This window comes from Anomalospiza imberbis, chromosome 1 (genome assembly GCF_031753505.1).
Source record: "Anomalospiza imberbis isolate Cuckoo-Finch-1a 21T00152 chromosome 1, ASM3175350v1, whole genome shotgun sequence".
NCBI lineage: Eukaryota > Metazoa > Chordata > Aves > Passeriformes > Viduidae > Anomalospiza > Anomalospiza imberbis.
This window is the reverse complement of record NC_089681.1, coordinates 3672737-3744825: the sequence shown is the minus strand read 5'-3', so window position 1 is coordinate 3744825 and position 72089 is coordinate 3672737.

Genomic DNA, 72089 nt, shown 5'->3' with positions numbered 1-72089 from the left:
AATGTTACACTCAGTTGCATATCCAATTCCACTCTTTATGTTGCTTCTACGATTTACAATGTTGGAATCTAAAGATGTAAATTTTGGACTCCTGCTCATCTGTCCTGTGGTAGATTCTGCTTATGGTGAAGCTTCTGCCTTTATGTAAAAAAAATTTTTTTGAGATTTTCATCAAAGTCCATGAATGAAATGCTATCAGATTATAAGCTGGAAGTTGTTGACAGAGAATTAAACAGCTTTAAGGAAGAAAAGATTGCTTTTGGAACAGCAGAATAATTTATTAGATCACTGTACTTGTTAATATTTTGTTCTGTTAATTGAAGCCAAAATCTTCCTAGAATCACAGAATGGTTTGGTTTGGAAAAGACATTAAAGATCCTCTATTTCCAAACACGAACATCAAAACCATGAGCACCTTTACTCAATTTTGTACCTGCTATGGTTTAGATCTTAAGAAATTAGGAATTTAGTCAAAGTTGTTTGTCTGGGATCTCTTTATGCTCTGCAAAAAAGAGAAATATACTGACACAGCCAGACCCATCCATGCACATCAGGAACGCTGGGGAAGGATTCAGCCCCCTGATTAAATAACAGCAGTTTAGGTTTCCACGTGTAAGTGATGACAAACAAAGTGTCTGAAATCTCATTATAAACAATGGGCACAGTGTTAATGCAGTTAATGAAATAGGAAAAGCTGTTCTGCTGACCAGGACACTGGTGAATTATTCAGTTCCCTGAGCATGAACATCTGGTGCCATTCAGGTGCCCTACGGTGGGTGACACATGGGCTGGGAAATATGACCCGATCAGAGGAGACCACACCCTTCTGAAGGCTGTGTGGGACACCCTGTAGTGTCTGGAACGCAAGCAAGTTCCCATGATTGGAGAACTAAGTGTGCCACAGACCCCTCTAGAGTGAAATCAGATTTGTAGCCCAGTGCACATGAAAACATCTCCATTTAGGCCTTTCCCCTGGAGCTGATTCTCATCCTGGTTTATGATTCCATGAATTCCAAGACATAGATGTCTATCTTAGATTACGTGGCTAATTTTTAGATAGCTGAGATTAGGTGACATAAACTTTTCCTTCCCTTCAGGGCTTAGGGGAAAAACTTTACTTTGAATGTTGGAAAGACTGTGGAGCTATTACATTTTACGAGCCAGACACTAAGCAAGGAAATGTGATGTACCCTTAATAGCAGTTTATATTTGCGTGTTTAAAAGCCTGAAAAGCCTGGTTGTAGTTTCACAACTTTTTGTGTGACCGGTGCACACACAGGCAGAGGAATGAAATCATATTATGTGATTTTCATGCTTAGGGAAGGAGACAGCACTTCAGTATGTCTTGAAATAAAGTGGTTTTGTGAAACGTGACTTGGATAGGAATTGTGACATTCATAATACACAAAGTGAGAGAAAGATTAGAGCTGATTCTGCTGAATTTCCACTCCAGCCCCATCAATGTGCTGAAGAACTTCTCTGTGTTCATAGAATCACATAATAATTTGGGCTGGATGGGATCTTAAAGATCATCCAGTTCCAACCCTCTGCCATGGGCAAGGACGCCTTCCACCAGACCAGGTTGCTCCAAGCTCCATTTAGCCTGGCCTCGAACACTTCCATGTATGGGGAGTCCACAAACTCCCTGGTCAACCTGTGCTAGTCCCTCACCACTCTCACACTAAAGATATTTTTCATATCTAATCTTATCATGCTGAAGGCTCAGATCCTTTCTAGATCTGGTGGTTGCTCCAACCCACCCATGCCCTACAATAGCTTTATTTTGACTTGGTGGTTCTGTCTTTAATTCAAAATTCACTGAAGTCTTTCCATCAAACACGTAGGACCATGGAGTAAGTGCAAGGTGATCAGCTAATCAGTTCCACCATACATGCTGCTTTGGTGCTATTTCCATGGCTGCTGATGGCTTTTTTTCCAAGTTAAAAATCTCCCAAGAATTGCCTAAATAAGTGAAAATGATGGTGGCAGAGACCCTCAGAGTTCTTCAGGCACTTTCATTAAGGGTGGGAATATCTATTTACATAAGCAAAGGCATCAAGCTCCATCTGACTTTGGGAGCAATGGATTTTTTTGTGATTGGGCCACAGAGATTTACATTAAATTTCTTATGTCTCCTTGTCTGGCTCGGTATCCAACTGCAGCCCCCTGTAAATGTGCTTGTTTGTTCTTTTTATTGCAGACATCTCCTGCAGACATGAAAATGGCTGTTATCAAACACCCCATTGTACTCTTGCTGGCCAGATGGCTAAAGGGGCATTACTGCTGGCTCCCATAAACTGTATGCTTTGCTGCAGGCATTAACAAGGCAATATATTTTTTAGGAACCATTAAATACTTGAGATTTAGGTAGTAGCAGGTATTGCAGCTGTGGGCTTAAAGAGGCTTTTAAAGTCCTCCGCTTTGTCCTTAAAACTCAGCTCAAATGAGGCTGCCTCGGGGGACAAATTAAAATAAAAATTACCCTCCAAACGCAAAGTTTGGTGGTGCTTCTGAGATTAGTTCCTGTTAGGCATGGAATTGTGCAAGCTGTGAAATGCCTTTGAGCTTTCCTTGTGAGATGCAGATCCAGATTTCCATGGGCACAGTAATGATGACTCTGTTGAAATTGTTATCCTGCTTCCTCCACCACTATATCTGTTCCTAACACCTCAGAAGGAAGCACTTGGAGCCCAGAAAATCCAATTATTGAAACAAAGCAAAGAAACCTGTGACCCTGTCATATTTCTTGTGAGAGAGGCTAGGCTGCCAACTTTTTACTGAACGTTTACTCCATCACATACTCTGTGCTGGGTAATAACATAAGAGGACTCTGTGCTTGTAAAACTAAACTGTTCTCTAGTTAGACAGCCGTTTATAACTACACCTTCCAGTCCTTTCCACTCGTAATATCAGCTCCAAAGTCTTCTCCCCTTTCCCTCCTCCACTATTTCCTTTTGTCCTTCCAAGCAGTGCTGTGTTTCTCCAGAAGTTTTTTTCTGTGAGTTTAGGGTCACCACCTTACAGTGTCTACCCCCAAAGAGCCTACCTGATTTAATATTTATAGGAGACAAGATTTCCAAGTAAAATGCTGCAAAATATGAAGATTTCATAGAATAAAAAAATCATTAAGGTTGGAAAAGACATCTAAGATCATCAACCTCTGATTGAATAACAACATGCTCATAATATTGCAAAATGTCACATCTCCTCAATTTTTGAACACTTCCAGGGATGGTGACTCTACCACTTCCCTGAGGAGTCTTACCCAAAGCTTAATCACTCTTTGAGAAAAGGCATTTTTTCCCAATATCCATGTTCTGGTTGTTAATGTCTGTTTTCCCATTCACGACATTCCTCTGAGGAAAATAAAATTATCCCCATTGGACCAAAGAAACACTGGAGCAATTAAATCATTATCTCTATGACATCTAGTGCTTTCTTCACATGCCTGTGAATGAGCCTTGGGTTGGTTTCCAAAACCTGTAAAGACTGTCCCAAACCTATCAGGCTGTCAGAAAGCTTCTTCTTTCCTTGCAACCACAAGGTAAATGATGCTTTTGCTGGCTGATTTTTAAGTTTCTTGAAGGCAGCTTTGTATCTTCTTCAAAATGTCTCACCCTTGGAGGGAGATCTCTGTAAAATAACCATGGAGCCACCTCACTCTTCTTTTCTAATCCCTTTTGATTCACAACTGGATGATGGCAGTGAGGCTACTGAGGAGTGAATTTGGACAAGCCAGGGATATTCCTTCCTCACCTCTATGGGTATTAGGAAGAAATTCTTTACCGTGAGGATGGTGAGTCACTAGAAGGGTTGCCCAGAGAAGCTGTGGATGCCCCATCCCTGGAAGTGTTCAAGGCCAGACTGCATGGGGCTTTGAGCAGTCTGGTCTAGTGGAAGGTGTCCCTGCCCGTGGCAGGAGGTTGGAATGAGATCATCTTTAAGGTCCCTTCCAACCCAAACCATTCCATGAGCCTATGAACCTGCTGCCTTTTGTGGCCTGTAGGTTAATTTGCTTGGGGAAGGTGCCTGCACATTGTCTTGGTTTGGGTTTCTACAGCTGGTGAGTCTGCAGGAATGGGGACCATGATTAATGATAGGGCGTTGACACAGGATAATGATAAAAATGCCAGTCATAATGAATTTCTGATGCTGTGACTCCATCACATCCCCCCTGCTCTGTTACCTTTGCAGACCATCAGGACTCTTACATTCAGGCCTGGGTGGACATGACATCTGGGATTTTCCAGCAGGAGAAAAATAAAGTAAGTCCAGGGGTTTGTTCATCACCCTGGGCCCTGGGTGGTCTGGTCTCAGCTCACTAACAGATATCTTCAGCATTCCTTGTACACCCCACCTCCGGCAGGCTCTGTTGGGATGCTTGCACTGCCTTGCATTGGTGTAATGAGGGGAAAAAGTAAAGATTTTGGACAACATTAATCAGGAAGCCAGAAAGAAACTGCTTTTACTCACTTTCAGTGCCTGTCACCTCCTTTGTGCTACTGACATGTCTAATCCATAATCTGCTGCCCCCTGATGATGGCTTTCCTACCCTCCTTGCCTAATTCTCAACAGTTTCTCTGCAGTTTCTTTGCTCATATGAAAGTGTTATCATCAAGCAACCAAAAAACCCCTGAACTGTTCTTCAAATCTTCCTGAAGATTCTCTTTTTCACCTAGACCTACAGAAAATGTCCAGCAGTCAGACAGCTTATTGGGGTCACTTCTTACCATATTCCTGACTGCATTTTCACTCCTCTTGTATTTGGAGTTGGCACCAGGGCAGATTTTTGTTCTTCTGCATCCTGGACAGCACACCGAGCAGAGAGAAGTTTCCACATTTACTTTTCGATATAATAAATCCGTCATGGGAATTAGATTATATAGAGATATCAACACTTGCTGTGCCTACCCTGGTCCATCTCACATTTTATGTGCGTCCATTTAGACAGGAAATATTTGCAAAGCAAACTTGAAAGTTTCATGGTCATCATAAGCACTGCCAAAGAATGTGTGTTGACCAAATGCACAATGAAATAAGTAAATTTACAAAATTCAAGGCTATTACTAGTTTCTGAGAAGTCTGCCAGAATCTATTAGTCCATGTTTGCATCAAATAATTTTGAGTCACAAAGAAATTTGAAAAAATCAAAAGCCGTTAAATGCAGTTTGCAGATATGAAGAAGTTAAATCCTTTTAATGAATTACCCAAGAAATACTTTGCTTGGCCTTTTCCCACAATTGTAACAATAGAAACTGGAAAATTTGCAGGCAAATTTAATCAATTTCTCTAAGATATAGTCATTTTAGTTCAAGTTTATGCAAATTCAAAATTATTTTTCTTTTCAAAACCAAATTAGTGTTTGGATTTTGATAGCTTCTATTGTCTTTGCTTCTCAGCACGCCATTGATTTCACCTTATTTCCTTGATATGAATATTTTCTGTTCACTCAGGCAACTCAATCAAAATGTAGATTTTGGTCATGGACTTTTTTTGAGCCTGACAAAAGCAAGAGGGTCAAGTCAGGGCATCAGGGCATTAGAGAAGAGTGATAATTATTTTCTGCAATGCTAAGAGTTCATTTTTATCCAGTGGATCTGTTTTCACAGTGCCTAATGATTTCTCAGTTCCATTATCTATTTCATCTAGTGTTTGTTGTTACAGTGATGATATTGCTTTTGGATGATGATGTTTTAATATAATTTTTTTTTCTTTCAAGCTGTTGCTAATTTACAGACTTATGCATGTCTTTAGTCCAAACCTTAATGAGTCAATATATTCATACTCCTATAAATTTGTCTGTCTGCTCTCAGAAATGTTTCTGTCTGCAGAGCTGGTGTTAACTGAAGGTGGCTTCGAGCCTCATGCACAAAAATGCATTTTTGTGAGTTCTGACCCCATGAGCTTTCATCCCTCATGGAAACACCTTGTTCATCCTCTTTCTTGGAGACAGTTACTGTGAGTGGTTCAGCTTCACCCCTTGGTTTTTCCTGGTCAACAAAAATGATGACTCTGAGGCTGCACTGCTGATGCAATTCTGGGCTTTATCTGTCTGTCCTAAATTATCTTTAAGAAAAAAGTATTTTTCATAATGCAGAAATATGCCTTTATTTTGTTACCTCGTTCCATTGGAAGTTTTTTTTAGGGCAGAATGGAAAAGGAACAGAGAAAAAGAGGGCTCAGGGTAATGATTTAACTTGGGCATGGACCTGAGCACCCATTTTAGTCCTGACCCCCCTGAGCCAGCTCAGCCTTTGCCTTTTGTGGAGCTTCACTGAATGAGAGAAATAAACCTTCTCCACCTCTCATCTGTCTCACAGATGTACTTTAGACCTTAAAAAACTCACTCCATCACTGCTGCAAATAGTGCAGCTGTATTTCATCCTGAAGCTTTCTCCTGAAGACCCTTTGCTTAGACAGGCTCCACCGTGAATATTTCAGCCAGATATAATTTATTTATCAATCTCCATCCAGAAATTTTCATCAAAAGTAATTGTGGTGTGAGAAGAAGAAAGTAATTCCAAGCAAGGCTGAAAAACTGATGTTCTCTGATTGTTTTTTGTAGAATCAGTTTGTTTTTCAAAGGTGGCAGGTCTAGGGGGATGTAATAAACTGTTTCGACACAGGAAAACTCTGTGAAATAAAAAAAAAAATATATAGTTAAACCTTAAAAACAGGCATTCCCTATTAAAATGGATGTTTATTTCCCAATTAAATGATTTTTTTCTGTGCTATAGTGACAGCAGAGTGCAGACAGAAAGCAATACTAGAAAAGGTGTTCATAATTAATTTCAAACATTTGTCTCCATATGAAGAAACCTTGCTGGAACTGACACTTTCCTTAATTCTCAGATGTTTTTGAAATAAATGAAGCTGTTTCACATGAAAAATCATAGAACCATAGAATGGTTTGGGTTGGAAGGGACCTTAAAGCTCATCCAGGTTCCACCCTGCTGTCATGGGCAAGAACAACTTCCACTAGAGGTAAAGGTCAAGGACCTGACTGGAACACCTTGTCTGTGATGACCAGATCTCCTTGAGTTATGAAAGCTCCACACAGAAGTCTCCTGAAATTTCCACACTTTGGACAGCGCTGGATGCTGTGCTGGTGCAGCCAAAGTTAGCCTTGGTGTGGGATTTGAAATTGAAAAATCCAAATTGAGAACACTCCACATCCCACTGTGTGAGACTCCTCTCTTTGCCCCAGCTGCATTCCAAAATCATCCTGACTGCCAGAGCTGGGAGATCCACGTTCAAAGTACTCCTTGCAGAATGACTCTGTAGAAGAACAGGCCAATGCTTTTCTTTCTGCTCCTGGAGAAATTTTTAAATGGCTACTGGAGCAATTTCTGGAACCTAATATTCCATAAATACTTTTAGTGACAGGGACTTAGGATTTACCATTCACGAGGTTTAAGAGGAAATCGTAAATAGGTTCAGGTCAAATTAAATTAAATACTTCTAATCAAAGTTAGAAGTACTTAATTTCAATTCAATGAATAAAATCCGAATCAAAATGTTTATACTTGACAGAAGAGATTTTTTTTATATTAAAAAAAGAATAATCAAATGAGCAATTATGACTTGCACTTGTCACGGTTTTCATTTTTAAACAAATATTGCTTGTGTTTTAAGTCCCACACTGAGGCAGAAAAAGCCATCAAAAATGCTCAGTACTGCAGAAATCTCATTTTTTTATCCCTTCTAGTTATAAATCTTACTATCCATAGATAGTTTCATTGTATAGAAACATTTTTCTCACTTTTGGACTACTTGCCTATCTTTAGTGGCTTATTTACTTACAGTCAAGTTAAGTAACTCTCAGTCTGTAAAAAAAAAAGCTAAAAAATAATCGGTAAAACCTTATTTTTTTTCCATGTGTGGTTGCCAACAGCTTTGTCAAAAGATAACATTTTTTGTTGTGAGGTGCCTGGAATGACGCATGAAGTAGCCATTAGTGGTAATTATGACCTGGCATCTGTTTAGGGAGCTGTTATTTTCCTAATCTTCCACGGAAGCTCCTCCAGTCAAGGTCAAATTCCTTCAATGTTTTCATCTTTAAGGAGCATGGACAATGTGCCTCCTCTCCCCTCTGACAATTGATATTGTGACTTTTCTGAGTGACCTCCTGCAATGTGTGCATGTGGTGGAAGGAAACAACCACAAAGAAAAGAACTTTAACATTCAGAGGAGCACAACATATCAAAATTCCTTAAACCATGATAAATGTACCAAAATCATCCAGCTCTTTCCAAACAGTGGTGAGTGATGGTGATTTATGACTGTGGAGATTTTTCTTAAACTGGTAGTTTTTGCAGAAGAAAGGAAGGTCACTGAGTTAGTGTGTGCATAGTTAATCTTGTTCTCTGCAGTCAGCTGTTCCCTTTGAAGGGGACTGTGCCAGATTAGAGTCCTGCTCTGGGGAAGCACCATTAATAATCATCATTATTGTCCTAACATCAAGGAAAGGGACACATACACACACAAAAATCTTAACAAGCTTTGTATTTGTGAGCCCTTTGACACTACCACATAAATAAAGCCAGTAATTCATAGATGAGAAAAGCAAATCCCAATAGGAGAAAGAACAGCTGATACCTAAATTGGGCAAGAAAAAAATGCATCAAAAGAAGCTGAATGGAAAAAAATGCAGTGATTTGCACTGTGTCAAAGAAACTGGGCAATATTTTTTGGGTAATAAACAGCAGAGCAAGCCCCCATAAAAAGGAAAAAAAAGATCCAGCAATTATTGTCTCTTTTCTATAGGGAACAGCAGAGCAAGCTTTGCTTTTCCACTGCTCACCTTAGAGAATTCTTATCTGCACCAAGCAGTGGGAAAAACCCCTTCTTAAGGTCTGGGACTGAGACTTTGTTCCACAAAGAGCTCCACATAAAACCATACCATCCTCAGATGGCGCAGAAATTAATACAAAGATCAGGTCAGTCCACAGGTCAGTCCAGCTCCTTGTTTTGCCTTTGACAGGTCATTAACAAGAAGAGTTAAATGACCAGAAAGATGTGATTTTCCTGAGAAAATTCACTTTCCAGTAATTTCCAAATTCCTAAGCAAGAGGCAATCTTCAGTGAGAATTTAGTGCAATTTCCTTTGCTGCCATCTTACTGGCAGATGGAAAGATAATCCTGGCTCAGAGAGAGGTAGAGAGAGAGCATGGCCAAAGAGAGATTTAACAGATGTCTTTATGGAGGCTGGAAGGGGTGAGTGGAAGAGCTCTATAAACCTCTGGCTAAGACCTGAGTACACAAATCTTGTTAACTTTAAGGGTAAGTGAATGGCCAGAGATTTGAGGTTATTTGGAGAAAGAATCACTGTGTGAGTTTGAAGTCACACACATAAGCAAATAACTACCAAGAAATTATAAATACTTTCTAGATTCAGAATTAAATCAACTAAAAAACTTAGTGCATTTTCTGCTGGCCCAAGCTTTGTTACTGCCTTTTAGCTCACATACAAACCTAATTAAGATATTGCACAGAATGGACCCAAAAATTTACTTAAGGATTTTGGGAATAAATTAAATTTCTTTGCCTGAGGATGTGTGTCTTGTGGTAGATTGGCTTTGGCTTTAAGCAAGGTTTAAACTATGACTGAAGATTTTCTTATGCTTGAGGCATCTGCAAAAGGCTCTCTCCCGTGTGGATTTTCCCATCTATGCCAAGATTTATGCTTGTTTATTTTCCTGCAGTGGCAGTGCCTGTAAGATCTGTCTTCTGCCTTCATGAAATGTAATTATCTACAAGGCTTCAGGCTTTCCTATAATTTTGTTTAATGAGGTCAGAAGTTATTGGCAGTGTACACACCGAAATAGACAGTGGGAGTGAGACCACCTAGGCTTCATTTCCATGGGAAAACAGGATAATAATTGAACAGTTTACCAGAAAACACACAGAAGGGTCTTCTACTCTGAGAAAAGCCAGGAGGTTGGTTTGAAGAGGTTGGTTTAAAAGGATGTTTTCCAAGAGAAAGAGAAAACGTGAGGGCAGAGTTAAAGACAAAATATTTCCTACTCTGCAGTCAGGGAGGGAAGGAAGGAAGGAAGGAAGGAAGGAAGGAAGGAAGGAAGGAAGGAAGGAAGGAAGGAAGGAAGGAAGGAAGGAAGGAAGGAAAGAAAGAAAGAAAGAAAGAAAGAAAGAAAGAAAGAAAGAAAGAAAGAAAGAAAGAAAGAAAGAAAGGAAGAAAGAAAGAAAGAAAAGAAAGAAAGAAAAAGAAAGAAAGAAAGAAAGAAAGAGAAAGAAAGAAAGAAAGAAAGAAAGAAAGAAAGAAAGAAAGAAAGAAAGAAAGAAGAAAAAGAAAGAAAGAAAGAAGAAGAAAGAAAGAAAGAAAGAAGGAAAGAAAGAAAGAAAAGAAAGAAAGAAAGAAAGAAAAGAAAGAAAGAAAGAAAGAAAGAAAGAAAGAAAGAAAGAAAGAAAGAAAGAAAGAAAGAAAGAAAGAAAGAAAGAAAGAAAGAAAGAAAGAAAAAAGAAAGAAAGAAAAAGAAAGAAAAAGAAAGAAAGAAAGAAAGAAAGAGAAAGAAAGAAAGAATCCCATGGAAACCTTCAGTTCCAATATACTGGAGAATTTAATGTAAAGAAGCAGCTTTCCCCCATCTTTTCATTGCTAGAAGTAATTCTCATCCAATCAGATTTTCAGAAGCATAAATAAAACCATGGACATCTCTCCAAATTAATCCAACTTTTGTACATTTTGCTCATGAGAATTCTGGCCACACAAATATAAGTAAATGTATAAATTAGGATCTGAACTCCAGAATCTCATGAGGAGAGGGCAGTACTTGACATACATTAAAAAATCATAGAATGTTTGGGTTGGAAGGGACCTTAAAGAGTCTCTAGTTCCCACCCCCTGCCATGGGCAAGGACACTTTCCATTGTCCCAGGTTGCTCCAAGCCCGATCCAACCAGGCCTTGGACACTTCCAAGGATGGAGCAGACATCCAGACACAGTTGTGGCTATGAAAAGAATTTCCTCACGTCCACAAATCCATGTCCTTAATCAGCCCCATGTAAGGATGGTATCAATGAAAGCACTGTCCACGCTCAGAACTATTTTTGACAGAAAAGAATGAGATAAAGTCAGTATTATTTGAGGACTGTGATTTTCAGAGCAGTCTGCAAATGACATGAACACAGAGGAATCAGTCAGTCTGCATTTAAATAGTAATTACAGATATTAATGTCTACTTAGCTGCATAAGGAAAACAAATGTAATGGCTTTTCCTGCCAGGAGGATGTTTCACATGATGGATCACTGCTTATGTGACTAAAATTCCTTTCTGATATTGACTGACAAAGAGAAGGAGACAAAACGTAAGAAAACTCTTCAGGCTACTATAATACATCCAGGGAGGGAGTTAAGGGATGTGGCAACATAGAGCAGAATTTGTACCTTCAGAACTGACACAAAGAGCACTTCTGAAAAGGCCAGGTCTTGTCAGCAAGAGCTGACAGGCAAAGAAAAGGAGTTGTTTCTTTGTCTTGCAGGTGTCTGCAGGTCCACATGTCCTTCTGGAACAGACAGATGCAGGGGTGGGATAAATTTGATTTCATTGGTTTCTGCAATATAGTGAATTTCCAAATGTGTTTCATTTCACTCTGAAATAGATGGGTACATTTTTCTGCTCTAAGATCCTCAACCTTATTAACTTGATCTTAATTACTTCCAAGGAACCCTGGGGTGACTTACTGAGAAGTTTACCCTGAAGTCATCTAAAGCTGGATAAGGTGACTCCTGCCATAGACTACAAATGCGTTTAGTGTCTGAACACAGGTTTATTATCCTTGGTTACTCACTGGCCATGGACTGGCAGTACAAAATTTGTTTGCAGAAGAAACAGAGTGGAAATTTCTAGGGCACCACTGTTGGGTTTTTTGTTTTGTTTTGTTGGGGTTTATTAATCAGATGACACTGTTTCTGGTCCTGTTGATGTCTCTGCTTAAAAACTGTGTCTTGCTGGTTTCTTTACATCTTTATGTCTCAGCCTCATCTCTCCACCACTTTTCCACTATTTGCACTACAAACCTGTCAAACTAAGAATATTTTTGTAGAGCAGAATCCTCACTCATCATCTGATGCTTTAATAACAAGCTTATTTTATATATATTTATGGCTTCCTTCTGGTGAGTTGCCTTGCAGTTGCTTTTTTTTTTGTGACTAATTGTGATGCCCTTAGAGCAAATTGTGCCCTGGGTGGTGGAATTAAGGAGCTCTGATTTGATTATCTGCTGAGAGAACAGTGTTGGGAGCTCCTGGTTTTGCATTTTCAGATGTTTACCATGAAGCTAGAACTTCTGAAGCTTTAGGAATCTTTATAACATCTCTTTCCATGTGGTTCCATGTGTCTGAGAGGTGATGAGCTCATATCACAGATCCTGGTTTCTATTAAACTTCTGACAACTTGATAACTTTGAGACCTCTCCTTCTGTATCAGATTGGATGGATTCTGTCCAAAAAGGGGAAAGATCAGCAGAGACACACACAGCATGGAACATAAACTTTGCTTCTTAAAGAAACCATGCAAAAACTGTTAGTCCTTTTCAGAAACATTCTTGGCCAGTGCCCACCCCTGTCATTTTCTCTTTCGTAGTTTTTCTGGTTTAAAACAGCAAATCCTTATGAAATTACACTGAAGGGGTCTGGAAAACTCTGCTTCCCTAGGCAAAAGAAGTTGCTATAATTTATAATCCTCTCAGGATCATAATTCTAGTCTTTTAGATGCACAGAAGAAGGTGCTTTGCCTCTCAGGTGGAGAATACATTAACTGTTATCATCCCTCTGGCTTTAGAACAGTCAGACTTCAATTAAAACCAGTGCAGGATATAGAAATTAGCATTTCCTTTTTAGCTTGTTTTAGCTTCTATCAGGCAAAGCTCTCGGATGCTGGGAGAATATTTGCCAAGATGTCTCTTGGGGACCAATTTGCAAATCAATGGGATTGCTGGTGGCACACACCTGTGTGCTTTTATTATCCAGCCCCTACAGCACAGGTCTGCTTGGCAGAATGTAATTTGAGCACCACAGGTTTGCTATGAATCAACAGGATAAAATGGATTGTGATGCACTAATTCTTCAGGTCCCAATTATCTGACCCTAGTGCTCTGAAAAAATAGAGAAAACAGAAGACTGAGACAGAGACATGCAAGGAGATGTAGGGGGAATAAATGAATTTGCATAAAATTGTGGTTTTATAGAAGGCCAGAGTATGAAATTAGGTGATTTTAGTGGTGGGGTTTGGAAGGTGGGAGCTCTGTTACCAGTAAGAGGATGATGGTAATTGTCTTTCATCCCCATAATGATTCAGTCAGCTGCCCATCTTCTGAGATCCTGATTTCAGAATTGAATTTATAATTTTATCCTATAGAAGATCTAGGGAAAAGGCTGGCTAAAAATTACGTGGAAGTCGAATCTTAAATTCTCCTATTCTCTGAGTAGTAAGGAAGATTTGCTTCCCCACTTGCCCTACTATTCCTAAATTTTTGTAATACTTGGGAAGACCCATATGCAGTGAAAATAAGTATGAGTGAAGTTTTACTGAGATAACTGAACAGTGGAGATGTCACACAAAATTAGTTTTGATATTGTCTTTTTTTATCCAGGTTCCCTATTTTCTCTCACTGAACACCTTTTAAAAATTTTATTGGATTTCAACCAATTTTGAGTCAGGTGTAGAGATTTCAGGGGTAATTAAATTCCTACATGATTCCTAAGAGCCCATTAGATATGCCCAAACTGATGTTTTCCCTGGAAGTCTGGCAGAACTCAGTGGTGCATCATGTCCAGCCAGGACAAATGATGGGCACATATGTTAAGAAGACAGAATTCCTTATTTTCACTTCCCTCCTCACAGGTTGCTCATGCTGCTGGTGGAGGTGGTCCAAAGAGGCCTTACCCTGCATGTGCTATGGAGCAGTCAGGAAGGTGCAATTATTAGATTATTAGGAATATTTTTTTCTCCATAAAAATACCTACATGGAATCCAGCTGACCTTCTTTTCACCATCACAATCACTTTTTATGGTGTTGTTTTTATGGATATGCTTCAGTTTGGAACCCAGTTATTCTGGGTAATGCTTCAACACAAAAACACAGACAGACTCCAACCTCCTGGCCACAGTGGTTCTGCCAATGTCCTTCAAAGGCACCCTCTTGACATATAACTCCCTTCTAAAAATGTGTTTCTTACCCCCTTTTCAAAGAAAGTCGTTGAATGACCATGTTTGACTTAGGAGAATTAAAGAAAATTTTATATATGCATCTGAAACTCTCTTTCGGACATATCTGCTTATTGCCACTCAGAGACCAGCCAGCCACAATGATAATTTTGGAGTGACTGAGAAATACTTCAGCTTTGTAAAGAATAGCTGATCCTTGTTGCTTACTTTAATTTAATATAATGATCATATAATGTCTATGGCCAGAGCTTGGTAAAAATATTCAGAAGTCTGCATTCATAGAAACCAAGCCCATTATTTTTAAGTCTCTGAATTATCTCTCCATAAAGTGTAGATACAGAGTCTAAGGTTTTTTTTTGTTCCCATTCAAACACTGTAGCCACTGTGGTTCTTGGAGATTTTAATTCCTTTTATGTTCTTGGATGAATAATCCACTCTAAATCAATGTGTTTGCTCAAACCAGAAACCAGTGAGAGAAAGCCTCTTTCTATGAGACAACCTCAGCTGTGCAGTGTGGCAGCCAAATGCCATTAGATATGCTCTGTGTAGCCTCTCCCATTAAACAGAAGCCAACAGAATTGGAATTATCTCCTCAGCTAAGGGTTAAAACCTATTGTTGGGTAGAGATACCAGTGACTCAAGAGCTCTTGGACACTTTTTCCTCCAGCCTTTCTAGAGGAAATGTAGTGATACCTCAGTCACCAGGCTGGGAAAGTGGAGGATATGGATGTACAGACAGGACAGCAATTAACAGCCTAAATCCTAAATCCAGGGTTGTGCTGTAACTTGAGGCCCTTAGGAGGATCCACCCAAATTTTAAACTCTCTGTATTGCATAAACTCAGCTATTTAAGATGGGCCTAACAGATATGCCACAGGACATGAGAGATGTGCTTTTCTGGAATGGCAGGTGGAAAGAGGAATTAGTCCTTTACAGCATCTGCAGTGACATTGCACATGTGTCTGTAAGGCCACTGAATTCCATCCATTGGAGCTGGGCAGGTCACTCTGGATGTGGATTCAAAGCCAAACTCTTCCAAAATCTGGGAGCTGTTTTAGGTCAACTTTGCTGGAGATTTTTACCAGTCTGTGGTTTGAAGACCTCAGCAGGTGAAATGTGTCTCTTTGCCTTCTGTGGGCAGGGGTGCTAGGAAAGTCTCACCTGACCCTGTGTCATGGGTTGTAAGATGTGTGTGTTCTATTTCCCATCTGTTAGAGGTGGGGCAGCTATCTTCTGTTCATTGGGCAGTTTTCTTTATCTCTTCCACAACCAATCCTCCCTCCAGCAGATATCTTCTGTTCATGGGCCAGTGAGTGTCACTGCATGGCTGATAAAATTCCATCATCCCATTGGGAGATGCTCTGCCCAGAGAGAGGAGCCAAGCATTCCTACCTGGATATAATCTGAGACTTGTAATGCCAAAGCAGTCTTTTTCCACTGGATTCCCAGAGGAAGACCAGGCCCATCTATACCACCACTGGACCTTCAGAGGAAAACTCCACCCTTCTACAGGGTCACTGCTCCACCAGAACCACAGCTGGCACTGCAGGAGGGCTGCAGTCACCATTGAATGGGACTGCTGCCACCACCCTGACCCACAGGGTGTCAGGTTGTGTTCTGACTCTGTCAGTGTTGTTTTGTATTACTGCACTTTTTTAAAATTTTATTTTAAATTTTCTTCCCTAATAAAGAACTGTTGTTCCTGCTCTTATATCTTTGCCTGAGAGCCTCTTAATTTCAATATTATAGTAATTTGGAGGGAGGAGGTTTACATTTTTCCTTTTCAGGGGAGGTTCCTGCCCTCCTTAGCAGACACCTTTCAAACCAAGACACCCTAGAATACATTTTAACTCCCCAAAATCCTTAAGGTGTTCTTTATAAACTTCAAAGTTTACAAAGATTTCTGTTTTTTTTTTTACAGACTAATCCCTAATGGATGTTATAATAACAATATTATGGGCAGGGCTGATCTTATGCAACAGAGACCATTCCAAAATATTGGCAGATGACAAGAGAAATTAAAAAGCACTGATAGAAGCCCAAGTTGGGCTTAGAAGAGCAGACTGTGAGACTAAAGATTTTGCCTACAAAAATGGTATAGAATGTGAGTGAAATCTTAACATGTCAGGAATTCAGATACCAGGGCAATAAATGCAGCGTAAAAATGGAACCAGAGCACAAAAAAGTGTAGCTTTGCATGAATCGCTGAAGTCTTCTACTAGACTTGCAAGCAAAACACATATTAAACTGCATTTCAAAACTTTTATTTGCAGTAAAAAGTACTAGATGAATTTGCTGTTAGTTGTTGTAGATGCATTACAATGTACCAATTTTCCTTTTTTTTTTTGAAAATAAAGAAAACTTAACCTATGAGACCTGGCATTTTTTTTTGTATCTTGCCAGATGTGTTACTTATACATTCATTTTTACCTCCCACCTTCAACAACAAGACAAGACTGTGACCTTCTCAGATGAGAATTATATATTTTTTAAATCTTTTTTTCTGCTGTTGAAGGATTTCTCTTGTTTGCCTTCCATGAAGGTTGTACTTATAGCTTAGTTCTTTCATGCTAGTGCTGGCACTTGTAATGTGTGTCCCCTGAATTTATGTGAATCTAAATGAACAACTGCACTGAAGCATCTCATAAGATTCTATATTTTCAGTTCAGATTTACTACTGGTAATTACATGCCGTGCATATAACAGAGGATCTAAAATCAATTGTGCGCTTTACATTTTACTGGGTACTTATTAATTTCAATATCTATCTCAATTTAATTGACATTTCCTGCATAAATAAATTAGCTTTTTTTTTTTTTTTTTAGGATGCAGCAATAATCCATTAGTGACATTTATGAATTTTTTTAAATGACTGGTTATGCCATGAGGTGAAAAAAAAAATGGAAATATGGAATGATTGATGAGGCACTCATCGCCTTTGAGAACTGACCTGTCCCCTAAATTTCTTACTTCCACTATTTTTGTATTATGAGTCGCAGAACAGCATGTTTTTGAAATGCACAAATGATATTATTTTATAAGGGCATGGAGTCCCCTCCTTTCCTTTTGCTGTGTCTGAAGAGTTTTGCTTGATGCTACAATGGAATTGCTGAAGGTCCTGATAAGTCAGGAGGATGATGTTTCACCACATGACCAGGTGCTTTCTGTGGCAGTGCAAGAGACGTCTGGGGATGTCACACAGTGATGACCACTGTCCTGCACAGGACATCCCAACAATCCTGCCCTGTGCATTGTCCAATTATTTCTTGAGCTCTGTCAGGCTTGGTGCTGTGACCACTGCCCTGACCACTGCCCTGGGAGCTGTTCCAGTGCCAAACCACTCTCTGTGTGAAGAAACCTTTTCTAATACCCAACCTAAACCTCCCCTGGCACTTCAGGGTTTTCCCTTGAGTCATGTCACTGGTCACCTCAGAGAAGAGATCAGTGTCTATTCCTCCTCATCCCCTTATGAGGATGTTGAAAACCACAATGAAGTCTCCCCTCAGTCTCCTCCAGGCTGAACACACCAAGAAATTTCAGCTGCTCCTTGTACATTTTCCCCTCCAGACTAGTGTTGAGTCTGCTCGAAGGTTAACTCAGTGCCAATATCAGCTGCCAGCAGGAGATGGGGATGACATTCCTCATTTAATTGCTGAGATCTGTGCCTGTGTGCTGTCTCAGAGGGATGGATGGATCCATTTGAACAAAGCTTTGGATTCATGTTTAATTGACATTGAGGCCATAAATGTGATTCTTTAAGTCTCAAATAGAAAAGAAGCATTACAGTGAAGTAGGAATTGTAAATCATTAATAACAATTCAGTCCAAGAGCCCCTGAGGGAAGTGTGTATTTCTTTCTGGGCACATTTTTTTTTCATAGATTCAGAGAAACATAGAATGATTTAGGTTGGAAAGGACCTCCAAGATCATCCTGTTCCACCCCCTGCCATGGACAGGCAGGGACACCTTCCACTAGACCAGGTTGCTCAGATCCCCATCCAACCTGGTCTTAAACTCTTCCAGGGATGTGGAGTCTACAGCCTCACCATGCTTATAGTAAAGATTTTTTTCCCAATATCTAAACTAAATCTCTCATCTGTTAGTTGAAAAACTTCTCTTTGTCCTGTCACTATCTGCCCATGTGAAAAATTGTCCATCTTTTTCCTAGGAACTCTTCAGCTATGGCCAAGGAATGCTATTACTCTTCTTGCCACCTCTTTCCCCAAGTCCCTCCTGTTTTTCGCAGACCACCACAACCACTGAAATCCGGTCAATATCCAGCCATGTGTCACCTGAGAGAGTTGTGTCTCATGGGAAACAATAGTGGGCTTGTCACACTGGGTGACCAATTGTCCCTTCTCCTCAAGTGTGTAGATGTAGGGCCAGTGGATGTGACTTATCTGCTTTAGCATGAACACAGTGTGAAAATGGAGTCTTATCACACTCCCTTTCTAATCACCTGTGAGGGAAAGACTCTCCAAGGTGCTATTTTCCTGGTCCATTTTAGACATCTGCTTCTGATAAATAGCTGACTGATGTTGTTGACACATCTGTGGGATGAGATGCCACCCTGAGGGACCTGGACAAGCTGGAGAAATGGGCCCATGGGAATTTCATGGGGTTTAACAAGGCCAAATGCTGGTATTGTACCTGGGCTGGGGCAAGCCCTGGTGTCAATCCAGGCTGGGGGACAAACAGATCAAGAGCAGCTCTGCCAAGAAGGAATTGGGTGCTAGTGGATAAGACGCTGGACATGACTCAACAATTGTAAACTTGCAGTCCAGAAAGCCGAACGTGTCCTGGACTACACCCACAGCAGAGTGAGCAGCAGGTGAGGGGGGAATTCTGCCCCTCTGCTCTGGTGAGATCCCCGCCTCTAAACCTGCACCCACTTCTGGGGTCCCAGCACGGACAGGACATGGAGCTGGTCGAGTGAGTCCAGAGGAGGCATCAAGTTGATCAGAGGGATGGATTCCATGAAAAACCATTTTACTCTCTGCAAATCGTTGGGAGTTGGCTCCTGGTTCCTTGCCTGCAAAGAGGGTCAGTGCAGCTAAGTCAGGTGTAGACATCCATATTTAGCAGACAAATCCTGGTCTAAATGATGTAAGCCAGGGCACCCCTAAATCTGTAACAGAGTCAGAAACTGAAATAATTTATTCCACTCTCTAGATCTGGAAAGTTACAAAAATAACTAATTTATGTTTTATTCCCATGGCAGTAATTAAGAGATACATCAGATATGTGAATAATACCTGCATTTCTAATTAAGCTGTCAAAGGTGGCTTTAATTCTACCCTCTCTACTCTCACACGAGGTCAGTGAGATGATCGTTAACTACTCTTTTCCAAAATTATTGCTGTTCAGACTTTCACTTGCTGTCACTAGGAACAAGGGGATAGAACCCGTGAACTTTGTAGGAGGTGGAAATTCAAGCACTCGGATTTTGGAGTGGTTATCCTCAGCCAATTATAATTTAGGGCTCTTATTGCTTGCAGTTTTGTATTTTCATTTTTCAAATGTTTGAACTCAGTTGCTTTAATGGCTGCAGAACACTTGCCACATGCATTCTGAGGTCTGGTCTCCCTACAGAAAATTCAGAAATGGCTTGCATTCCAAGCAAGTTCAGCTGAGGAATTATTAAGTTACATTTCAATTAGTCATTCATTATAAAGCTGTCCTTGCCTCTCACTTAGCAGACTTAACAGAAGTCATTTGTTTCTTTCATCTGTGGCCATATTTCCCAGCATATGTGGATGATACACAGTTGGTTTCAGAGGGAACTCAGCAATATGGAAGTCAAGAGCAAGAAAATTTTTCCTGCAAAAATGGGGCAGCATCACACAGCAGACAGGTCACATTTCTACTGATAGCAGAGAAGAGACTGAGAGAAACGGGAAAATTGTTGGTGTTAACCCCTATCTGCAAATTCCCTCTTCCCCTGTCCTGTTCTATCCCTCTTTCCAGCCAAAGTTTGGGAAAACTTCACTCAGGAGGCTGAGAAGTGGGGAGCAGCAGCACTTCAAACACAGCAGGGGTAGAACCAATGCCTGTCTCAGCTGCTGGCGCTGATTTGTGGGGGTACTCTGTGTGGGCCAGAGGGGTGGCAGGACATTTGTGAGCCTCAAGGCCAGGTACAGGTAGCAAGTTACTGCCACATCTGCAACCTGGAATGAGGGAAAACCACAGGGAATGCTGCATCCTGAAAACCATCACTGCCAGGGCCACACGGAATGCCATGTGGTAATCTCAGACACTTCAGCAATTTGTGTGTGTGAAATTCAGGAACCCAACTTGGAGCTCAATTTGGGCAATGAAGGGCAAATGTTTGAGTCATTATGGTGCACTAGACAAAGCCTCAAAATTTTTTTGGAGAGGGGAATTAAGCTCTCATATCTTTATAATGCTTTAGACAACTTCCCAGCCTTAATCTCAGCTGAAACAGCTCAATATTATGGTAAAAAAAAATAGTAATCACAATTTTTTCAGTCCCAAACAAGATGTCAAAGGCCGGTCATTCACAGGTAGTCTCCAGACAGTACCAGTGATCTTTTTGGAGTATGACAAATACCACTGGGATTTCGGGAGCTGATGACTCATTTATTTCAATTTACTGCCCAGCTCCTGAAGATCAGACACTGCTTGACTCTCGTCACTTTGTCAGGCATTTTCTGTACTTGAAATTGTCCAGTGGGACAATACACAGGTTATCCAAAAGTCACTCTCTGAGGCTTTCATTTTAATTTTGATTTAGACAGAGAGACAGAGGATTGTCCATGACCCACTTGGCTGAGTGGAGAGAGCTGGAAATACCCTTCATTTTGGAGGGAAGTGCAAAGGGAATTGGAGACAGAGAATGGTTTCAAATTGAAACAGAGTAGGGTTAGATTAGATATTAGGAAGAAATTTTTCCATGTGAGGGTGGTGAGGCCCTGGCACAGGTAGCCCAGAGAAGCTGTGGATGTCCCATCCCCAAAACTGTTCAAGGCTGCAGAGGGCTTGGAGCAACCAGGTATAGTGGAAAGTGTCCTTGCCCATGGCAGGGGGTTGGAATGAGATGATCTTGACGGTCTGTTCCAACCCAAACCATTCTGTGATTCTGTGACTTTGTGATTCTGTGCTATAGATCTACACACAAATATGTTTATCTTTATAGATATGCACACATGCTGCTCTGCTGCAGGCCTGAAAAGTGAATGACACTGGTTTAAATCTGTCACTGTTGCAACTTGGAACTGTCACTGATTGGGAAGTTCTTTTCTACTCAGGGAGACCAGAGTGACTCCTTACTGGAAAAACACAGCACCAAAATGGGACTTTTCCCTGTGTATAATGAGTCTTGTCTCTGTAAAGCAGGTTGCTATTTCTGTCCTCCTGCTAGATCAGGAAGCCAACAGTATTGCCAGACATTGGACTTGGTGATCCTTGTGTGTCCCTTCCAGCTCTGGATATTCTATTCTCTGATTAAATTATCTTCTCTTTTGGAGGGCTGACAAATGGAACATCACAAAACCCAGAGCAAAGATACACAGACAAGGGTCAGAGACCAGAACACAAGATATTTGCTGCTCTCTGCTCTCTGGAAGCACAACACAGAGAAAACCAGCCAAGTCACTGAGGGAGGGACTTTGTCATGGCTTGAGAGGTTGAACTGGTTGGTTTCTCCATATCAGTATTATGGAGCTGTACAAGAGCATGCCACAATTTCCAGTGGACACAAAAATTGCAAAAAGTATGTAGGTTCACAGTGCAAGTTTCCCTGGTACCGTTTCTGTTGGTGGGCACCACATACCTGACCTTTTAAGACCTGCCACCAGTTTACACCTTTCTATTTCCCTCCTGGGGCACAATCCCAAACGTTTGCTGTCACCAGATCCAGGTGTGTTTGTGCTGCTGAGCAAGCTTGATCTGCTGCCTACTGTGAACAGCTCAGTCTGGGGAGAAACCAAGCTCAGCTGAGGCACCAGGCAGCCAAACCTCCATCAGAGGAACACGGCAGGTGGTGGTGGAAGATCTCAAGAGCAGGACAGTGCAGGGAAGGCTGAGGAGGGAAGCAGCGGCTCTGAGCAGGCCGGCACTGCAGGACTAACAGATCTTTGGGGATATGCTGACTCACAGGATTGTGGTTTTGCATCTTTTAGTTGCTCTCATCACTCTCACTTCCAAGAGATCCATGGATTTGTCCTCACAAACTCTCAGTAAAGGGTGTGGCATGTGCTGCTAACCCTATTCAGCAGGGGCACCAAGAGAGGCATTCGGTGGTGGAGAGATTTGACTGAGGTCACAAAATTCATTAAAACCAAGCCCCAAGATAGAATCTGACCTTTTCACATCCCTTTGAAATGATTCCTTATGGCTGACCCTGCAGAATCAGTTCTCAGGGTTGTAACATTATGTATTTAAGCTTTGTACTGAAATGTTCCTTTAAAAAGAGAATTGTCACCAATAAAAAAATAATCTTTCACATCAGGACATGCATGGCTGAAGACATGGAAGTGATGCAAACATCAGGTGCCCAGAATTTTGCAAATATATGTACTTCTTTAATAAATTGAAAAATATGTTCTCATTATGAACCTAGGACTCTAAGAGTTGCAATGTACAAAATATTTCTTTTTGGGCAAAATTGAAGAAATATTATGGACAAAACCTCTTTCTTTTTCAAGGCAGAGACTGACAGAGTTATGAACAGGATAAAATGACCAAGTGGCAGATTCAGTGGGCAGGGAGAACTTTTCCATTTGGAATGATTCCTGTTTCTGTGCATGCCTCCTACTATTTCTGTGATTTGCAGAAAAATTAGGAGGGATACTTACCTATTGGCACCCCAGTGCCTCCATTCTTAAAGATGAAAAAAAGAAAGAAATCTTAGAAGCTTTAAAAAATGTATAGTGAAAAATTGGTATTCACTTCTGTCTATTTTTTCATTGAGGTAATTTAGATGTTGGTGGAAATTTCTAAGGAAAAAAAGCAGTTGTATGTGAATCCTATTGTAAAAGAAAAAATAAAAATTAAAGCAAAAAAGGTAGGCAATAGTGCACTTATTTCACTAGAAAAAAAAATATTTTTTTTAAAAAACAGTACTTTTTTTTTTTTTAATATCAGCTTAAAGATGAGAAGATGAGAAATAGAGAAATCTTTCCTCTTTCTTCTTTTGGGTAGTATGGAAAATTCCACTCAGCAAGACTGAGCACAGTTCTCAGCTTTGTGCATCTTTCGACTCATCTCTTAGCACTTCTGGGTGTCTTTTCCCCATCTATGGAATTAGGAAAAAAACCCACCACCCTGCTCTCCTTGATGTATTTTATACATAAGCTCCTCTGGGCAGGAATTTTTCTTACTTCTGTTGTTCTGTAAGTAGGAAATGGATGGAGTTTCTTCCTCAAAGAGGTATTTTTAACCCAAAGATTTACCTTACATTTTGTACATTTCAACTCTGTTATATAATTATTTGATTATATAATTCAAATATAAGTCAATGGGGGGAAAAGTCTGTGGTGGATGAACCAGGTTGTGGCTAGAATTTGTGGATGTATTTACCAGCCTGTCCCAATATGGCAGCACCAAGTTGCTCTGAGCGCAAGATGTCAGGCATGAAATGGGCATTAGCAATTTGAAGATGAAAAGCAGACAAAGCAAACCAGACATAAATGTGGAATGAATATGGAACAGCTGGTTACACCCCAGACTGAAACAAAATTTCACTTGCTTTTCAATGAATTACAAAGTTAAGCCACTCCAGTAGCAGCTGGGAGTGACAAGAGAGAGAGCATCTCATGCTTGTCCAGGAATATTGCATTTTATGACCACAGCAGTTTTTATTTTTTCCAAATGGAAAGTGAATGTTTTTCCATAGAGCTGAATGGGACCCAGCCTTCCTCCAGAGATGCTGGGGGTACGCAAGAGGCTCTGAACACGACCATTCCCTGCTGACACACCATTTGCCTCTTGCCACACAGTAACTTACGCAGGGATTTGCACTCATCAGCTCTGGCTCCTTTCACATCCATCTCTGCATGGAGAGGGAGGGATCCCTCTGACAGGTTGATTTTGAATTGCTTCCACAGCCTGGGCTGACACCCAGTTCCTGAGGTGATTTATACAGTAGCTCAGTGGAAGATGGTTTATAATGCAGTGTGGTATAAAATGATTTTGCTTGCATCTTGAAGTGAGCACCCATCCATCAACACACTCAGAGTCACTCTGCTGGCCACTAAAAGTGCTCCTGGCAGGTGTCTTTGCTATGAGGCTTCTCTATCCTGTTCACACATATTTTTAAACTATTGAATTAGAATTAGTTAGAATGCCAAGTTTTCAGCTGAAAAAGCTCATCACAAAGGACCTTGGCCTCTGAATCCTTCTGGAGTTGCATAGTATCTGCTGGGGACATCATTGGAATGATATTTTTTGAAGTGTTTAATGATATCAAGATGCCTCATCTTTGTACTAATTTCTCAGATGTGCTTACAGGGGGAGATGGGTACACGGAGTGAGAGTGAGCAGGACCTGGCTCTCAGAAGTATTAAAACTTCTGCAAAGCCCAATTAATGTTAAACATTTGAGTCTATATTATATCTGAATGCATTTTTACAGACTTTTCTTATCTTTTCCTTCTTTCAAAGAAAGACAAAAATGAAATCAATGCATCTGAGCATGAGGATTGTAAGGTTACTTCAAAATCAACCAATTTAGAGTGTGGCTGTTCTGCAGAGATTACTGCCTGATGGAGTTCTTGTTTGCCATTGCTTCCAAGTAATTTGCGAGCATTTTCAAACTGAGTATTTTCTAGGAAGGCATTGTCATGATAGAACATTGTCCTCGAACTGCATTACTTAGAGATTAATAAATAGAGAGGAAAAGAGATGGATTTAAAAAAAATATTCTCGCTGCAAGAGCATCTTGTTGGAGCAAGACTGAGGAGACCATGAAGATTAGAGGGGTGGAATAACTCTCCCATAAAGAAAGACTCAGAGAGTTGAGGTTGTTCAGTGTGAAAAAGAAAAGGCTCTGAAGGCTCTGGGGAGACCTTAGAACCCCTTTCAGTGCCTAAAGGGGCTTAGAGAGCTGGAGAGTCACTTTGGACAAGGGTCTGGGAGTGACAGGAAAAGCGGGAATGGCTTTAAACTGACAGAGGACAGGTTTGGAATAAATATTGGGAAGAAATTCTTCCCTGTGGAGGTGGTGAGGCCCTGGCACAGGTTGCCCAGAGAAGCTGTGGCTGCTCCATCCCTGGAATTGTTCAGAGCTTGGTTGGACAATGCTCTGAGCAACCTGGGAGAGTGGAAGGTGTCCCTAGCCTTGGCAGGGGGTTGGAAATGGATGATCTTGAATATCCCTTCCAGCCCAAGCCATTCTGTGACTATTATTTCTATGGGACACCTGCCCTGAAAATGCTCATCTCAGCTGGGATGGGATGCAATGGAATTTCTCTCTCTATCACCAAGATCTGTGCATGGCTCCAAGAACAAATATCACAAATTTCTGTCATCCTCATTGGGTTTCTCATGCCCACTGAAGACTTGCATGACTCCTCTGATTCCTTGGGATCAAAATGCTCTTCCAGGCTTAGCACTGAGCATGCTGAAACTCCACACTTTAACTTCAGTTAAAAATGTGATGGTGAAAAGGTGAGAGGGAGCCTGGATAGTGTGAGATGAGTAGGAAAAAACGTTCAGTATCTCAGTTTACCAAGAATCATGGACAGGAGGAAATACAGATTAAAGCAACGTATTTTTTCTGGTGCTTGTGAAATGTTGAAGCCTCGTGTTGAAGCAGGAATTAATGTGCTGTGCCAGGCTCTAGTTAGGGCAGAATTACATGTCCTGACTGTGTGGAGAAGAAAGTCACTTTTCAAGCCCGTGCATCAAGGGTTTCAGACTTGTGTGAGTAAGCGCAGGAGCTTTACCTCTCTCACAGAGCTCATTTTGCACACAGAGCTCCCTGGCTGGTGCTCAGTACCTCCCTCCATTTTTACCTCAACAGGAAGAATCAGGGAAATATCCTTGCTCAGTTCTGTAGAGACTTTCACCAGATTGTAAGAAAACCCTTCTCAGGCCCTTTCTGAGCACTGTGGCTGTTCAGAGGGTTGATGATTCTTCCTGAGAGATGCTGCTCAGTTTGTTTTGAAGAAAAGAGGCGTTTTATCTTTTACTTTTTTCATTATTAGGAAGAGCAAGTTGTCCGTTCACACTTGCAATAGATAGTTTAATCAGCTGTTATTGGCTGGGTAGGTAAAACTAACCAGGGTGTCTGGATGTCTTTCCCCAAATAAACTCAGATCCAGTGGAGGATGTGGCACAGACACATTTTTCTCACTTCAGTGTTTCTGAAAATAAGGTCACTAACCCCTTGAATTTATTTGTGTTCTCCAAGGTGGGTAACCGCAGGGAGCTGTTTTTACTTCCCACAGACTGAACACACAACTGGAAATAGAAAAGACAGAAAAAAAAAGGAAAAAAATCACCCCACCAACACAGCAAGACAGTCAGGAAAAGTCAGGAACTCAAAATCATATGGCTAAAGCTCAGAGTCAGGACCATGTGTGGGAACACAAAAAATACCCAATTGCCTTGAGAAAACATTGCCAGAATTGCAGTGAAAATTAAATCTCTCCCTTTTTCTCCCTTGTGGGTGTCTGAAAGAGCCATTTCTGAAGCAGATGTCTTTTTAGGCTCCATAACTTATCCTGTCCCTGGTCCCTGTGTGGACACAGCTGGGAGTAAGCTGAGCTCAGTCCAGTTCCAGGGTAGAAAGGGCAGTTGTCACTTGGGATGATGCCTGCAATTATTCCTACCTCCATAGCTCTGCTTGATTGTGAAGAATTTTCTTGAAAAATAATTTGTAATTATTCTTCTCCTGGCTGCTTGTGCTGTAATTATTAATCAATCTTAATTTTTATGTGATCTGTACTTGCTTCCTGGTTAATATTTTAAATTGATATTGTGTTGTTTTTGTAATTATTAATAACAATATTGTTATTTGAGCATTATGATTGTGATTAGAGGTAAATGCAATTTCCCAATGGAAAATTACTAAGCTAAAAATACCAGCTTCATCAATTTCTATAATTTACAGTGGCATCTTTGCAATTAAATCAGAAAGCAATACTTCAGATTAAAATACAGGATTTATGTTCCAGCATTTTGCCAAGCACAAACCTCCCATTATATTCATAAAATCTGGAGGAATGGTTAAGTGCACTGTTTTAACAACAGTTCACTGGTCATACTTTGGCTCACTGTTGCTAACTGATGTGCCTAATAATATTTCTTCTTCAACAAAATAAATTTCTAAAGGATGTGTCAGTAAAAAGAGCAGAAAACTTTGGTCCACACAGCTCAGGCTCCACCTTCTTTCAATTTTTTTACCACACTCTGGACCATCTGTGCAACACTCTGCATCAGGCAGTGACATCTCGTGTCTGGAACACGTACTGCAAACAAACTCCTGACAAATGTCTGTCCAGGACATCAGGAAAAGAACAGAATAGTCACAAATTTCAGGATGTTTTGGGTTGGAAGGGATTCCTTCAACGGCATCTTCTTCCATCCCCCTGCCATGGGCAGGGACACCTTCCACTATCCCAGTTTGCTCCAAGCCCCACCAGCCTGGCCTTGAACACTTCCAGGGATGGGGCAGCCGCAGCTTCTCTGGGCAACCTGTGCCAGGGCTTCCCCACCCTCATAGAGAAGAAATTCTTTCTACTATCTAATTTAACCCACTCTAATTTTAATGCCATTCCCCCTTATCCTTCCAGTTTGCATCAAACTTGCCATGTAAAAGGAGAAAAGCTCAGAGCTCAATGCTCTAAATTGATGTTGCCTCCTAATACTTCCAAACTTTGTGGAAAATACCTCCCAACCATGGCAGACACTGTTTCAGGTGCTATGATTTACTCACCTCTATGTCTCTGAGATACACAAAATATGCTTCACATTTTTTGCGTCAAAGTACCCAAAGCTTTGGACAGCCCACACTTAAAAGTAATTTTGAACATCCTTTCCGTGCTGCTTGGAAAAATGTGATTTAAAAGGCAGAAGAGATGCAATATCATAAAATGATGGAATCATAGAATCATTATAATTGGAAAAGACCTCCAAGACCATCAAGTCCAACCTTTGACTGAGCACTCTCAAAGCCCACTAAACCATACTGTGAAGTGCCACATCTACTAATTTTTTGAATACTTCCAGGACTGGTGACTCCACCACTTCCCTGGGCAGCCTGTTCCAATGTTTAAACACTCTTTCAGTGAAGAAAATGTTCCTAATATCCAGCTTGAACCCCCCTTGAAATATATACACTTGTGAATGCAATTTAAATATTTAGAAACTAGCAAACACATCTGGCTGTTCTTTATATTGTGGAGTAGTTCTGTTGCAGTATGAAACAAAGATGAGGATTCACTTGAGACCTCTTGCAGAGACAGCTACACGAGTACAATATGCAGCTTTACACCTTCTCAGAGGAATTTGGAATTGAAATGGTGAGGCTTAATTAGTAGGCAAAGAGAAATCGACAGTAGACCATGGTTCATAGAATAAAATATGTGCCACATGTAGAACAGGCAGATTATTTCTATCATTTGTGTGTAAGGATTGAAGTTTAGTTGACATTTACTGGCAATTACACTTAGAAAATTATTTCATATTCCAGATTTTGTGGTGCCTTTCATAACTCCCAGGTGCCAAGTGGCTATCCTGGCCCATTCCAGAGATCTGATTCACTTGAAGATAATCCTTGATCTCTTCTCCTCCTTCTTCCATATTTGTGTTTAATATTTGATAACAATTGACTGTGAGCAAGTTTAATATTTCCCCCTGCCACCAGCAGAATATATTATGTTTTCATTTAATGTGTCAATTAGCCAGTTCTTTGCTTCATTAATATGCATTTATCACCAGGGATATTCACCAAGCCAGACCAAAACACAACAAGGACACCAAGTGTCTAGAGTCTTTCAGCCTTGCAGCTGCTTGGGTTTTTTTCAATTCCCCTGTAGGAAGCTTAGACAACATATCAGAGAAATTGGTTAATTAAAACATAATTCCCAGATCCATGGCAATAGATACGCAGCCTTGCTGTGCTACTTCTGCTCGTTGGGTTAATAAATCACTGAAATGATATAATTGCTTTCCTCAGCATGTGCAGAGCTGAAATGACTTCTGTGGTAGATTTGTTGAGAATTATTGCAGCAGAACACAACTCGCTTCCTTCGAATCCCAGGAACTTCCATTTCCAGGCACTGAACAGGAATAAAGGAAATTATGAATCTTATTTTCTCTTGTGAATGGAGGCAATAGCTTGGACAGGGGGTTAGATTGAATTTATTCTTTATAACAGATTGTGTGTTGCAACTACTGACAGAATTTCTTTTTTGTCAGGAGAGGGTGGTCTGGCTTTATCCACCTACTCTTCATTCAGAAACCTGCTGGAAAGATCCCCAGAATGCATAAGTAGCTTTTTTACATGACACTTTTTTGCTGTTAAAATCACTCATGCACAATTTATCACCTCCAAAGCCCCCCACAGCAAATGAGTAAACACAATGCTGACTCTTATAGATGAGATAAATGAAGGCATAGAAGGGAAAACAAAGACCCTAAAGTTGTTCACTGATTAAGCAGGAGAAAAGAAAGCAACTTATTTTTCTTGTTAAAAAGTAAATTCTCAAAAATCCCCACGTTTCATGGTGACCCTAATTATTAGTGAACAGATTGACTACAGCAAATATTACAGCATTCAAAATGTCTAAGGAGCAAAATAGATAATACATGTAATTTTCACAGCTCCTGAAAGAACCTTTATTTTTACGTTTTAGCCAAAAATTATGTTTTCACTTAGGAATTGATTATTTTCTCTTAGAAAGAAAGGAAAATAGTTAAAAATAGTCTGAACATAAAATGCCATATTCCAATTTTGATCAAAAGGAACATCTTGTTCCTTCTGGCACAAGAAGATGTCATTTCATTTGGATTTTGTTAAGAAACAAAACAAAACCTTTCTTATCCCTAAACATCAGCTTGAAAACAACATTTCATTATTTTTCTTCTTGTAACAACTCTTGTTCCATCAAAAGGATTGCTGAATGACAAGTTCAATGCTTGCTGCTAATAGCTGAAAAACGGATAATTCTGTTTTTATTGTAATCTTCAACTTGCATCAAAGAATCAGAGAATCATTAAGGATGAAAAACCTCTAAGAGCTCTGAGTCCAACCATTGACCCAGCACTGCCAAGTCCACCACTAAACCATGTCCCCAAGTGCCACATTCACATATCTTGTGAACGCTTCCAGGGATGGTGGTTCCATTACTTCCCTGGTCAGCCTGTTCCAATGTCTGACCACACTTTCAGGGAAGAAATTTATCCTGAGATCAAGAGAAGAAATTTTTTCTAATATCCTAAAGTTGAAACCTTCTGTTGGTGCAACTTGAGGCCATTTCCTCTTATCCTATTGCTTGTTACTTGAGAGAAAATACCGATAACCTGGCTAAAACCTCCTTTCAGGGAGTTGTAGAGAGCAATAAGATGCCCTCCAAGATTCCTTTTTTCCAGGCTGAATCCTCCTAGCTCCCTGAATTGCTCCTCATAAAACTTGCGCTTCAGACCCTTTCCTGACTTTCCTCATTCTGAAAGGCAGAAGTGGATAAATTATTTCCCTTTGTCCTGTCCAGATTATCAGTTTATAGAGCTGGATAATTCCAAGTCCTTCCTCTTGGGCTGCTAACCCCTTAATTGCAAGTCATGTTTTTGTGTGCTGCCTTCAACAACCCCACTCCTGCCCTGGTCCACAGCAAGGTCTATAATTCAGAGATAAAGGTGTTCTATAATTCAGAGATAAAGGTGTTCAGATGAAAGCTAATATCCATGAAGGAGGCAGCGGGCAGATATTCATCTTGGCTCTGACCAAGTGTGCAGCTGGGCCTGGCTGATCCAGCAACATGACACTTTATTGTTATGGATGAAACATGAATTATCCATCTTTCTCCTTCTTTCTGGTTCACAATGCAGTAACAAGGCTAGTAATGTACCATAAGGGCTTGTAATGTTTGCATGACCAGATGCTTTAATAGCATTGGGTGCACCTGCCTGGATTTTATGTTCATCCTCTTTGTGTGCCTCTAGGATATTGACCTAAAAAAAATTATATATTTCTCCATCTTCTTTTCTCCCTTTCTTCCTTCACATGCTTGGTTCTGCAAGAAAGTGATTGCATGGGGGGATCTCTCCTGTAGATTAGTATAGTATTTCCAACATTTGTTTATTGCCTATGACTAGAAGTTTCACAGATTAACCATGTGAACTATGTGTTGTGGTTGGTTTTTTTTTCCTTCTTTTTTTTTTTTTTTTTTTTTTTTTTTTTAATCTGCCATTTACTATCTAAATTGGAGGCTTTCTGTTGCTTTTACTGAAAAGAAAAGTGGACATCTCATGCTTGGTCCCCCTCCCCATGTCACCTCTGACTTGAGAGCCTGTAAGCTGGTTGATTAGGAAAATAGGATTGGGTCTGTGTTGTTGCACACATAAGTGGTGTGTAATAGACCCACCATCCCAGGAGTGTGTCACTTACACCACTAAACATCCGTTTAACCATCCACATAAATAATGCAAAGCCTCAGAAGCTGCAGCCTGCTAAAGGAACAGCACAAGAAACTCTGTAAATACATTAATTACTGAGCTATTTTGCTGATGTTATTATTGACAGTGTGTTTTTGTCTGGGAGTTACCATACAAGTGTTGCTGTGGCAGGGAGATGTATAGAATCTCTGCCAACCTGATTAATCTACCATGATTTTGGTGGCAGAAGGTTTTTTGATGTGTTTCTGTTTTCTTCCTTTTCCATTCTCCAAAATGATAGATATAGAACTAACCCCGTAGACTGATGATGCTGTTGCCATGGAGTGAGTGTTGTTCATTTTGACAGACTTATTCTCAGTTTATTTTTCTAAACTGACATTTCAAACCTGTCAATTAAAACCTGCTCTGCCCAGGGAGACCAGATTTAGCACGGTGAGTTCAGACTCAGCCAGGCAAAAGGAGATGCAAGATGGGGAAAATGGTCCACAGATGAGCAGTGGCTTTGTGTGGTCAGAAGTTATAACAACTTTTCAGCAGCCACACACAGCAGAGCTCATTTCATTCACAATGGCAAAAGGGTGTAAAAAACCCTCATGACTATACTACAGATTGCTGAGGGACAGGAGAGTTTTGAGCATTGGCCCAGTCCTCCCATATAAAAGATGGACTCTGGTTGTCATTTGTTCCTTTCTTGCCTTTGGGTGTCACTTTTCTCTTCCTTGTAAGCTCTTCTTAGTTGTCAGAAATGTTAGTCAAAACAGTTTCTGTACAACTTTAATTTTTATATCCCTTGCTTGCAATTTTCTCTGGGAGATTAAATAAGGTCCATGGGAAAAGGAAATTCTTGTTACAGGCAGAGTGGTGGGGGAATTACCAATGTGAAGCTTCACCTTGAGTATGCAGCTGTATGGGGGAGACTTCCCACTCTACCTTACTACACAGAGTTTCAAAAGAATAGCAAAACTCTAGAGAGAGATGAGGAAAATCCAGCAAATATTTTTGTTTGGGTTAGGTAACATTTTCCAAAACAATGAGAAACTTCATCTCTCTGTTGTACAAATGAGCCTTCATAATGTTTCATTCAGAAGCTGCTCTTTTTCCATGTGAAAAATGTGATGGAAAAAAAAGAAACAAAAGAAAGGGGAGGAGGGAGGGAGGGAGGGAGGGAGGGAAAAAAGGAAGGAAGGAAGGAAGGAAGGAAGGAAGGAAGGAAGGAAGGAAGGAAGGAAGGAAGGAAGGAAGGAAGGAAGGAAGGAAGGAAGGAAGGAAGGAAGGAAGGAAGGAAGGAAGGCAAGGGAAAGGGAAAGGAAAGGGAAAGGAAAGGGAAAGGAAAGGAAAGGAAAGGAAAGGAAAGGAAAGGAAAAAGGAAAGGATAGATGGGAAAGTGAAAATTTTGAAAGATAATTAAATGATCTGAAAATTTGGCTCTGAATGAATCAAAGAAGGACAATTCAGGTTGTTAAGCTGTCCATTGTCCCTTATTTTCCATGAGGCTCAATGAATTGCCCTTTCTCTTCTCCTGCCACCACATCTGCATTGTCCTTTGCTCTTGGCCAAGGACCATTGTCTCCATTCCAGCATGGCAGTGTGAGAACCCAGAGCAGGACACAGAACTCAGTTAGCTAAAAACAAGACTCTGTGCATGACTTTCAGCTACAAATGTCTGGCTTTCTCCCCACTGTAACTCAGTGAACCACCAGAGAATCTGATATCCAATATCAGCATATGATCTGACATTTGGCATCCCACCCACTGGAACTCCAGGAAGCTGAGAGGCATTTCCAGCTCTTCATCCTTCTCAAAAAGAGGTGCTAAAATCATAAATTTGTTGTAAAGTCGGGGAAAATACAACCACGAAATGGCTGGGTTTGGGTCTGTAAGCCTGGGGGAAGGGTCATAACTTAATCCTGGAACAAGATGCATATTGGGAAGTCTCCCAGATCCATCAACAGAAAACACTTATGATGTTAATAAACTGTTTTCTCCTTGTCAATATGGCTTTAGCAAAACCAGCAGCATGGGGCATGGAGCTCCAACTGTAGTGTATAATAAGGGTGTGCTGTTCATTGGACAAAAATTATGATTTATTTTCAAAAGGAGAGAGATGCCACATATTCTTGTGCTCTCAGGGACTCTAATTTATTTCCTAATTAAACACTTGCTGCCAAATTGTCCATCCTGTCATTTTTAATTCCTGGTCTAATATCCCAGACAAGAGAACACTTAAGGAGGCTCCCTTCTACAAGTGAGGCTTAAATGAAGAAAGATGTTAATGTGTGTTTCCTAATCAAAGTCAATAGGCTATCAGAAGCAATTATTCTTTAGCAGGTCTGTTCTTATGACACCATGCAATGTGTATGAATCTGCCATGGTCTGGTGACACTTTATCCCCTTGCTGTGGAGGCAGAAGGCAAGGCTAGCTACTCAAAACTGACAGAAACCCTTGGCAAGACATGCAGGCAACAGGCACAAGCAGAACATCTTTCTTTTTAGCTTAAAACTAGATTTTTTTTTTCCTTCAACAAGTGTTGTTGGGAATGAATGCTAAGGCATCTTGAGGCAAGGGAGACCTGAGGACATTTTGTCTTAGACTACCAAGTTCTCTCACTGCCTTGTATATTTTTCCCTTTCCTCATTCCACTGAGATGGGAATGCTGGGCCCTGTTGCTGATAAAATGATGCTTAACATGAGTTTTACAGTCACAGCTCTTCTCCAGGTCTTTCCTAGATGTCTTACACAGGTCTGCAAAAAAGAAAATTTGAGAGAGAAATAGATTTGAAAAATTCAGCCTCTCTTGATTGAAATCCCAGCTTTGTCCCTGTAGGTGCTGACATGCTTAAGTCCCTTCAAAGTCTTAATGGTTCCAGGATAAACTGTCCTAGCTCTCTCACCTTTTCCTCAGCAGCATGTGATGGTCTTCTTGTCCTTCAGGTGCCTGGAAATAAATTACATGAAGTTTTGCTCTGTAATTTTCCCAGGAAATAATGCTGATCATCTGATCATCTTGTAATTCCCTGCAGCCTCCTTCTTGCCTGTTTTGAAGGTGGACATAAGATTTGCCAACCTCTGGTCTTGGCTTTCGCTTCATTGCACATCACTTTGCCCAGTGTCTCAGTGGATAATTGGGTTGGATTTGCCATGGCTTTTGGTTGAAAGGTGGCTGCTGTGGTGTCTTCCTTGAGAACTCTGCAGAAACTTCATTTTTGTCTGATGTAGCCGTGGAGAAAGGAGTCCATGCCAGGTTTGCTGATGGATTTGTGTTCCTGAAGGACTGACCTCATGGGAGGGACCCACAGTGCAGCAGTTTGTGAAGAACTGAAGACCATGGAGAGGGCTCGTGTTGGAGAAGTTCCTGGAGGACTTTCTCACATGGCAGGAACCACACACTGCAGCAGGGGAAGAGTGTAAGAAGTTCCACCTCTGAGGAGGAAGTAATGGCAGAGAAAATGGGATGAACCAACCATAAACCCCCTTTCCCTTCCTCTAGGCCACTGAGATGAGGATAGGTAGAGAAATCAGGAGTGAAGCTGCACCTGGGAAGAAGGGAGAGATAGGGGGAAGGAATTTTTAAGGTTTGGTTATACTCCTCTGCTCTGACTGAGAATAAATTCAGTTTCCTTGAGTGGACTCTGTTTTGCCCACGACAACAATTGCTGAGTGATTTCTACCTGTCCTTAACCTGATCCAAAAGTCTTTGTTATATTTTCTCTCCCCTGTCCACCTGAGGAGGGAAGAGAGAGAAGTTTTGGTGAATACCTGGTATCCAGCCAGGGTCCACCCAGCACAATACTGCATCCAGGATGTCATCAAATGTGTGCTCAATTTCTGTGCATCCTGATGTTGGTTATCCACTGTGAAAACCTCTTCACAGATTCTCCCACCTGAACAGGAAAGTCTGGCAAGATCATGGCCATGGCCTCGTTTCTCTTTGGATCCAGCAGAGCACAGTAGCAGGGGAAAACATTTGCAATGCCTATAAAACTGTCAGCAAGTTCAAGGACAGGAGAGTTGCAGGTAACTCCTCAAGTGTTAGGTTTTTGTGAGGCATTCATCTCCTCTGTCTCTTTTCTTATTCATTCCTCCCTCCCTATTTAGTTTTTGCTGTTTTATCCCTCAAATTAGTGACATGATGCTTCCTGTCTCTGCTTGACAAGCCAGCTTGAAAGCTGAGAATATGTAGATGTGGTGTAAGCTGTTATTATCACCTTTAGATAAACCTGGTAATATCTCATGTCAGAATTTATATCCCTTTATAGCCAATCTCTTTTCATAGTACCTCTTAGCAATTGCTGTCTGTGGATTTTTTTTGTCTAAAAGGTAAGCAAAGTCATATATATCTATTTAAAAAAAAAAAAATTTATTTCTGTCTATGAATTGGATATGTGCACACAAATACAAGTTATTTATCAGGTTATTCTCTCCTGCAAGTTCATCTGTCTAATGACAATTCATTATATAATAAATTATCCCTAATATTTATGTTATTCTTTGTGACTTTCCCAATAAAAAATGTTTATTTTATTATCTTTTTTTTTTAACAGTATCAGGAAAAGTCAATACCACCAATTAACTTCTTCAAGAATGGCATACAAGGAATTTTTAAAATTTTGCTGAGAACTTTGGACATCCCTTTAGGTTGTCAGTCTTGGTGGTCTCTTTCTGGAGTAGAACTCTGCAGTTTGTCCTGTTACAAACCCATCCTGTTACATCTCCCTCCACCTCTACAATATTTAGATACAGACCCTTGTGTTTGGACCTCTGTTTTATTTATGGATATAAGGTTTATGATGTTCTGTTTTATTCTAAGAAGTGCCTACACAACTGTGGCACAGCAGAGCCTTGACTTTAAGTGGTATTTCTGTAATAGAGACTTTTGTGCCCAACTGAGTCTTTGTTCTTCCCTGTGTCTTCTCTGTCTCAGTGCAAGCTCCTCTGCTCATAGTAAGGAGCTGATGAACAAGACTTGTCTGCCTTGGGGACAAAAAGGTGCTATTGAATGAAAAATGGATTTTCACAGGGAATTTGTTTTAGCTTACTTTGGGTCAAGTGAATAAAAAACCCCAAACAAAAACTCTTTTCCCTTAGCCCTGAGGACCTAAGGACCTGCAGAGGATTTAACTGGGGAATTGTAAAGGTCAAGGTAAAAGAAGTGCCATGGGGTTAGAGATAACCAGAGGAAGGACACTGTGTGACTTTACAGGAGCATTTCCCTTTGGATCAGCCTGACATTCATTGCAATTTCAGTAGCTGAGTTCTGTGTAGGGGTGACAGCAGCATTTGACAGAGCCATTGCCTGTGCATCCCCACCAGTCCCTTGGCAAATTCTTCAAAAGACACCTGTGAAGTTCAGATGTTTTCTTATCACTCTTTTTGCATGACTGTTGCTCAGAAATGCACTGAACAAACAGTGTTCGAGCCCTAGAGTGGATGGATGGATGGATGGATGGATGGATGGATGGACAGGAGACTTTTGTGCCAGTTCTGACTCGTGCATTTTGCTGAAATTCCAAGCTGCCTTTAAAGCTGTTCCTTTTCCCACTGATGGTTGTCTCTGTGTTTCCACTTGCTGTGACTTTCCTGCCTTCATCTTTCTCAAAAAGAGGTGCTAAAATCATGAATATATGGTAAAGTCAGGGAAAACACACCATGAAATGGCTAGGTAAGATTATTTGGGCAACCCCATCTGTGTCTGAATGGTGCTGCATCACTCCATGTACACGGAGATGTGAATGGGATGGCATTTACATTCTCCAAATTCAGGTGCTTCCAACATGTACATTACATCATCCTAAATTGCCAGGGCTCCTGTTATAGTCAATAAAAAGACAGTTAAAATACTGAGTGGAGTTGGGTTCAAGTCAGTTTACCAAAAAGTGTGTAAGTGTTAGGATCAGGGGAGATGTCACTCACTCGGCTGGATCTGTTGATTTGCTGTCTGACTTCCTCAGGTGGAGGAGCCAGCACTGCAGACCACTGCATTTAATCAGTCACATCTTTCAATATGAATACACCCTGAGGTTTCATTAAGAAGGTGATGAAGACATGAATTCACCTGGAAAAGCCAGATGAATTTTCCTGATACCTGGCTAAACCCTCATAAGAGGGCTTTTCTTCCCTTTATTGCCAGGTTGTTCTGGAAGGCCAAGAAGCTCTGCTCCTGCTGTGCAGTCCCTGGAGGAGAAAGAAATCCTTTCAGTGCACTGAGAAAAACCATCTTTCTTCAATTTAGCCAACTCTTTATGGTATAACTGTCTTTTTTGTTCATCCCCCAGACACAGCAGCTGGGAAAGGAATGCCTAAATTGCCACTAGATTCTGAAGTTTGTTTTTGTCTATAGTACAGAGACAAGGAATGCTGCAGGTACCAGTTTCACTCACTTATAAATGATCACTATTGAGAGCTACACATTTTTCCTTGATATTTTTACTTAAATAATGGTCTTGAGGATAGGGACAACAGATAATATTCTGGTCTGTTCCTCTAATGGCTGAAATGATGCTCCATAGACTCACAAGAAATAGGATAACATGAATTTTATAAAACAGCCAGAGTGCATGAAAGAACTGTGAAAATAGGCACTTTAGGAGTTGTGAGGTACTCAGGAAAGAAAAGCAGCCATCGAAAGCTCTGAAGAAAGAAGGACAAGGCTAAACTAGAATTGTGGTGAAACTTTTTTTTACTTCAGGAACCCAACTGCCTAACAGTGAGAAAATTGGAGTTACTAGTTTAACTTACTTTTGTTTCAACTGTCCAAAGGAAATTCTTTTGTGCTAATAGATTGTTTTCATTCAGGGCTGATACAATAATTCACAAACATTTTAAGTATTAAAAAGTGATGATATAAATGAGATAATCAGAAATATTAATGGGGTCTAGAGATAGATGTGCAAAAGCAGGAAGGAAAGACCCAAGACACAGCAATGTGACTGGAGAAATAAAGCAAGTGTATGGTGGTCTGCGGAAAACATAGAAAAGAAATTTGAAGCATTTGATTTAAGATGCAGAGTGCGTAGCAGTCACTTTTTTTTTTTTTAAGTTGTTTGTAATTGATAATTTTCCTAGGGAAGTGCTGATTCTCTGAACCATCCCAGAGACTCTCTCCCTCATTCCAGTGAACATTGAAGTCCATCATCACTGACATGTCCTCTCCTCCTCGTGGAGTTTCTCTTTCAGGATTCCTTCCTTATCTATTTCTTCCCAACAGTTTGAATCACTTAGCCTTTAAAACTTGGTTCCATCCAGACTTTGGGGCAAATTTTTATAGATGTAAGAATGGGACTCTCACACACTTCACATCTTTGCAGTGACATTTTTAGACAGACCCTCTCCAGGAGCTTGGCCAGACACACTTGCAGGAGTAATTAGCTGATAGCCAGGTTGGAGAGCTCAGGTGCTCATAAACTCTGTGCTGACACAGTTTTGCCTCTTTAGGTTTGGAGTTAATTGGCCAGACCTTTCCCAGTGTCCTTTGGATGCTCAAGGTGCAGACATCTTTGCAGATTCCTTTGCAATGAAAATGACTGCATGGTAAACATCTATTCTGTGCCTTTTTCTTTGGTAGGAAACATCAGAGTGTGAGAAATACCAGAGCGAACTTAAGGCGGTGGTAGTTTGTGCTGTGCCCTATCTGTCATGTTAGGAAGAAATGGACATTCCAGAGGAAAGTTTAAGAACCAGAGGTATAGATTTCCTCTTTATTTCTAAACCAGGAGCTGGCCTTGTGTAGGCTCTTGATTCATGGGCATTAATGGTGATGGTTTTCACTCATGATTTGAAGGACTCCTGAAGAACCTCCCAGAGTGCTGCTAAGACAATAGAAAAACTAAACTATGTTGTTTGCAAATCGATATAGAGACATTTGTAATCTCAACTGGCACTGCAAGAATGAAAAAGGCCTTCTGGCACTCTTCCTCCAGACTGACAAGTGCCACTTTATGATTCTCCATGCAATAACTCTGGATTTCTTATTTTCAGCAAATTCTCAGTGAGTTCTTTTTCCACCATAGGCTTTTGCAGGCCACTCTTGAGCAGTGTTAGATGAAAATCGTGACTCGAGAAAAAGTCTCTTTGCCAGTCTCCTATGGAAGGAAAGCAAGTTTTGATGCTTGTGGATTCATATAACATCCTAACTTCACCTGAAAGCCACATTTGGGAAAGCATCAGCTTGGCTCCCAGTAGCTCTGGGTGCAAGCAGCCTTTTAGACCTCTCCCGACAAGTGGAGGAGAGCAGATTTCTCAGATCCAAACACCATTTCTCTGAAATCACTGACATGACGGCTCTGTGATAGCTGAAATTATGGCTAACCCCCATTTTGCCATGAAAATGTCACTCATTACACTCTACCAACTTCAATTTTGTGCTTTGTTCTCAGAGGCACGGTGTGCCAGGGTGCATGTCTGCTGTGAAGAGCAAACAGTGCCATTACCTCCTGGCTGAAAATGAGAAGAAAATGAATAGAGGCTGAAATATGAAGTGCCACTATAGGAAATCAGTTGGTTATTAGACTGTATTTGCTGCTGCAGTTTCAGAGCTCAGTTCTGCACAAAAACAAAACCCACAAAGCCCAGAAACAGCTCGTGGCTCAATTTTCAGATGCATGTTGGCAGCCCTTGGTACCCCTGTCATTGTCAGCCAAGTCCCCGTGGACCTCCAGCCTTGGACTTCCTTGGCAATAACTTGGCTGATCCGCAGGCAGTGTGGGTTGACTTTGATTTATGTGACTCTGGTTCGATTCTTTACTTTGTAAAATAAACATTTTTTTCTTTTTCCTGCAAAGTTGAAAAGAAGCTCCCTCTTTTGTTCAGAAGTTTTTTGGGACAAAGAGTATTTCTCATTGTGTACTGAGTGCCATAGGCATTGATCTCAGATGGCAACTTGCTTTAATACAGTAATTAATGAAACAGTAACGATATTTCCTTTGTGGTAAGATCTGTGAACAGGTTTCCTTGGCAACAGCCCATGCACAAGCTTCTTGCCTGTAGCAAATGTGAAGTTATTTGAATCATTCACATTCTTTTAAAGAAAGAGGGCTGCTGTGACTCAAATTAACTCAGATTTACTGCAAGATGAAAGTACACACAGGGGCAGCTACCTAAGGTCAGCTGATGCACAAACACCTTTTACCCTGCATTAACTCACTCGTGTGTTTGAACCTTCCATGCTACCATAGGAGCTTTTATCTCGGAACCATAAAATAGTTTTGGCTGGAAGAATCTTTCAAGGTCATCTAGTCCAGTACAGGAAATATATGTATTTTCCCTAACTTTGTTTTTCTCTCTCCAGCCATTTTCTGCCAACAGAATCCATACCCATTTTATAGTAGGATAGCATCAGAAGTTTATCTTTATAGTCCTAGAGGGAAGGACAACGTATTCTGGCTTGAATTCTTCCACAGCCTTTATTTCCCATAACCACCTCAAGTGATAACAACCAGTGATGGAGGTTAGGGATGCGTCTGGTTGTGATGGATCCAGCTCAGAGTGGCCTTGAGGAAGACAAATAACACAACAACCTAGGACTGGCAATGCACCCTCACCCTTCCAGACATTATGCTGGTGAAGGTCTGGCTCAAGCCAAGTGTGGGAGAAACTAAATTCTGTAATCAGTGTGCAAATATCACTGTAATTCAGTTATTTTCTGCCACAAATAGTGGACAGCCCAGAGCTTTTTGGGCTCTCCTGCACATCAGCAGGGTGCATGTCTTGACTTTCTCTTGAGCAGGGACTCTTCTCAAGGTTGCTCCTCCAGATTGCAGAATCCTTATTTTGTGAGACACTCAGTGAGTTCGAAATAAAAGCACTGGAACTTTGAAATCTTAGCTAAGTGATGTGAAGGTCTGATCATGTACAAGTAGTGCTTCAGATGTAAACAATTGACCCTTCTAGAACATAAGGGAGTCCTCTCTGAACCTCATGGCCCAAGGGGAGGGTGGCCCTCAGTTTTGTCTGACCTTGTCATCTGAGCAGTAAAAAAATCAAGAATAACTTGTCACTCAGTCTTGTTAAACCACTGTCCCATTTACTATCAACCTCTGTTAAATCTCTGGTTTATAAAGATAAATATATTGGTGGTAGTCTGTTAGTGAAGTGTGTTACAACATCCATGACAAGGACACAAGACCCGAAGCAGCATGATCCTTTTTGGTGGCTGATCCCATATTTCTCTTCTTCCAAAAGAGATAATCCTCTTGAGCAGATGATGACGCAGTTCCAAAAGAGAAAGTTTGGAATGGAGAGATGTATTCTAGACCAAAGCATTTTATAATTTATTTGTTGTATGAGTGAACACTTCAGCAGTCAAAGAGAGTCGAAGAAGCAAAAGCCTTCTGGAGCAAAGGAAAAGTATTAATTATCTTGCACGTCTTTTAGATTTGTTCTTTCTAATGCAGGAGGAAGTGCCTCAGCAGATCAAGAGACAGACAATATCAATAATCACTTGCCTTTCTTTCCAGTGGGAAGTCATGGTGAATTAATCTTTAAAAGGCTTTGCCACCAATTTTAAAGGAAAAAAACTAGAGCAAATATTTCATTCCAATGATATTTTTCTTGTATTCATCTAGCATCACAGCCTAGAGCTGTTGATTGGCTTTGTTTTTAAGGCCTGTATGGACCTGATTCTTTGTGCAAATCCATCCTGCAAGGATGTGAAATATATTGAAAATGGAATATTAACAAAATTTATAACTGGGACCTGGTCTGAGATGGAATATTAGACTTGGATAATCTAATATTTTCTGTTAGTATCTAAAACAATAATGTTGGTTTAACACCTTGGTAACTTGGTGGAAGAAGGTAAGGACATCTTCAGCTAAGTATTGAATTTAAACTTAGAAGAGGTCAGAGTGGGTCTTTTGAGAGTCAGTTGATTTCTCCTCTGTGAACGGTCAATGTCTTTTTTACACCTCTGTTGTCCCAGTGTTTGAGTTCAGATCAATCCTAGGGACAAGGAAGAGGGATAGAAGGACAATAAAGCCAAATTACTGAACTCCTTCTTCACCTATGCAGTCTGGAAATCTGACCTACTAAATCTAGGCCTGGAGAAGATCCACATGGCAGAACCCATAAAAAAACCCAGAAAGCTGAGTTACTAAAAAGCTCCGTCATTCTTTGTTTTTCTAGTCTAAAAATACTTTTACATAAAAGACTTCAAACTGTTTTTTGTTCTAAACACACAAATGGAAATCTCACTGCACTGCACACATTATATCACTAAAATAAATATTGTTGTCCTTAATATTTAAAGAGATTTTTGAGACAGCCACAGAGGATGAAAAATACAAGTCATCAAAAGTGTTCTGTGTCTCGATGCCCTACAGAGGTGTATTTCAATTCTCTTGCTTTAATTTCTTTAGCTCTCAAGGAATTTCAAGGCCTCTGAAATGGCATGCTGGGCAGGGAAACAGAGCTGTTGTCCCCAGGGTTCCTCTGGCTCTTTGTTATTCACCATCACAGGAATTTTTCTCTAGTATGGGTTGAGGACCTGCATCATGCACACCTGAAAGCTGTTGGAGTAGCAAATACACAATGCCCAGTGCATCCCAAACACCATCAGGTTCTGGTACTTAAGGTAGGACAGGGGACATGGGGTTTCCTTAATCCTGTCTGTGCTACCAGGGCTGAGTTCAGCCTCTTTGGATGTTGGTAGCAACTTTGCTGTTGGTTTTTTGGGATGAGGAAAACTGGGATGAGCAGAAACTCTTCCTTCACAGTCTGATCCCAGATGAGATTCCTTGCCTTGTCCCTGTCCCAGAGCTGTGTGTCTGACCCTGCCAGACCTGTTCCTCCACTACATTCAGGACAAAGTCAGGGTGCCATAAACTGCAAACCTGTGTTCCAAACATCCATTCCTCCCTCCCTCCAGGTGGATTCTCTGGGACACTCAAATTTTCAGTGTTGAATTTTACAGGTTCATGATGAGTCTAGAAAGTTGTAAGGGAAGAACATGGGCTAATTCTCAAACTGTAGATGTCAGGTCAAATCCAAAGTGTTACCGAGTGCCTTTGGTCACATTTACTGGGACCAGAAGTCTGAGCAAAAAAGCAGGCACTTTTTCTCTGTTGGATGCCTTTAATTCATTTAACCACAGTAATTCCTTTGCCTTCAGTAAAGGGAGGGAGACATTACCTAATGTTGATTCTGGAGAGGGACTTATTGCAAGGACATGTAGTGATAGGACAAGGGGGAATGGCTTTAAGCTGGAAGAGTGTAGATTTAGATTCCATATTAGGAAGAAATTCTTGCCTGTGAGGGTGGTGAGGCTCTGGCACAGGTTGTCCAGAGTAGCTGTGGCTGCCCCATCCCTGGAAGTGTCCAAGGACAGGCTGGATAGGTCTTGGAGCAACCTGAGCAAGTGGAAGGTTGGGTCCCTGCCCATGTCAAGGGCTTGGAGCAACATGGTCTTGAAGATCCCTTCCAGCCCAAACCATTCTATGGTTCTGAATAGGTGAACTATAACAGCTTCCAGCATCAGAAAAGATCTGTTACATTGGAGACTCATAAAGTTCGGAATACTCACATGGTTCGAGTTCATGGATACATCCACATCTCTACATGTGCCTGGCCATGTTTGGATTCTGCAATTCTGGATCAATATTTTGAGATCTGACTTTTCTCCTGCAGGTATCCCAATGTAACACTGGAGTCATACTGTGATCAATCAGATCCTTTCTGTGCACAACACACACAATCAAATATAACTCAGGTGTCATATCCAGTGGACTTGAGGCTGCAGTTCAATGTCCATTTAAAGCAGAATTCAGATGCCTTTCCTTCATCAGTTTATTCCCCCATTTTTGCAGATTTTGCAAAAAAAAAAAAAAAAAAATAGCAGAGTAGCAGAGATTATGTGCATCCTTACATCTGGCATCATAATCATTCCTAAGGCCATTTTGTATTTTCCTCTCCTATTCAACTGGAAAAGTTTCACTCTGTAGACCAGAGGAAAGATTGTCAACAAAGGCTCATGTGGGGACTGTTCTCCTTTATTTTCAATGGATTAACACTGTCACAAAAACTTATCTTACAGCCAGAGAAAAGAGCGTTGACAGGCTCCTGGAATGATTATCTACTCCATCACCCTGCTCTAGGGCAGGGTAGACTCTTTATGGACTGGTTAACTACCCTTTTGTGTAAATTTTTCATAGAGTTTCATCACATGGAGCCAAGAGTGCCAAGCACACACTCCCTAAGTCATTCCACAGAGACTTTCACCCTTCTCAACCCTTTGTAGGAGCTCCAGGCTACAGGAGCACTCAGAAATCACACCTACCTAGAACCTTTCTCAGAGCACAGCTGGACAATGGCTGATTCCCTCACCACTGACCTCTCCTGCTGCCCAAAACAGGGCTGATGCAGCCAAGCTGCCTGTTGGGGACAGTCCCTCTCTTGTGTCAGTGCTTTGGAGTTGGGTGGGAATTGTGCAAGATAATGAGCTACTCCAGCTGCAGCAGCACCAGGGACTGGTTTAGCAGAATAGGTAATTAACTTTGAGTGTTTAACAGTGGCTCTGCCACTGTCTATTGCTAGTATAGGTCCAGCTTTGGAATTTTCCTTCATTACATGCTGAGCAGCCTCATCTTGGTCCTCACATCCCCATGCTTGGAGCAGTGCTGAGCTCGCCCATATTAAGTCAGAGTGTGGCCTGGAAATACTCAGATTTGGAGGCTTCTCAGCTAATTTATGTTGAGAAATGCTAGTTTTCTTTATAGTTCTGGCCACATTCAGCTGATTTGATTTTTGTTGTGGAAAAAAATGAGAGGTGTTCACTGTAAAGCACAGTATGAGAGGAAATTCTGTGGTTAAAAAAGATGCTGTTTATTGAGATAATTGTGGCTGCCCTGTGCAATGATACAACACCAAGTCTGACCTGACTACCCTGCATTTTTACTGATGATGTGGCAGGAGACCTGGGCTTTTTAGGCTTGGGGATGTTGAGGCTCTATCCCTTGGGCTGCTCAGCAGCAGCAGCTCTCTGGCATGCAGGGTGCTCACTGAACCATTTCTCAGAGCTTGCTGAATTACTATTTATGCTTTACTATTTATACAGCAGGCATGCCCCTGTCTCCTTGCCATTCTTCAATCCTGCTGCCACAAAATAATGCCAGAGTGGGGCTCAACTGGCTATTAAAAATCTACTTCCCAGTTTTTCTTTCCCAGCCTTCACCTTTCGTGTTAAAGGGGCCCCTCTGCTCTTGGTGAAATGTAATTAAATCTCCTCAGCCATCTCCTGACTGGCCTCTTGGTGGTACTCTTAACTCAGCATATTCACCAGCTGCTCTGGCTGCCTTTAAAGGCATCAATCTCCACCCTGCTCTAGAGAATGTTTTTAAGTAGATACTAAATATATACAAACTTTATGGACACAAAGCAAGATTTTTTAAAGGATTTGCCAGAGATACAGAAGCTTGATTCACTGATCCATGCTGACCTACTTCAGGGCTTCACCTGTTATACAAAGCCCAGTGCTGAGATCTGATAACCCTGGAGCACAGATGTTTGGATCCAGTGCTTACACTGGGGAACGAAGGCAAAATGAAAAGGGGGCTTGTCGTTTGCATTCTCAGCAGTTTGTTTAGTCCCAGGCGAAAGAAAAGGGTCCCATTGCTGTCAGGAACGTGCTACAGTGAATGTTGAGGCAGGTTTAATTCAGTGTCTGTGTTCCCAAATGGCCAAGGAACAGCCCCACAGAGGGAAACACTGTGTGGAGTCTGAGAAATTTGACGTGCATGAGCTTTCCTGCAAAGAGTCTCAAAACAGGGTTAAAACTTATCTTCATATTTAGACAATCCCCAAGAAGCACTTAATTAGGGTGAAACTAAGGATACTTTCAACTAGAGTGGTTAGAGTCTAAATCTAAGCCTGGGACGAAAAGTGAGAATCCCAGAATCATTAAGGGTAAAAAAGACCTCTGAGATCATCGAGTCCAACCATTAACCCAGCACTGCCAAGCCACCACTAAACCCTGTTCCCAGGTGCCACATTTACATATCTTTTAAATACCCCCAGGGATGGTGACTCCTCCCCTCCTCTGTGCAGCCTGTTCCAATACAGGACAACAATTTAGATGCAGAATTTTTGCCCAATATCCAACCTAATCCTTCCTTGGCTTTATACAACTGACCCAGTCTTGGGCTCTTGATCACCAAGAAATTATTGGCAGATAAACTGACCTCAAAGGTTAGTTCATTTGATCAGAATAAGTAGAATTATGCATTGAAAGTTAGACTTTCTAGCAATAAGAATGACTTAATTTTCCACTGTAGACCAGCCATATCCTGCAAATAATTTATTTTGGTTTTTTGCTAAACATTTGTCAATGGCTTTAGAGACAATTCTTACCATGGATCTGCTGGCAGTTGTTTTTGCTGACTGCCTTGGGTGCTCAGACTACACACAGATCCTGCTCTGCATTGAATTGAATGAAGTCTTTCTGAAACAGAAAATAGTTACTAAGGAGATAGCACATATATAATATATACAGATATATTTGCTAAATACATATCGTGTACTGAAGATATTTATTGCAGCTGCATTTAGGCAAAGGGAAGAAGAACGAAAAGAAAGACAAGGTGGAGGGAAGAAAGAAAGGAATAAAGTGAAACATGACTGTAATGAGATAAAGTCTTCACAATTACAGAATTAGAAGCAAAGAATGCTACAAATACACTGCAGTTATGTCCAACCCCTTCTCTACTCCCACTCTCCCCATCAGGCAGAGGTTTAAATGAAGATAAGTGGTTCTTAGATCCTTTGCCATTCTCTGAGACCACTAAAGTAGAAAATGTCCAACACCTGCTGCAAGCATGTTAATAATCAGATGAAAAATTAATGCCTACAAATCCTCAAAGTTAACGCTTCCCTTAAGCCATCAGCAATTAATAAGAAAAAAGAATGCTGCAGGAAGGAAACAGACACAAAATACCTGCCTTAGGAGATCCCCTTAGGGATCAAAATTGCTGACAGGGTAATGATTAGGACAGGAAGGGTAGTGATTAGGACATAGGGATTTTGGCTGGCTCCTCAGCAGAGCTTGGAGTGCTGTGTGTGAAAACACTGCCCCTGTCACTGGTACAGTGACCAGGTGTGCAAAGGGGCTGCAGAGGGGCTGCAAAGACCCCTTCTTCTTTGTGCATTGAAGGATAGGCCACCTCAGTGGCCCAAACACATCACAAAGGGCAGCCAGGAGACCTGGTTCTTGTCCTCATTTTGTCACTGGCTGGGCCATGTTGATCAGTTGTCACATCCCATGCCTGTGCCTCAATTTCTTTTGCTGTAAATGCCTTGACTAGGACATAATATTTAGTAAATGTATTGAGTAAGAGAGATTAAAACTGCTCTCTCTGAGGCTTTGCCTCTATTATTTATCATCATCCAAAAAAAAGAAAATCAATAGTTTTGCTGGCCTTCTGTTGATTATTCATTCTTCAGCCCATCTGAGCTCACTCTTCAAGTCTGCAATGTTTTAGCTTGAGGCCAGCCCAGAGAGTGGCTGTGCTGATTCCAGGGAGGATCAGGCCCTGTCCCCCAGGTCTGTGGTGCCCTGGGCCTCCTTGGACACAGCAGAATCCCAAACACCACCTCCTCTCTCAGGATCCTCTTTCCTTCCCCCCACACGATTGCTGGCTCCACACATTTCCCCTTGGAGAGAGAAAGAACCATGGTGAGGAAGGAATAAAGCCGCCAGGATTAGCTCAATATTCCCCAAGGACCTTTCCTTATCTGCTGCTTGCAGTCTGCCTCTCTTGCCTTGGCACACCTCAGGCTGTCCAGATATGAACAATGCCAGCAAGACAAGGTGCCAGGGAGGCCTTAGAGCCCTTTCCAACTCCTGAAGAGATTCTGAGAGTTGGAGAAGGATTTTAGACAAGGGCATGGAGTGACAGAGCAAGGGGGAATGGCTTCAAACTGACAGAGGGTAGTTTTAGATTGGATTATTGGAAGAAATTCTTCCCTGTCTGGGTGGTGAGGAACAGGCACAGGTTGCCTAGAGAAGTTGTGGCTGCCCCATTCTGAAAAATGTTCAAGACCAGTTTGGAATGGGCTTGGAGCAACCTGGGATAGGGGAAGGTGTCCCTGCCCATGGAACAGAGGTCGAATGAGATGGCCTTGAAGTTCCCTTCCAACCCAAACAATGCTAGGATTCTGTGATCCCATTGGAGAAAAAGAATAATTTTTACTCCATTTTTGTCTGAGATAAAGCCCTTATTACCCAGAGCTTGTCATTGCCTTTTATGTCTCTGAAACATAGAAAAAGTTTTAAGAGGACCCAACATTCTTGGCTTTTTCTTTGCAAGGACAACAGGGCAGCAACTCTCTGGGGCCTCACTGGGAGTGAGAAAGGGCCTTTTCCAGAACTGGGTTTTGAGCAATATGGGACAGGATGAAATCCAGGGACTTTGTGCATGGCCAGCTGAACTGTTACAGAAACGAAAAGTTAATCACACCTTTTTTTCTTGCTGTCTCCCTCTCCACTTCCTTCTGCTGAAACCTTGAAGCTGAAGAAAAGAGGTGCTATTTTGTGCTCCAGGTGATTCAAAGTGACAGAAAGGAAGGGAACTGTCCTTTAAGGGTTACAATTGCTGGAATACCAGAATAACTAAATATCATCTTGCTCAGGTACCTGCTATCCCTCACTTTGTGGCAGAGGTGATGTGGATATTTTGCTGCAGACTATCCCATCAGACAACCTTTCTTCTCCATGAGCTGCAGAGTTTTGGCACAGGGGAGCCACAAACTGGCCCTGGGCTGGCTTGGGATGCTGCTGAGAGCTGTCACTTGCATCTGGGCAAAATTAAAGGCAGTGAAGAGTTTCTTTAATCAGTGGGTGGCTGCAGCAACTTTAATCTGCTTTGCTGTCTGCAAATGGGATGAACTGTCCACATTTAATTCTTGTCTGTCCTACAAAAATCTTCCTCCCACTTGGTAAAGGCAAGTGCCTCAGTTTGTCTTCTGTAGCACAGAAGTTTCTCCCTTAAAAAAAAAAAAAAAGAAAAAAGAAAAAAGAAAAAAAGGCATTAGTTCCCCCACAATTTGCTGGAATGCTTTGAAAATGCTTTCAGAGCATGAGCTGTAACTGTATCATCACTGGACTCCCCATGGTTAAGGATTTCTTTTGTTGCTTTTCTCTATACTAATTTTTGACTGCAATGGTAGGAATTTCACATGAAGCCCCATTCCAAGAAAAACATTATCTCTGAACTATCATTCCAAGAAAAGCATTATCACTGAATTATCACCTTGGTTGGAAATGCAGTCTTGGAAGGTTCTCTTTAAGTACACTCTTTAAGTACTGGTCATTTGGATGGATAAAAACTTTGAAGGTAGGTGCAGCTCTGCCAGCAAGGTAGGGCACTTAAACACTGCAACATTATTTTCTTTCATTGTTCCTCAGCAACACTTAAAATTTGGATTTTGTGGCCTTGGTTTTGAGCTGCTATTTGAAAGAAAAAAGAAAAAAAATGTTCTTATCCATGAAGACATAATTTTTAAAAATCAAAATTAAATAAAAAATCAGTAACATAAAATAAAAAAATAAAATCAAATATACAACAGACTAAAACATTCAACACTATCCCTGTCTAGTGATCAGCAGAGAAATCTTAGTGATGATAGGACTTCCTTTTATGTTTGGTCTACTGCACTCACTGTATACACACACATAACTATTACCATCCAATTATAATCCATTAAATCAATTAAATCATCTTCTCTGGTATTTTCCATTCAGGGAAGTAAACCACTTAATCTGCCATGTTAACTGTTGAGAATATTGATCACTCTGTGCAGGGAAGACATTCCCATATTTGAAAGATGGAAAGATTGTCACACTTCTGGGACTCACTGGCTTCTTTATCCCATTAATTCCCCCACTTTTGTGTCTCCAGAGGAGGAGGGTGAGCCCTTGCAAACTGCTAGGAAGGAATAGATCAGAAGAGCAATTTTGTCTAAGATTTGTGCTTTCGTGTGGGATGAGCCCTGACTCAGATGTTTGGTTGGTGATGCCCAGCCCAGCTCAGCAGAGCAGTTCTTTCAGCAGGGTCCTGCTTCCTGATGTCAGAGGCAAACACAACATCCTTGGCCTGGCTGGCTTTTCAGGAGAAGCAGCACTGAATGGCATTCAAGATTCTTATGTCTGGCCCTGAGTGGGAGCATGCAGACTTTCTTCTCCTGTGCACATTCCAGTGACACTGACAGCCCTTCCTTTTTCAAGACAGCCCCTGATACCCAAACCCACTCAATACCAGATATATCTCAACAGCTCCTGCTACACTTTGTGACATTTCTGTCCATCTTGACTTTGACTGCAGTCAGGATTTCCTCTTTTAGGTGGAGGGCTTTTGGATGAACCAAGAAAAATTTTGTTTTTCCTTAGTGCCATGTGGCGCCTGCTGGCTCACAATGTGACCAAGGGGTTATGAGCCCTGTGATGACTCCTGCCTCAGCTCTTCCTCTGTGCCCTTGCACAACCATGTGTGAGGGATTCAGGGTAGGAATTTCTCTGCAGGCTTGATGACCAACAAATTGGAGAATTGTCATCAATGGCACAGCAGCTCCTGTCTGTATGGGTAGTGAAATGTCATGGCAGAAGGTAATTTGGATTCCATCCAAGTGTCCCACATGCTGTATGACCCTGCAACCCTCAGAAAGAGTGACAACCTTTCTAGACCAAAGGTAAAGAAGATTATAAAGTGGTCCAACTCCAGCATGGAAAATTGAATGCAGCTTGTCCCAGAAATGCATGTCCTGGCAGATTGTTTCTTAGGATGGGTTGGGATTCCACGAAGATGCTGAACTTTATGTTCATCCCTCATCCTGTCTACTGGATGTACAACATCTGTTTTAAGTGATGAGGCGTTCTGGGATCTCAGTTCCAAATATTTATTTAAAAAACTATACCTGGGCTGGCCCCACAGATTTAGTAGCGATGCAGGGACAAGCTGTATTTCTGTCCTTACAGTGTAAAGGATTTTTGTGATTCAACATAAAGTGAGATCAATATAAAGTGTGATCCAGTCTAAAGTGTCTCCTGTGCTTGGACCAGAAGATGGAAAAGGAAGGTGAATTCTTCACTTAAAAAGGCTGATTTGTCACCAGCCAGTTCAGTGATGTTGGGCACAGGAGTTTTTTTCCATAAAAAATGTGATTTCTTCACCCAAAGATTGATAAAGATTTTAGAAGGGAGTAATCTTCCCTGTGGAGACATCAATTTGTGTCACTGATCATGGCAAGGAGCTGAGGGCAACTTTTCCAAGAGTCTGTTGTGAAGTGAACCCTCCTTGGAATGCAGGGTTAGATATGTGTTAAAAAAAACAGTTTTAAAGGCTCATGGCCCCTAATTGTTGTGGTCTGGTATTTCAGGGGATGTTTAGATGGCATCTTCTGAAGATAAAATCCAGTTCCTCAGCTCTCTTTTCCAGGGTTTAGATAGGACTGGTTTGTTCTCTCTGCCTATTCTGATCTTTTGGGTTAATAAAAGTCTCCCCCTACAAGGAGCTTGGACAATGTATTTTCAATGTTCAAGGTCATAGCATAGAGCCAGGGGAAAGGAAAAAAAATCCTTATTCTTGGCAAAATTACAAAATCTGCAAGGACAGGATTAGGTCTGTGTTAAGTAATGCAGGCCTGGGTCCAGCTGTCTCTCATGTCCTGCTTTAGCTGTTTCTGGCTATTCTTTGCTTTTAGGCAGCATGGAAATGGTAAAGGTTTATCCTGTCAGCAGCAAGTAAAACTCCTAGAACTTTTAAGTGCTTGGGTTTGAGCAACTACCAAGCTGCTCATTAGCTTATGTCCTTGTATTCTGCTATTTAAAAAATATTTCTGCAGTCTTTGATGAATCTGTTTTTATTGCAGATATCAGTGATTTCTGTGATAGTTGTGTGTCCAATTTTCCCTTGAATACCACAAAGCCATGAAAAATGGTTCCAATAAATTGTCCACATGACACATATGCAGATAAACTCGCCTGGCCTTCAACACAGGCAAGGAGAGATTGTGTAATTTAAAGGAAACTCTGAAGCTACCCATAAACCCAGATGGATGAAATAACCACCAGCTAAAAGTTCATGTAGTGTTTGCACCTGGGAATTGTCAGTCACCACGGGTTAGTGGTGGGGTCACATGTAAGAGGGCTGTTTATGTGTTATTTTCTTTTTATAGCTTAAATCAATAAGCTGATTGAGCTGAGCTGGATCGATCCTCCTGAGCTTTATTTACAATTATCCTCTAACAGCTGATACAGTGGTGCTCTGAACATAATACAGCAATTATTTTTTGAGGCAATATATCTCCAGCTCAGCCTGAATCCTGCTGGACTCGAGGTGTTTGGAGTAGGGTAGCTGTGCTAAAGATCTTGCTAAACTGGGGCTGATGCAAGGATTTGCAAGATGATGAAGGATAGTAACAAAGTCTGTGTTAGTTAAGGGAGAACAGAGACACAATGTTCCCGCAGTGGATGGAGAAACAGCTTCCTGCACAGGGCAAAGCAGTGCACAGGTGATTTTCTGGAGGGAATTCCATTTGTTATTGTGAAAATCTCAGAAAAATCCCCTGCATCCAAGCTTGGCCTTTTTTGATCACCCTTTTTACAGGCAGCCTCTCCTTAACAACCAACCTCTCCCCTCTTTTCGTGACCACCTGCCCCATTTATCACAGAATCCTACAACAGTTTGAGCTGCAAGGGATCTTTGAGATGATTTAGATCCAAACCCCTGCAGGGACACCTTCCTCTAGACCAGGTTACTCAAAGCCCTTTCCAATCTGGCTTTGAACACTTCCAGAGATGGGGATTTTCCCAAAGTCACCCATTCCTGCAGTCCTGTGTAGAGACAAAAGCAGCTGGGGACAAGAGCTGCTGATGAGAGAAGGGGAGAAAGAAGCAGCTGTCCTTTCCAAAGGTCCCCATTGCTCTTGGCACCACAGAAGAAGCTGTTCAGGATGTTTCTTGGGAAGGCATTGGTGGAAGGTCTGGTGGAAGATGTCCCTGCCCCTGGCAGGGAATTGGAACAAGATGATCTTTAAGGTCCATTCCAACCCAAACCATTTTATGGTTCTTCCCATCACAGGTCTTTCTTTTAAAAATTGTCCTAATTTAAGCTTTATTTAATAAAGGCAGTAATATTCCAAATTACAAAAAACTTGGTTCTGATCTCAGTTCTGTGCATATAAATCAGGATTTCACCCACAGCTCTCAGTTCCATAACTGTATTCTATAGATGGGAACACTGTCTGAACTCTCTAGATGAGTGAGGAAGATAATTGCCTAATGAATTTAATTAATATCCACCTACTTTTGAGAAGTCTCAAATTCCTCTGAAGGTTTAAACCAGTTTATTCACCCATGCTGTGAAAGCACAACAACATTGAGATATCAGATATCAGAAACAGAAGGTTCCCTCATCACAGAGAATGAAACTTCAGTCTAATGGAAATAAGAAACAAACCTCTTAAGTTCCCAGCTGGAATCATGTTCCCTTTTTCCCAGAGACTTTAAGCTCCTTGCCAGGTACAACTTACAAAACAGTGTCAGTCAAAGTCAAAAAGAGACTTAGAAGGCCCAAATGCTAGGGTTTTTTTTTTTTTTTTTTTTTTTTTTTTTTTTTTTTTTTTCTTTTTCCATTAAATGTGATTATCTCGGTAAAGGTGGTGCCAGTCTTTATTTTTAGAGTGGCAAGAGAGATCTATCTAAAATACAGTTCAATCAAAAAGAGTCCAACGCTCAGTGGCAAAGTTCCTGGTAAAGCCCAATCAAATCAACAGATGAGGTGGCTCACAGTGGCTAATGAATGTTTCTTGGCAAGTGTGAGGCCAGTACCAATCACACTTCATGGCTCTGTATAGGGAAGGACTGGAAGGACACCAACCTTGGTCATAGTCCTGATGAATTCAGTAAGGAGAAAAAAAATCCCACATAGCAGCACTTTCTCTTCTGTTTCTTGAAACTTGGGAATTCTACAAGAAAATATTAAAGTTTACAGGATTTTAATAAAAATTTATAATAACACAGATGCATTTAATTTTGTCTTCTTCATGCCATATAATAATTGAGACTACAAAATCAGGGCTAGAAAACAGCAACTCCTTTTTTTTTTTAAGAGTTAAAGCTTCACAGTTTGTTTTCAATTTTTCATCTGAACAGATGGCAACTTTTGCTGTTACAAATTTTCATCACAAAAGACTGATTGATTCTCTAGTTGTTGGGGCACTTACCTCTTATGGGGAAAACTTAAGTTCAGATTCCTGCTTTGAATCAAATAAGGCAGTTTTTTTTTTTTTCTGTGCTAACTCTAAGCGATCATTTTTTTAAATGCTATTGATTTTTTTTCTGAGCTGGCATCTATCTCTATTAAAGTTCTGCCCTGCATATGAAAAATATTTCTTGAGAAAAATTTGACTGAATGTTGTCACATGCAGTCTGAAATTCTAATAATGGCGTTTTCTGATCAGAGGATTTTGTTTTGATGATCATGATCCTCAGACCTCTCCACCTGTTTAATTGAAACAAAATCAAGACCAAAAATCTGCTCAACTCTATCCCACTTTTCCTTTTCCAATATCCAGAAAATTATTGCCTGCAATAAAAATGAATTTAAACGTGATAATTATCTAGGAGGACTTCCAGAAAAGTAAGTTCCACTCTTTAATATCTTCCAGTTCCTAAACCAAGATCTGGAACTTATTAAACGTGGCAACTGGAGCTGAAAGAAGAGAAAAATGGAAAGATCATAGGCAGCAAAATCTACAAGTGTGACTTTTAATTTCACTCGCTGTAACAGCTTCTTTGTTGTTATTTGGCTTTTAGCATGTGAAATATCTGGTAATTAAGACCTAATATTACAGGAATTCTTTTGTCTGATGTTATAGAAAATATTGTTGTCCTGCTGATGTTTTTCCGGTATTCCTCTACTCTTTTCCTAGAATTTCCTCAGCAAATACTGAATTTTCAGTTATTATTGTGTATATGTGTGCATGTAGTGACATTTTCACAGCTAAATGTCAGAAATTTACTTCAACTCTTCCTTCCAAATAGACCAGGAAAATATTAAAATAATTTGCTCTTTCTATCTGAGGCATATTTAAACAATTATTAATTCAATTTCTGAGTCTATTTGCAATCAAGAGAACTAGAAATAGGTTTTTATCCTATTTTTAAAAGTCAACTGAGATTCTTTTATAGCAATGTCGTTCATGGACCCTGGCGTTTTATGAAAATAATAAAGCCAAATATAACAAGGTAAGTCTTTCTACCGAGCTGAGAGAGATGTTAAAGCTGCAGGAATCTTTTCTTAACTGCTTTGGAATTCTTCAATATGTTCAAGATCCAATCTTTCTACAAGAAGTTGTGTTCTGTCTTCTGATGCCTTTTACATAAATTGTCTAAAAATCTGATCTTTTGAGGAAGAGCCAATGGAAAAGCCATTGGAAAAATTAATCCTTAAGGTCTGCTTATTTATTTTTATTTTTCCCCCCTCCCTTTGCTTTCTGGTAGCAGAAGGACTAAGATACAAACTTTCCTTCTAGAAAACAGCATTTAAACCTTGGATGATGTTTTTAAGCCATGGGGAGCTGCTCTGACATGTGCTGAAGTCAGATTTTTCTTTGACTGAGACACTCATTGATGTACAGTTGCTTAGAAGCTGAGTAAAGCAGAGTCTGCCCCAAAGCACCTCCAACAGGATCCTATTTCCTGACAATCTTTCAGGACACTCTGGAGGAAACAGTTTTCTTTTTGATATCCCTGTTGTCTGATATTTTCTACTCCATGGATAAACTGCCATTTGCTTACTTGTTTATTTTTGGAATCTCTTGATGCATAAATATGAAAGAGGACTGAGCACATGTGCAGATAGAAACCCACCGGGGTAAAAAACTGCCACTTATTTTTGGCAAGTTTATCTGAGTCAGTTTTCAAGAGATTTTACTGCTTCTGCAGTGTTGTTTCAATGGTCTTAATATGGTTGTACTAAAGAAAAAAAAAAAGGAAGGAAAAGCTGTGCAGTCTGCAGGTAAACTCAGGTGATTCTGCCCTGTTCAAATGGAGAAAAGAAGCCTTTTCACCCCTGGTTCCTGCCCTATGATGAAGCAGCCTCTAATTCCCCATTTAATTTTTGAGGAAATTTTCGTATTCCAGGAAGAAGGAAGGAAACTTGGGATGAACACATACTTTTGATATGCAGAAAGTGTAGGGAAGGCAGTCCAGCAGGTCAGGCACCAGAAAGATCTCAAGTAGCACCAGAGAATAAAGGAAAATAATTGAGTGATTCTGAAGGGGCTGTTTCCATAGTTCTTCCATCCAGTGACCCTTTGAGGTGCTTTGGAATTACAGTAATTCACCTGCCAGAGATTTGGGTTCAATACAGAATCACAGAATGGTTTGGGTCAGAAGGGGCTTTAAAGATCATCTCATTCCAAGCCCCCAAGGCAGGGACAACTTTCCCTATTCCAGGTTGCTCCAAGCCCCATCCAAACTGTCCTTGGACATTTCCTTGGGGCTTCCTTTTGGAAATTCCTTTTTTTCCTGGCATCCTGATGTGTGTGTGAAACCAGTAGACTACAGCTTCAACCACAAATCTGCTGCCCCCACTAACAATGGAACATTTCATTTTGTGAATAAATGTGAACAATTGCAGGATAGAACTCTTGGCTCATTTTTAATACAGTCAATAAATCCATCCCTAATGAACTCATTTTCTTCATCTTTACACATTTCTTGTGAAAGAGTTATAATCCCTGTTATCACTTTCATCTTGGTTTTCTGTGGGTTTAGATCATGGTGTATGAGGAAGCAGTAGTGAATATGATTGACTGTACCAATAAATAGCAATATTATTTTTTTTCCTGTGGCAGTATCTCTGGAAATGGTAAAAATGGTTGATCTGTGCCAAAAAATCCCTGGAATTTATCATGTTGTTTGTGGGTTTTTTGACACAGATAATTGTAGATCTTAGATAATTTCTCACAGCAGTAACTTTACATAGTGGAATTTAAGGTGTTTCTTGGTGCTAAAGAGTCTACTTTGTCACTTTTAAATGCTTTTTCCCCCACCATGTTGGTGTTTTACAAAGTGAAGGCACAGCTGAAGTTCTCTCATTGTTCCCTTCTTCTTCGTTATTTGAGTTTAGTCTCTGATTTGGGTCTTTGCAGGTCTGGTGCCACATCTGACCTGTTTCTGCAATTGTGGTTTGTCATCCTTGAGAGGAACTCCTGACTGCATTAAAGATGTCTCTGATCCTTTTGGGGCCAAGACTTTACCCTTTCTGCCCTGTGAATGATAAAGCATATGGACCCTTTTATCTATTCACTCTTTCACTGCTATGTGTGTGAAAGCAAGTTCTGAGTTTAAATGAATTTAAAATGAAAAAGTTACTTCTAAAAAGAAGAAAACAAAAAAAAAAAAAAAAGAAGAAAACTTTTTACTTTTTTAAAAAATTCCCTGATTTATAGAAAAGATTTTCCACTTTTGCTCTTTTACTTATCCTGTGTCAGATGTCTCTTCTTAGACTTTCTTCTTCTTTAAGTCTCCCAGTGCAGCCCTGTGAAGTGCCATATGCCATGTGCAGAGCCATCAAGTATCATGTATTTAGCATAAAGTGTCATAATTCTCACTTTACTTGCTTGCTAACTCAGTCAATACAGATGGCTAAGTATAAAAAAGTGAACCCTTGCTAGTGCTTCCCAAAGAAAACTGCAAAGTGAATTCAATGTGCATTAACCAGAAGAGAATCAAGGCAAGAGACACTTTTAACCCATGCATTCATTTTATGGGACATGAGAAAAACATAACCACAGGACAGACATTTCTTTGTGAATCCCTTTCAATGAAGATTCTACTTTCATATAAATATAAGGTTTTAGTTTTTTTTTTTTTTTAATTCATGAACATTGCTTGCTCTTGAACATTTTAGCAGTGTAAGTGTTGGAGTCTTTTACTCAGATTTTAGGAACATTTTTCTCTGGCTCCAGCTGCACCAGCTGGAAGAAGTTAATGCCTTCAGCTGCCCCTTCCCAGGGTTTTCCATTTCCTCTTTTCTGCCTGACGTGTTGTCTGAATATTTGTAATCCTTTTCTGATAACATGTGCAGTGCAAGAAAAGTTCATCTTTATGCTTTAAACCAGTCTAGGGCTTTTAAAACAAAATTTTGTGGAGGAATAGTCAAGTCAACTACTCTGTCAAGAGGTAGCTGGGATATGGTGTCCTATGACCTTTGGGACACCACAAAGAAAACAAGAGGCAAAAGTGTGAAAAACATTCCCATATAATGAGTTTATGGTACTCAGACTGAACTCACTGGGGGATTATGGCTGAATGTGTTCCAACATTGTGCTGAATATCACTGATTAATCCCATTTCTTTCCTATTCACTACTACAGGCAAAAAAGAAAACAGCAACAACAAAAAAAAAGGGGGTTTGGATTATGATAATCCAGGCTGGAAACCAGGACAAGGTCGGGTGCCTGAGTGACAGCTACTGTGAACATCTCTTATCAAATCCAGATTCCTACCCTATGCTGTTTTAAGAACATCAGCAACAATAAAATTGAGCCAGACAAATCTTCTGTAGCTGTGGTAACTGTTTTCTACACTGGCCCTCTGAGAGCCCTTGCTGGAAAACACGAGGTGTGTTTATCCTATTTTAAATCTATGGAGAGAAATCTTCCTGATCCCTTCAGGATGTGGCTTGCTTTTCCTGCCTGCGATGCTATGTGAGACTTTGGATGTTGACATAAAGGCTGCTGGTTGGATGCTGGCACAATCAGCTTGAAAGACTGATCAAGCTTATTTGCCTCCTGCTTAGAAACCTATCAAAAAATGCCAAGAATTAAACTCTGGGATTAGGAAATCTGCCATTTCCAAGACTTGTGCACCAGCAATTGACTTCATGCCTTGGCGAGGAGCAGGCTGGAAAAGGATTCACTCATGTGTTTTGTCTAATGGTTTTTCAGGGATAGGATTGCCTCAAATCCCTATGAAAACCGGACTAAAATCACAGTGGACCAAAGCTTTGATTCAATCTGTGCCAAGGAATGCTTCAACACCCTCACTGATTACTGGATGTTCCTCATGCACATGGTGTTGTACAAAGACCAGTTTAATAGTCTTCATCACATATTTGTGAGACGCCTTTTACTGTAATTTTTGGGAATGTGTTTCCGGCAGCAGCGGAGCAGAGAGGTGCAGGATAAGGAAAGAGTGGGTTTAGCTGACAGACACCTGCCATTGATGTGGTGGAATTTAACTGCATTTCCTGCTAGGCCTTGCCAGCACAAGATAGCCCCTGTCAGTTTTTCATGGCAGTACTGCAGAGTTCCTTTATGCAATATAGCAGGGCGCTGGGTAGGGTTGCCCAGAGGAATTTTGGATGTCCCAACCCTAGAAGTATTCATGGCCAGGATGAGTCTCTGAGCCACCTGGTCTGGTGGAAGGTGTCCCTGTCCACAGCAGAAGGGTGGAATGAAACCATCTTTAAGGTCCCTTGCAACCCAAACATTCTGTGATTCTATGTTCACATCTACAACCTCTTCTTGTCTTCTTCCTTCTTTTACCCAACTCCTGCCCCTGAATCTCTTAGGCCAATCCTTTCTGTTACCTTTGATTTCACCAAGGGCTTGGTAGGAAAGGACATTTTTCTGACAGTTCCTCAGAGAAAGCTTTGTGCAGAGCTGACAAGGACACCATGGGTTTGGTGGGGCTCAGCAAACCACCGAAAAGGTGGTTGATTGAGGAGTTATTCTGCTCAGACAAACAGCCCTGGGGGAAGCACATCTGAAGTCACAGGGTGCACACAGAAAGGTAGCCTGCCCTTCTGCATAGGATTAAGCTATGGAAAGAGGTTGATGCAGCTGAATAACACCACAAATATGGAGCTGGCTGCTATAATTAGCAATTTCTGACATAGGCTTCAACCCACCCTGCATAACAAGGATGGTGTGTATCTCTCCATGAGATTATCTACAAGGAAATAACTTTTGCTTATGTTTGTTTGGCCCCCTGAGTTTTATTTTATAGCAGAACCTCAGCAGATAAAAGTTAGCGTAGTACCACTGTGATGCTGCTTAACATGAAAAATTCTTTGCTCACATCCTCAGGGAAACATTTGTCCAAGGACAATAATATTCCTCATTCTCAAGGTTATTGTGAGGTGGAAATCACTGATTGTAAAATTGTTTGAAGCTATGGAGTGAAATAGCGATGTTTAATTTTATGCTGTTTATTATACCTTGCATCCATTCTGTCTTGAATTGATACATTTTACATTTTCCAGTGAAAGCAAAAGCTGGAGAAGGGGCTGAGGAGTGGGCTTGGATGTGGTGGCGGTAAAAACTGCACCAGGGTGAAGTCAAAGTGGACTTTAACAAATGATTTCAGTAAGAAACCATGAAAGGAAAGTTTGGTTGTGACAAATGTGCCCAGTGTAGCCCAACCTCCTTGTACATGATTGTAGATACACAAATCAATTTCTATTAATTTAATTGCTTTCTTGCAGAAAATTGAACAGCAGCAACAGCAGCAAAAAGAGTCAAAACAAAACAAACTACAAAGGAGGACAGAATAAATGTCTCCTAAACTGTGAGCCACGGAGAGATTTTCTTCTTGGCTACACTGTGTGATATTTTTCTCCATGTTTTCTGCTCCGATTAAGAGCACTTTCATCTTCTGTAAGGTTAGTAGTGTGTGGGCCTGTACAGAAGCATGCACACAAATGAAGACTAAATCTTCATCTCTGTTCAGAAGCACTGGCAATTTACCATCAATCTTGTCTCTGTATAACATAGAGAGAGGGACAAGAAGAGATGTATCTTCTCAGCAATTCAAGGTGCATGCTTTCAATGCTCGAGTTAAAAGAAAGGCAAAGACATGAAAAACCTGGATCAAAACAAAAAAGACTACAGGCAGAAATTCAATCCAAAATCTGGGAATTGAATAATCTCACTAAGGTACAGAATTGTTGCAGTTTCCTGTCATTATGTGACAATGTCTAAAGCTACATAAACACCTGAAATTTTAATATAGAGACACATAACAAAACACTGCAGAACTGATGTACTGTGTGCCTCCTCCATCTGCTCATACTCATGACAAGTGGGACCTCAAGTGTGAGTGTTTTGCACCTTCACCTCATGGGGAGCTGGGAGTCATCTTATTGTGAGTCACTGGATGAACTAAGAGCAAGAATGAGGCTGGAAAGCCCTCCTAAAACTCCTGCTTTTAGAGTGCTCACCCATTAAGAAGAAAACCAGCCCCTACCTACACTCCTGCCTCCCAAGGGAGCACCTTACCAACATTATAATTTAATTACTTGCCTCTTAGACACAGCTGATTAGGGAGATAGTGGATTGTTCAGACTAAAATTGCCAGCCTGCCTAGATCTTCTTGTTTGCATCCTCTGCAGAGGAACAGCATTTGTGATTGCTGAAGGCATGGTTATACATCTAGGAGCAAAAGAGGACATCCTGACCTACAAGTCAGGGGAAAGCACTGGAAAGCAGCTGCATGGCACAGTAGATGAGCCACTTATTTAGTGTTCCCTGGGCTGCAGAGCTAATGGGAAGCCAGTGCTAATGAGATCTTGGGTGCACGAAAGGCAAGCTGATGTTATTTCCCCACCCACGGCTGTGGCAATGAGGACACCAGCTCTGGAAGTGATGCCCAGGCATGATTTGTAGCCTGGATATAGGACTGGGCACTGATCAATGTAAAAAACTCAATTTGTTTCAGTTTGTGAAAGAAAAAGAGGGTAAAAAAAGCCTGGAAAGTGCTTTGTACACAAGATATAAAAGGCTTTTGTAAAGACAAAATACTGGATGGTAAAGAGTACCTTCAGCCTACCAGGAAAACACATTTCAAGAAGGAGCAGCAGGCAGAGACAGACAAGCAAACAGTAATAACTGGCATTTTTTAGCAGTAGGGGCTCTTAGTCACTGCAACAAACAAGCAAGGGAAGCTGCCTGTTCCCTATCTTTTAGTAGTGTAAAATCAAGTTTGAACATTTTTGTGGAAAACACACTTTTGTCATGCAGAAGCACAAACCAACTCAAGTTTAAAGAAAGAAACCCAAGTCAACATCTAAAAAGGATGCAGAGGAGGACAACTCGCACTGCTGATGTAAAGGAGAAGTTGCTTCAAGGAGAGACAATATTAATTTGGGGAATCATCTCTTTGGAGAGGAAAAATGTGAGGGTGGTATCCTCAAGTATCCTATTGTAATAAAAATGGTGGTGGATAAGATCAATTAAATCCAATGAGTAGGGAAACTCTCCGAAACTACAGGAGATGGATTTAAAACAAACAAACAAACAAAAGTACATAAATTAGGTGATTCAGCTCCTCTAATGCACTCTGGTGAGACCCCACCTGCAGAGCTGCATCCAGCTCTGGGATCCCCCACACAGAAAGGATGTGGAGCTGCTGGAGCAAGTCCTGAGGAGGCCACAAAGGTGATCAGGATGGAGCAGCTCTGCTGTTAGGAAAGGCTGAGAGAACTGGGATTGCTCAGTCTGGAAAAATAAAAGGTTTAGGGGTGACCTAATTGTGATCTTCTGGTTCCTGAGGGAAGCAGACACAAAAAGATGGAGAGGGACTATGTAAAAAGAGCCTGGAGTGACAGGACAAGGGGGAATGTCTTCAAACTGGCAGAGGGTGGGTTTAGATGAGATATTAGGAAGAAATTCTTCCCTGTGAGGGTGGTGAGAGACTGGAACAGATTTCCCAGGGAAGCTGTGGCTGCCCCAGCCCTGTTAGTGTCCAAGGCCAGGTTGGATGGGTCTTGGAGCAACTGGTCTAGTGGAAAGTGTCCCTGCCCATGTCAGGGGGCTGGAATAAGATGATCTTTAAGGTCCCTTTCAACCTAAGCTATTCTATGACTTTTTAACTCTAGATGTATATTTAAACAGAGTGTCTGTGAATGTCTGGAGCTTTGTTGCCACAGGACTTGTGAAGACTGAAAATAGAAAAATAACATGGCCAAAATCATGTCAGGGAGTATTTGGGAATGCAGAGAATAAGCAGGAGTTATGTTCTTTACCATCTCTAATGAATTAAGTATTGAATTTGTGACACTACAGAAGGAAAGGACTGCAGACAGTGGCCATGTTTGTGTTGCCTCCTTATTTGCATCTCTTGGTACAGATTATTGGACCCAGTCTCCTAGGATATATTTTATGTTCATATGTTCTTCTTTTAATTAGAGGAAAAGCAATTTGTGAGGATGTGGCCTATTCCTACATGGGGTCAGATGATGCCAGACCTCTGGAAATGCTGTTTTTTGGCCATATCAGCAGAGTGAGACTGAAGCAGCCCACCTGCCTCCTTAGGCTGTGCCACTGACCTTTGCGCTGGGAGAAATTGTCTCCATACTGGGGCAGACTGTGTCATTCAGAGCAGAAGTGGGAATACTGATGGCTTGGTGGATGGATTTGGGGGAGGCTCCATGATGTGGATGTTCTAAAGGCAGCAGTGAATCCTGTGACCACCGTGGGCTCCATCCTCAGGTGTTTCTCTCCTGTGAATCTGTCTCATCTTCAGAGGAGTTGTGGGTTAAGCGAGTCAAAGGGAGGGACCCATCTGGGAGGAGATCACTCCAGGACAATGAATTCAGGAGACAGAAGGAAGGAGGAGAGGAAGCCCAAAGCTCTGTGAGGGACCACACTTCTGCTTTAGATGCCAAAACCTTTTTACAGTAACTCATGCTGAGAAGCAGATTTATTCCCTCATGTCAGTCAGAGCAGACTCTTAATTCCTTGCTAGTACATAAAAGCTGTATCCTCATGTGAAGGATTAAGGATTCCTTCTGATTTATAACTATATATTCTGAATCTCTATAGAACTGAGGAATGGAGAGCTTTGTTGTGTGTTGAAGTCAGATGCAGCTGGGAAGAGTTAAGGCATTTCCAGGTATGTTTCTTTTTTTCCTTAGAAAAACCCAAGTGACCAAAAGAACCATGGAAATAGAGGGTGTGCTTGTAGAAGTACACACCCCTGCAAAAGGATTATTATTCCTGGACATTTTTTCTCTGCATTGACTGCAGAATTTCAAGCACTGTTTCCTCTCAACTTTCTCATAAGCATCCAAACCCATTTGAGTTTTGTTTCAAAGTCCATCAAGCCCAAGATTCACTGATGTTGTACCAGCACTGTGACACGTGTGGTTGGGATTGTTCTCTTTTGTCTGCCATAGAGCCATTGTGTCACATTTTGCTTCATGTTAAATCACTGAGATGAAAAATGAATGTTCTTGTGGATTGGCACAGGATGTAGCCCCAGGAAATGTTGGCTCAATTCCCATCTTGGTCACATAAGCAGCAAACCCATCACAAGCCCCTTGATCTATCTGGAATCAAATTCCCTGGCAGAAGGGCAGTGAAACCTGCAGGTCTCATTTCTTTATTTGTTAATGAAATGGTCATAATATCCAAGTCTCTTGTAGAGCTTGAGGATTATTTACCTAAACACCCAGAATACCATGATTTTTCTCTGTTGAGTATTATATAAGAATCTGGAGGCAAAAGCTAATCATACATGAGGGAAACAAGTAGGCAATGAGAGTAATTCCATGTGCGGCATAGTCTAATAAAATTAACATTTGAGCGGTGACAAATAGAGAGCCTTTGGGGATGAGTGTGCTGGAAACAAGGAAATAATAAAGAGATTTCTAAGAGGTGAGAAATAAAATTAGATCTATTTTTGCTGCCCACCCAATGCTCTTATATTCAAGATTTTCTTTCAGGTGCTGAACAGTTAAGTGATGCAGACAAAACCATCTGTATCTGTGCCAGATTTTATTAAATGCTGGTCATAGAAGTAAATGGACACATAAAGGAGACAGAATGGTAAACTAAATACAAATCACTGAATAAAAGAAAAGGCATTTTATCATAGGCCACACCACAAGAGGTAGTTTCCTGTCTGAGTGGTTATGAGAGCACTGACTTCTTGACTTCAGATGTTATGAGTACAAAAATCCCACAAATCAACTTGCTGGGGAAGAGGGAGATTTCCTGGAGTCAGAGACCAACAAATGCAGAGAGTTTTTGGAGGTCATTGGACATGAGCTCACATTTGAGAATGGGTTTTGTGGGTATGGAAGGAGATGATAACCAAACACTCCTTGCAGCAGTGCCAATTCTTGAAAAAAATTCCTTTAAAGACCTTCCCAGATGTTTCTTGTCATGTGAAAATAATGTAGGGCACAGAATGAAGGGGTTAAGCCCTGATCCTACTTGAAGAAGAGCAGGACTTCCAGTATGGTCAAGGCTGGCTGTGAAAATGGCTGTGCAAGGAAACCATTTCACAGAAACCATCTCTACCCTGTTCTGTGCAAGGCTAGATGCTGCCCAGAATGGAGAATTGTCTTCTACCAAATGGTGAAGGCATCAAGGTTTGGTTTTGTTCCATATCAAAACTAATGGAGAACCATTTGAAATCTTGGAGGGAAAGGACAGTTTGGCAAGAAAATGCCAGTTCCTGTCTCCTTGTAAGATTTAAAGATAGAGCAGGAGAGACTTCATTTCCTCCAGTGCTCAAACAGCTGTCCTTGACTAATCTGGAGTGAATTTAGACTCATGTTACAAAAAAGAAATCCCTGAAACAGATAAACTTTTCCCATTTTCATTAAAACATAACTATCTGAAAGAAGAAACAAGAAAATAGACCTTTATGAAATTGAAATTTCTATCAAAGCAGAATTGACCAGTGCTGTACTGTATCCTGCACTGGCCTTGTGTTGTTGTTGTCACCTGAGTTAAGTGAACTTATCTAAGCTAAACCATGTGTCTTTAAGAAGCTGCCCTACTCCCTGTGTAGCTTTAAATACCCCAAGGGACTCCAGCAAGTCTCTGCTCCCTGCTGAGACATCTCTGAGCACAGAAGGAAAAATGCATTAGCTGATGGGAAGATATTAATAGTGCAGAAAAAGGTAAAATTCTTTCAGCTCTACCGTAACATATCCAGGCTGTTTGGAATATTTGGCTCTGACTGTGTGTGTGTACCCAGCGAAGCGTTTACTTTGATCAAGTCATTATGGCAACAATCTCCACTGATAAAATGTGCTTCTGTTAATGAGATCACCTGGGCCAGTGACTGGAGAAATGACAACTGTGTATTCCTTTCTAGGCTGTTCAGATACTCCCTGCTTTGTGTTCTGCCTCCAGTCACAAAGTCAAAGTAAATATCCATCAACTCCACAACAATTCTTTGCTGACTTTCCCCTTGAAATCACAGTTTATTTGCATTGGACAACTTGGCAGCAAATAAGATATAAGACAAGCCAGGGGAAGAAAATGTGCAATGTGCACCGTGCCTTAGATTTCTCTTTGTGACACATGGAATAAATGAACTTGAAACAATCACTTTGATTCAGATGCTGATAAAATTAAGGTCATTATTTTACCTTTCCAAGGGGCAGGGAAAATCACAGGATGTTCAGGGCTAAGAAAAGCTATTTCCTCATAATCTCACTCCTGTACAGGTTACAGTCCAGTTGAGAGTGAGAACAGCTTGGATCATCATTTAGAGTTGCTCTGAATTATGTCAACAGCCATCAGAAAACTCACCAGCATCTGGGATTGAGACTGAAATAGAAATGCCAGTGGAACTCTGATCACAATGTTTACAGCAAGAAAAGTGCCAGAAGGATGATGTTAGTAAAAGGTTTGACTCATGAAGTTAAACCCTTGGAAATCCATTCTGCTGCTTTAATGTTTGTGTTGTTACAACATCAGTACAACCCCTAGGAGTGTATTAAGGGATAGAGTTCAGTATGAATAATATCTGTGGTGCTGGTTTCCTTCTTTCTATTGTCCTTTTCCAAGAAGAATTGTACAGGCAGCACACTATTTCCTTACAGGCTCAATTGATTTTCTCCAGTATTTTTGTGGAGGAGGTCTGTGCTTTGAGAACCCTGTAAGGCACTCGAGGATCCTTATACCTTGGTGGAGATCATTCCACAGTCCTTGACAAGCTCTTCTGAAACCTCTGACTTTATTTGCATGAGAAGGTGAATATTGACTCAACTTTTCTCCACCTCATGCTGTGCCAAGCCAGCAGTCCAGACTCCTGGTGCTGAGCTCCTGATGAGGATCAATAATCCTGGAAGGGAAGACAAATAGCTTTGGTATAGCACGGCAGATAATAAGGATCTGATGTTTTCAGCTCAGCACCAGGGTAGATTGAGCCCATTTCTGCCTGTGGATTCTTCTCCCTAGGTAGAAATATTCTCCTAGTTACTACATGGTGAAATCATCAAGTATTATATTCCCTTTTATCATGTACTGGATTTGCTGAGCTCCCTCCTGGAATTCTAGATATGAAGATAAAGACTCATAAAGCTGACAGCCTTTAATCTTATTCAGTCTTATAAGAATACTGAGAATGCTGTGATAGTTTTGTGTTACACAGAATTAATGCTGCTGTGACTGAGTCTTCAAATCCATTTTCATTTCTCTCCTTTTTTTTTTTTTTTTTTTCCCCAGGACTTCATAACATCACTTCTGGGACTGAACAAGTGAGCAAGGAGTTTTGAAATGATCTCACTACCCATTGAGACCTTCTTATTTGTTTTAATTACTGGATTGTATCAAGTATGAGCCTAACAGCAGAGCACTGGTGCCAGAGGGGAAGGATTGCAGAGGTTTTCCATTCAAAAATTGATATTTGGTTACCTACAACAACCTCTTATTCCTAGGTTAACATTTTCCCACCAGCAGTTGCCTTAGCAGATCATGTCTTTATTTTTGGAAAACTTAATCAAAGTGGGTTTGCCCATTTTCAGGAGTCATGTTAGTAAAAATATTTCAGTTGTTTCAACATTTATGAAAAATCCTGGGGATTTTCTATTCCTTTGGCTTCCAGTGAGCATTTCAAAGGAGCATTTTTGTCCTTGAAAAACCAATCTAAATCTGAACAAAGTGCTGGTCCTTGGAGGTTAGACTAACACTAAAAGCAGAATTCCCAAATCAAAAGCTGAGCAGGATTTTCTTTGGACTAAGAGTTCTGGAATGTAGCAGGTTGAATATTGCAGATGAAGAGTTTTAATTGTGGTTCAGAACATAGAACCTGTGGAATCTATAGGCCTGAGGAATGTGGGATCATGTTTTGCAGAATGGAAAGGGTTTACACAGCTTTAGATCCTAATATGAGAAAAATAAGATTCAAAGTCTCACTGTTCACCTCTCATAAACAAATAATAACAAATATCATCAAATACCAAGTTTCCTGGTGGAGTTCCCCAAAGATGAAAGCAAAAAGATATTTGTATCGTTAAAAACTATACGAATAATAGCATAAATGTATGTGGGATGTAAATTATGTTGCCAGATTGGATTAATAATTCACTAACAGTTAAAATCCATTGTAGCATTTCCAAAGCTATGAGTGCTTGAGTTAGTAACTGTATCAATGTATTTTTATTGTTATTTTTTTTGGTGTGTAATTATACCGTAGGCAGATGGGAAAGCAAGAATAAATGAGAGTTGTTGGATGATGCTCGTTCCTGTTGACCTCATTGATTTGCTTCATGGTGAGCAGAAAAACAACAAGATTTCTGTTCTCCTATTTTAAAATATTTCCTAGCATATAAATACTTTTTTTTACAGGCATGTAAAGATTCTTATTATTTGTATTTAGAAGTCTCCCGACCAGCACAAGAATCTAACATTTTAATCATGTCAGACATTAATACAGAGTTTTCACTTTCTGTACACGTGTTAGGAAATGCAGTGAAGGACACAGAGAGGTGGTGAGGCATTTCCACAGCTGGGTTTTCCAAAGCAGTGCCAGATCAGGAGGATAATTCAGGTGTCCTGTCTACCACCCTTGCACATGTACCCATCACATCATCTGATGGCACTCTGAAAGTTTTTCTTCAATGGTTTCCTCCGTCCCTGGAGGCTGATGAATGCACGACATTTGAGTGGACTAAAAACACCTCTGCTTTTGCAATAAGAACTATTTCTTCACAGAATGGGCTGTCAAGCATTGGACCAAGCTGCCCAGGGCAGCCTTGGTGGTGGAGTCACCATCCCTGGAGGAACTTAAAAGACACATAGATGTGGCACTTGGGGACAGGGTTTTGTGGCGGTTTTGGCAGTGCTGGGATAATGGTTGGATTAACTGATCCAGCCTAAATGGTTCTATGACATTATTTCCCCCTCAACTCACACCTTCCCCTCAAGATAATTCTTCTCAGGAAGCTGGTAGGTTACTGACAGTGAAGTTGGCAGCCTTTGTTTCCTGGTTTGAGTCACCAGCAAAGCAGGTTTGGACTGTTCAAATAACTCATCATTCTCATAGTGCTCATCATCATCTTCATCATCTGGGAAACTTAAAAAATGAATGTGATCATGGGTCTCCTTCATGGGGTGCAGTGTGGTTCCCTGGCTGATGTAGGAAGGAAAAGGACTTCTTGGATATCCTCGTGGCTAGCCCTAAAATAACCCTGCTGAGGGAGGGGGCATGCAGGGAGAGGGGTCTGAGCATCCTGTCCTAAATATTTCTTCCTAGTGTCCATGGTGGTGAACTACAAACTGAACTGGGATGATGTGTTCATTTGTAATGTGAGAGAAGGAAAGTGATATTCCCTTGACTTCTGGAGGTAAAAGCCCTTGGGGGAGGATGAATCAACCCTACAAATGTTCTGTCTACATATCAAAGTGAAACTATCATTTCTTCAACCAGTAGTGCTCCACCTGCATTTGGGGCACACAGGAAGCAGCTGGAGAATTTTGCAGAAGGATAAGGTTTCCTAAACTACAGGAGAGCCTGGAGAACCCTTAAAATCTGCTGAGAAGCTTCAGTAAAACTTAATCATAGATAGAAAAACCTTGAGTGTCAATGAGGAAAGATGTTTAGGGAGGTTGTCAATTCTGAATAGAAACTGTCAGATGGGAGAAGGGCTCATGACCTTGGTTCCCAACACAGTGTGTCCCACAGAGCAATCCAAAGTGGCAGCTATAAAAGGAGACACTGTAATCTCACTTCACCTTTTATTGGTTTTTATGTTTCTCTGGTTATTTCCAATTTTGCTATCATGTTCTTAAGGCTTTGGTTTTTTTTGGGGTTTTTTTTGGGCTAAGATAAATCTCTTATCTTCCTTGTGTTTGCTGTCAGGAGCAATCTCAGGTGAATCTGAAAAGCTCAAGGCCCCTCAGGAACTAGGAAAAAAAGCCCCAAGAATTGACTGAAGAAGCCATCAAAGGAGGCCTTCTCCAAACCTTTCTGGTAGGATATGTTTGAGACTGACAAATCCGGGGAAGAGATGCTCACTGCTGGGCATAAACCAATGGTTTTACAGTCAGTGTTGCCCTCATTTGTAGTGGACACATCTCTAACCTAAGAAGAATTTCCAGGGCCTGAAGCATTAGAGTCAGGAAATAATTTCCAGCTTAGTCAAAATCAGGAAACCCAGAAAACTATTGATTCATGGAAGCACTGCAACATAATAACTTTAATAGACTTGGTTTTCATTCTCCACTTCTTAAAATATTTTTTGTTCAGGTTTAACAGCAAACAAAGAAGTAAGCTCTTGGTGTGGACAAAGGAAGACTTGTCTGTGTGTCTGCTTCTGAAAATAACTCCCAGATCCTTGAGCTCCTTAAAAATGTGTGGACCAGAAGAATTTCACTGGGGAATAAGGATCCCTGATTAAACACCCTATATTACTGGAGATTTGGAAAGACCAGCAAGCCTTCAGGAAAACATGAATTCCCAGCAGTCAGACTATATAGGAGAAACCAAGTGCTGAAATGATGTGTTCTATAAGTGAGGCAAATAAGTAGAGGTTATTCAGAAATTAGTTTCCCAGTGCTAATGGGGTACCAGATATTCCAGATCAACTGTTTTTTTTAGGGAAAGAGTGTTTCAAAGCTCTCTTTTTGCCCCCTCCCCCCAACTTTTTTCTTTTTTTTTTTTTTTTTTACCTTCCTGCTGTTCTTTTCCCATTTTTCAGCTTTTTTACATTAGGACAAAAAATTTCAAGTGTTTTTACTGTTGTTCTTCAATCCATTAACTGTCTGTGCTGAGTGTCAGAGGTTTTATGTTATGTATTTTTCACCTGGACATATTTCTGTCACGTCCTGATCCACTTCTTACCTTCTTCCTTCAGGTTCTTGTCCATGCTTTTTTGCAGTGTGGCTTTTTCTGTGAAATGAAAGCATCTCTACCCTGGTTTTGTTTTAGACAGAACAAGGATTACACATGAAAAGGGTATTGCAGTTCACTGACTGACCTACAAACAAATAAACAATTTCATTTCAAATTGACCATAAATGAACAATTTTTCATCCCTGTGGATATGACTGCGTATCCTTATAATCGGGACAAAGTTAAGATAGGATCAAC